Source organism: Talpa europaea, assembly GCF_964194135.1.
Source record: "Talpa europaea genome assembly, chromosome: 6".
Classification (NCBI taxonomy): Eukaryota; Metazoa; Chordata; class Mammalia; order Eulipotyphla; family Talpidae; genus Talpa; species Talpa europaea.
This window is the reverse complement of record NC_140072.1, coordinates 38,295,689-38,367,777: the sequence shown is the minus strand read 5'-3', so window position 1 is coordinate 38,367,777 and position 72,089 is coordinate 38,295,689. Positions and strand designations below refer to the sequence as shown.

General features: G+C 43.0%; 1 pseudogene across 1 annotated transcript; it reads left to right on the top strand.

Moving 5' to 3' along the window:
• The first annotated feature begins 48,236 nt into the window (after positions 1-48,236).
• On the top strand, positions 48,237-49,197 carry LOC311171572 (L-lactate dehydrogenase A chain-like; annotated as a pseudogene). Its single transcript has one exon. The product of its transcript is annotated as an L-lactate dehydrogenase A chain-like (transcript).
• Positions 49,198-72,089: the final 22,892 nt, after the last annotated feature.

Here is a 72,089-nt window from a genome sequence, read left to right as displayed (position 1 = left end):
TAGACAAAATTGATTTAACCCAAAATCACATGCTCATTCTTCAGCATCAATAAACTGCTCATCATAGACTTGATAGTGTTCATTATGCTGAGGATCTTGGACCACAGTGAGCCCACAGTGTAAAAGGTGTTGTAGACACACCTCCATGAATGGGAGGAGCCATTTTCCCCACCCCCATTTACATGCAGCCTCATTGGATTATAAATCTCAATCTGCCATGGATTGTATTTCCTGAGTGGAGGAACTACTAGGATCTAGTGGTGGAGTTAAGCAGACTATATAACACAAAAGGCAGGAAGACCCAGTTCTCTTGCTTCTCTGGCTTTGATTTGCACACTAGTACTGCTGGGAAGACTTGAGGAGGCATGTGGAAGAGAGAAGTATAGAGACCTTTGGAAGACACCAGACACATGGGTGAGAGAGTCATGGAGAGGCTGACAATGGTAGCCATTATTTTTCTTTGTATTTTTGCATCTCTCTTTCTATAACAAACTTGCTGGCCCCTTTTTGCCCATTTCCTGTGGTTCCCCACCAGAAGATACCTTAGACTTGTGGCAAGCTTTTGGACCTCAGCAAGCCTACTTCAAGCAGAGCCTGTATGGCTGAGTGTTTGCCTACAAGTAGATGGGTTTTTTGGAAGTTTCTACTGGTAAGATATTATTAGGAATCCTTTTTGCTTTCTCTATGCACACTAATTCTATTAAAGATCTTTCACACTAGAGTCTGCTTCCTTTATCTTTGATGGTGCAGATGGCCAGATCCCTTTTATAACATATAACCCTTAATATTTTGAGGTCCTTGGGTGACCTTTGGGCATGCACTAATAAGGAGAGTCCAACAGAAAGATAATGACTACCATGAAAGTGGTAAATGGGATCAGAAAAGAATGTGGAGGGGCATTGGATTGTTTTGATGACTATCTTGGTGGGTAAAAAGGCTCTATGTCTATCAGCAGGAAACAGAATTCATGCCAGATGGTTCAAATACAGAGTTTTATAAGGCCCAGATACAGAGCAGTGAGCAGCTTAGAGAACCAAGAAGGCTGTTCTGGCTACATTGGAAAACTATTATCTCTCCTGGGACTAAGAGGCAAGAAGAGGAGCTAGTCCTGTTAGAGCAAATGACAACTGCATTGAATGGAGCTTTTAAATTTAGCAGGGGCTGTGGGGGGGGGGGGGAGGTGGGGAAAGGAGGGATTGGGGTCAAAATCAGGGGGTTGCAATTGTATGGGGAATATAAAAATAAAAAATTTTAAAAAAATTTAGCAGGGGCCTCAGCATTATCAAGTGTCAGCACTATCAAGCTTTCACCAATCACTGCAGCCTGAGTTCAATCCCCAGCCATGGGGCTGACCCACATGGTGCAGCAGACCTTTCCTGTCTCACCCACTGCTCTCTTCAGCACTGTATTTCAGTTGATCTGCTTGTTCTGCTCCCCACTCTGTCTCTGGTGAATCCTCTCACCCCCTGCACCTCTGGCCTACAACCCAGTTCTTGTATACAAAAAAATAAATTTTTAAAAATAAATAAATAAATCTAAAGTTAGACACTTGGGACCAATGGATAGAGCAAGTAACAAATAAATACCCCAATGTCTCTTTTCCTGTCCTCTGATCTTTTGCCGAGCAATCCCAATGGCTGAATGCACCCAGAAACACATTAGATGCTGTTGCCGGCTTATGGGTTTTGTAGAGGTCAGTCTTCTAGGGTACAGAACAGGGCAGAGGAGGGGATAGTAGGGTCCTGCATGGGAGGCCAAACAGAGAACAACTAATATAGAGTCTTACCATATAGAGGTCACCCTGGAGCTGAGGATGAAATCAGGAAGAAAAACACTGCTGTCATAATTTTTTGTTTCACTTAGTGAAGGGATTTGTGTGTGTGTGTCTGTTTGTGTGGTTTAGTTGTTGGTTATTGCTTATATATATAAACATATACATGTATGGACACGGCTGCCTTGTTTGCAGTTATTGCATGTAAATATGTTTGCTGAGCCAGCTACCCCCTTGTAAACCGTGCTACATGGTCCTTCACTAAAATAGAGCTTTACTTAAACAATTGGCCTTGGGATAAAAATCTAAACAAAAGTACTCAGTAATTTTGGGATTTTGTTTTGTTTCTTCAATTACCAAGTACATTAGCTGGAGTTCAGGCATTAGCAATGGTGTATGTAGCTATTTTTAATACTATAGGGAAGTTGAAAACTACTTCTGTGATTAATCTACCTCTCCATGTATCTCTGAATTAAGCAGGTAACTGGCCTAAATATTCTCATCTCAAAATCTAATGCCCTTAAAAAGTGAAAATCAGATTGGTTTGGTCTCCCTATTTGTTTCTATAAAGGAAGGAACATTTTAATGAAGAATTTGGTTTCTCTACCCACTATAGGAAGAACATCAAGCAGTGAATCCCTGCCAGTGAGGGAATGAAAATGCTAGTAGACAGGGAGGGACTCGGGTGCTCATTATTATTTAAATTGTGCAGGTTTAGAATGTAAAATTTGGAGCAATTCCTTGCGTGCGTGATTCTGTTAGAAATTTCTCAAAAAGCCCATTTGTCTGTCTCTACATGGACCAAAACATCTGCTAAAAAATGAGACCAAGACACTAGTTATTCATTTAGTTGCCTCCCCAATAAAATCCTGGAGGTCAGGCATGGTGTAGGTGCCCAGCTACAGCTGGACTAGTAGACATGGCGCGTGACCACCTCAAAGGACTCAAGTGGTGCTGTTTACACTTGGAGTTCCCTAAGAAGACAAAAAGACCTTTTTCAAAGACTTTAATAAGCTTAGAGTATTTTGACCTGGCAAACTGATTGGTTCCCAATTCTCTATTGGTTTGTTCTGTCAAGTCTGGGCAATCTCATGGAGGATGTTCTCTGGGAATTATAATCTTTAAAAAATCAGTTACTTGTGTCCATGCCACAGATACAATATTAAAAGGTACATTATAAAAGATAGCTTTAAAATCACTTCAACTAAATGCCTATATCCCAATGGTTGGGTTGGGCCATGAAAAATCTATCAGAAGGTGGGATGCAGGGCTTTTGACACTGGACAAGTGCCTGAGACTCTTTGTCACTTGATTTTCTCAGTAGTCAACTAAGATGAACATCTCTGCCTCTCTTGCCTCATCAAAGGCCAGCAGGAGGCCTTTGTAAACTGTGTGGACATGTGGACCATGTGGACGGGTTCAGGTGCGTTAAGAAGCATGGGTCGGGCCTCCCCGACGGTGCAGTGGGTTGAGCACAGCGCTGTGAGGCTGTCCACAGCCTCCGCATGGCGACGGTTCGATTCCCGGCCGACCGGGGAGGGTCCCAGTGGAGCGGCAGACCTCTCCCGCCTCACCCACTGCGACCCTCAGCAGTGTATTTCCATCCTTCTGCCTGTTCTGCTCCCTGCTCTGTCTCTGGTGGATTCTCTCACCCTCCTGCGCCTCTGGCCTGTACCCCAGTACTTGTATAAATAAATAAAATTTGGAAAAAAAAAAAAAAGCATGGGAGCATGGGTCACCGTACAAGGACAGAGTACCATTCATCTGCCTTGCTGGCTGCTTGCCAGGCACAAGGGCTATAGCGCAGTTGTTTCCTGAGGAGGAGGGAAATGAACAGGATGGAGCTTTCCCCAGCAGTTTGGTAACTGCACTTTCCACAATGGGTTTGACTTGATGTTAAGGTGAGCTACGGGCACATGCCCTACCCATTGAGACCAGCACCAGTGGGGTCTGAGACACTGTGGATTCTACTTGCCCTTTAAAGATGACACCTAGTAATAAGTGGAGAGACCTGGGGACCACAGACAACCTGAGCTTCTTTCTTTTCCATTTCAGTTTTGTTGCCCTGATGTAAGAATGGAGGGGTGGGGCTCTCCAACCACAGCCACCTGAAGGGTGAGGTACAGGGGATGTGGGTCCACTAGATCCTCAGCCTGCCGCTGCATCTCCTCCACCCCAGCCCAAACCCAAAGTCCTCTGGATTCCTCGCCACAGGGCTCTGTGTTACTCACATATGTGTCCTCTGGTGACATTTACCTCTAAAGTGGGATCACTAAGCTTCCCTGTTCACTGTTCCCAAGCCTAGAGAATGTCTGTCTCCTGTAGGGCCAGTGACATGGTGTCGTCCTGATGCAAGTTTAGGTTTTCCCATGACCTTGAGCTCCTTCGTTAATGAAGCCCACTTAGTCACGCCTCAGCTTGTCAATGTTGGCCCTACTCTTTCCTGCTACACAATCCTGGTCATACCCCTTGGGTTAGGCAAGGTTTCCCTTTCTAACTGTGACTAATTAAAACAATTTAAATCCTTAAAGAGCAGGCTTAGAGTCTCTCAGTAACTAGGGTTGTAGCTCTTCTTTCTCTTTCTTTTTTATTTCAGTATAGTCATCTTCCTCTCCCACCACTCAGAAATTCATTTAAATTCCCTAGAGGCTGAGTTCAAAATCGTCCCAACTGTGCAGACTGGACATAAGCATGGGTCTTTCCACGCCCTCAGTGGGCACTTTGTCTCCATCCAGCCTACTCTTCAGAGTTGAGGGGAGCCCTTTCTTCCCAGCCCATATGTGTTGAAGGCCCCAGTTTGGGGGTTGCCATGACACCCGGGGTCCTATAAACTTCTCTTCACTTAGGGAGCCTCTATACATGGTATTGGACAAATATGCTGTCCTTTAAACTTATCCTGCAAATTTAACTTCAGACCAAGACAAATATGGAGTTTTGTGCTCAAACATATTAAAGGGATTTATGCGTGACTAAAAATAGAGAAAAATTCATTACATTCTTTTCTTGTAAGAAGCTGGATTTACTTTGCCAAATGTGTCTCAGTAAGTGCATCTTTTTTTTTTCTTGTCAATAGTTATATTTGCTGCTGTTCCCAGTAGGGCAGATTGTCCATTAAATAATCATAATATAAGGGAATCCTCAATAAAATATAATTTTAGCCCAGGAGGACATAGGTATACCTTGCTTTAAAGAAAAGAGATGTTTTTCAAAGTGACTTTTCTGTAAAGCAACTAAGAAATACCAGAAATACACCAGAAGGGAAATAAAAAACGTGGCTCAGACTGCAGTCAAGAGGGAGCAGGCTGGCAGGAGGCAGAAGCAGCATTCTGGAGGAGGAGCACAGCTCAACTCAGCCTTGATGGAAAAGGAAACCGCGATTCTGTCACTGGAACTATCTGCGGCTCCAGGAAGCTAGAGACTATTCCCACTCTCAGGGGCACTGCCAGCAAAGCCAGGAAGTCTTGGTTCCTCTGACCCACCCTTCCTCCTTGCTTTCTTGGCACCATTATCAGCCCAAGGCAACAGCAGCAAGAGATGGAACTATGCCTTGGAGATGAGGCTAGAGCCAATCAGAAAACAGTCTTTGCTTCATGGACAATTTACAGCCACTGTCTGAGCACAGTTGCTTCTATGATACAAGGTACAATGGGTACAGCTCTGAAGAAGGCATTTTATGTCCTAGAAATGTTCTGTGCTTAGCTTGAGAAGCTGCCTGTTAAACACACAAATTGCTTATATAACATAGATGTCAGCTGGGATCTCATCAACCTTGGAGTTGAGGTAACCTTGAGGTAACCCAAATCCCCAGTGACCTCATGCTGACTTCCCAGCACCCCAAGATTTACTCTCAGTGTGGATCCAACCCAATTTGTCTCCTGGGCCCTCTTCTCTGTTGTGGGGTCAGAACTCCCCTTGGGTGCCCCAGTGAAATCTGTTAACAGAACCTGACAGGAGGCAGAGGTTGCATATGGTCAGGAGGCTATGTTATATGCTTCACAGCTCACAGCTTCAAAACCTCCTCCACAAGGTCTAAACTGGGGGTAATGAAAATATTTTGGAAATACAAGCAATGGTTGCACAACATTTTGAGCGGACTAAACGTCACTTTAAAGTTATTAGTCTCGTGTGAAACTCACCTCAGTAAAAACAAAATCCAAATGCCTGCCCATCCAGCCCTTCCTCAGGCAGACCCCAGACCTCCATTCCTCAGTCCTTCTTTCTCAGGCCTGACCAACCCTCCCCTCTCTTTGAGGTACCCACACTTGGCCCTCACAAATGTGTGAGGGGATGGGTCAGCTTTACAGACTTGACCATAGACGGAGCCACCCTCCAGAAAGATCAGAGGAAAAAAGTGACATTTCTCTCTATTTGTTCACTTAGTGACACCTGGGGAGAATAGGTGAAGTACAGAAGAAGGTTTATTATTTAGTGAGTCAGAAGCTTCAATGGCATTCCATCCCGCACATAAGTGGGCCCTGGGGGGAAGTATACAGCTCTCTCAGCCCTACAGAATTCCTCAAGCTTTCAGATAGTAGAGGTAGGCCATCTACAGCCCGATAGAAGGTAGACCACATGTGATGTTGCCACTTTCAGGCTCCATGACCTTGGGGACACCCTCTCGCCCCCTGCACTTTAGTCCTTTCATCTGTATATCAGATAATAGCAGCACTTGCTCATCTGATCACAAGAAGGGGGCAGCATGAAATAAGTGAATTGTATTTAATATTGGAGATTCTGGTTCTTACTACCTCAGAGTATGGCAGTAGAATCCCTCAGCTTTGCAGAGTTTTGGCGTGGAATTCCTACAGTATTCCAAATATAGCTCCCTTTATTCTCAGCGTTCCTGGCGAAACTGCTCACTGTGGACTCAGTAATCAGGGTTCCTGGAATGGCAAAGGTGACTGGAGGGTAGATGGCTTGAGGTCTCTGTGCCTAGGCAGAAGGGTATTACAACTCAACTGGAGTTTGCTTATATTTGTATCAATTACAGTTTACAAAACACTTTCACAACAAATTTCTCACTTGTTTTCACAACTACCACAGGAAACAGATTTCAGCCCCATCTTTAGAGATGAGAAAGCCGAGATTCAAAGAGGTTAAGTGACATGCCCAGTGTCACACAGCACAGAGTAGATAAAGCCAAGAGTCAACACCAAACATTCTGAGTCCAGTGTGACCTTCCAGGCTGAGACCTGTCCACAAAACCAGGGTCTTCCTCAGCCCTTCTGCTGGACAGAGGGCTGGTGAGAATAATAAAAGGAAGAGTCACGTGTGTTCTACCCCCAGGGATGTTACTGTCTACATGGGAGCAAAATTCTTAATTCCTGGTCCAAATAGTCACCAACATGTGTTCCTCAAATCTCCATGGTATTTTGTAGTTATTTTATTTTCTTCAAGTGGATGGTGAAGATTAGCTGTGCCCTCTGGTGAGTGTACCTATGCTGCAGACAGAAAAGCAGAATGCAGGGTCTCAGTGGGGTGAGGTTGGGACCTAGTGGAGAAGATCTTGTCCCAAGCACAGTCAGGGGACTAGGCTCTGCAACTGGGCAACTGGGGAAATCTCAGACTTTCTAAGCCTCAGCTCAGTTTTCTCATCTGTCAAATGAGGATCATCAGAGTACCTACGTCATAGCCTTCTTATGAAAATTAAGTGAGAAGATCTATGTAGGGTATTTAGCACTGTGTACAAAATTTATCATTATCATTTTGTCAAATAAACTCTGCTCCACTTTGATTAGCTTCAGTAATAAGCAAAATCAACATTAGCAGCTCTTACAATGACTGTGTCCTCTGGGATTCACTGCAACGAGCTACTCAAAATTGGATTTTCTTTATTCTTATACACAGACTAAAAATCTATAGAGCATTAAAAACACCATCATGATGAATGGCAGATATCAAAAGTATCCCTTGAAAAAATTTTCAACCTCAAGCACAAAAGAAATTGGGAGGGAGGGCGGGTAGAATTCAATCTCAGACTTTCCTTTTTTACATCTACTATTTCATTTAAATATGTCAGATTAGGAAATAGACCCTAATCATACTTTTTAAGAAGTATGCTTGATCTCTGTTTCATCTATAGGAAGTTTTGACAAAACTACTAAAATACAACAAAATACACTAAGAAGGTAGAACGATATGTCCCTTTTTGGAAAGATTGTGTAGAATATTCAAGACAGTCTTCTACTCTCATCTTTTTTGTTCATTATCCACATGTTTTCCTCAAAACATTAAAATAAGAAGATATTCAAACGAGGGTGTTCCTCACACAAATCCTGCAGGTACTCCACTTTTACATGCAATGGTAAGTTAGATCGTTCACCATTTTTAATAAAACTGATTGATGACTAAGTGTGAACAAAATAGGGAAGAGTAATCAGGTGGAATTTATGTTATTCTAAAGCTGGAATAAAAATCTATGAGATGGAAAAAAAGCCTTTGGGGGCCTGGCCAAGTTCTTAAATAATCAGGAGGCTGAGCAGAATGGCTGCTCTCAGGAATCAGTGTCCAGCTATACAGAAGGAGCCTATTAAAAATTAACAAAATAGTTTGAGATGACTATTTTAAGCATTATGAATTGGCAAATGGCAAATACGTAGCTGAACAGATGACTGGTTTTGATTCTTAATAGCCCATTGTAAAGCAAATGAACCACAAAAGTCTCTCAGACACAGAAGTAGCATCAGTGCATGACCAAGATATGGGGGCCACCTAAATGTGAGACCCCGTAATTCCCCAGGGAGCAAACAAGAAAAGCCAAGACTCATTTCCCATCAGTTTTTGAACATTTCCTAGCAAGTTAAGGATAAACCTGGAAAATGGGGTAAAAATGGAAGGTGTCTGCTTAGGAGTGAGTCTTAGGACTAGAGGGAGCTTAGTGACAGGGAATGCTGACTATCCTAGGCATTATCAATTGTTTAGAAGGATTTGGGTGTGGGAACATTGTATTGATTACCATTTTATAATCTTTTTCCTGATGCTTTAGTACTTTGAGACATTGATAAGCTTGGAGAGACTGTTCCTCTCCTGTGCTAGACAATTTTTAGCTTGTTCGTCTGCCTTTCAGATGTAAACTAACCAGTTCAGAACCTATGTCACCCCATTGCCTCCTCTGTGGAGTTCTCACACTCAGCAGGGCCTAATCACCCAGGGCCAGGTACCATACAACCAGGGAGAGCCCCTGCACCCTCCTTGTCCACTAAAATTTTTTAAACTAGCCCATCCTAAGCCTGCTTACCCTGCCTTGCCCATTCCTTCCTGCAGAAACCACAATAAAGGCTCCTGCCTACCCATGCTTTTCCCTTGCCCGCTTGACCAACCCACCTCCCCTGGTGCTTTCCTGTGCGGCCCGGCCTCTTGGGAACTATGAGTAGCACACTGTCTTTTCAATGGCAATCATCCCTCAAACTGTTGGCCTCACCAAACCTGAATAATAATAAAACCTACATTTTGAAAAAGTCAAGTCAATGTCCCTGGCATCAAAGAAGACACATCAACTATCCTGTATCCAGAAAAGACAAGGTTGAGAAAGTAAATTTGTGCTTTATAAAGCAGGGCCTCACCTGCCTGCATGAGTACTGGACTTCATTCCACAGGTACTGGGAACATTTGCCCACTCCTTAGCAGAGGAGAAGTGGTCGAAGCTGTATTTGAGGGACAGTATCCAGCCTTGACTGGTAGGATGCAGTCTGGAGGCCAGGAGACCAGTGGGGGATGTTGGAGCAGCTATCTAAGCAAGAGGGCCAGGGCCAGGGCCAGGATCATTGCAGAGGGATACTGATATAGATCAGAAAGGGCAAGATTTACCAACTAATGAATGTGGTAAGCAGTGGGAGAAAAATAAAATGGTCTAGGGCTTCCAAACTCTGACTTCTCCAAAGGCAGATAATAGGGGCAGGAAGAAGGATGATAGAGAGGTGAAGAAGTTTGGAAATAAGGAATAATTGACTTCTTTACTCTATTTTTGAACTGGGGTGCTGGTGATTAAGAAGTGTGCCTTTGTTCAACAAGTATTTATCTGCTGAACCCCTCTAAGACCTTGTCCAGGAATGCTGGGGAGAAAGTGGGGGACCAACAAACAAAACTGGCCACCTACGCAGAGCCTGCATTCTGGTGGGGGGGGGGATGACTCAGACATACTGTTTTTACTTTAAAGAACATTATAACTCAGGAGTCGCAGGCCAAAGACTCACCCACATGCCCTTCTCCAGCTACTTGCTGTTTATTTCGCCCTTGAAAACACACTCCCATCTGCCTCATCAACCTCATGTGCGCTGACATGAAGATATCATCAGGGCTTTCAGCAGACAAGCAAAGTCTGTTTTAACTAACTTAGAAATCTATATTTTATTTTTCCCGTGAGGTTATCAAATAAGTATTAATAAAAAGAAATGAAGTCACATGGGTCCCAAACCAGTGTACCTGATCCATCTATCACAGGGAGCAATTGCTGTCTTGTCACTGTTCCTGGCTCTGGAGCTGAGAAATCCTCTCACTTAGCCATGAGAACCCTCCCCCCATTTACATGATGACAGTGTTGATTTTGTTTTCCTTCAGAATAATCATTGTGTTTCCTATTCCTTCTTTGATGCAAAGGCTGTGACTCACAGATCAACAGCAAAACCCACAGATTAGTAACAAAGAGAAAGGCACCAATGGGCAAAATCATGATAAGCATACTGACAGTAGGATGAGAACTTTTTCTATCTCACCTCCGATGTTTTTATCTGGCTGTCGGTGAAAGCTGTCAGTCAGCTCAGGCTGTTATTATAAGTAGTAGTTTAAACAATTGGGCATTTATTTCTCACAGTTTGGGAGACTGGGAAGTCTAAGTTGGAGGTGTCAGCTGGTTGGCTCCTGGTGAGGTTCCTAACTATGGATGGCTGCCTGCTGATTGTGTCCTCACGTGATGGAAGCAGAGATCACTCTCTTGTGTCTGCTTATAAGGGTACTAATCCCATTCTGAGGCTCCATTCTCATGACCAAATCACCTCCCAGTTACCCAAATATCATCATATTGGGGACAAGAGGCCTCACCCTATAAATATTTGGGGAACACAAATATTTAGCCCATCTTTGTTAGCCCAAGTACCATAAATGGGCCCCTCAGTTTCTGTCCTTAGAGATAAATTTGTGTAGATTGGATATATATATATATATATATAAAAAAACAAGCAGAAGGTAAAAGGTGTTCATCACTTAATAATGCCAATTTTATCATCACTTAGCATAACTTCTTTCTGACAATTTTATCATCACTTACAATAACTTCCATTAGGGTAATAAGGCATTAAGTAGATGTTGATTACAAATAATCTGGTTACATTCACTAATTATATGGAGACTGATTTTTTTCCCATTTCAAACATAATTTTAAAACATCATTACTTCCTAAAAACCAAGACATATCAGTCAGGAGACACATACACAGTAGGGATATAAAAAAAATTGTGTATTTGGAAAGCGCCTGATTGCAAGATGAACATAAATGGAGGATTCATTTTCAGAAATAAAGAATGTAAATGGCTCACTCTAGTTGATTTGCTCTTACCTTCTCTCCCTTGGGGTCAAATTAATATGTTTACTACTGATAAGTCATTTTATACAGCTGTTTAAATGCCATCTCATGGAAAGGGGATCTCCTCTGAACACACGGTCTTTATAGCGATTATGTATAAATTGCCAGGCTCTGGATTTTATGGGTCTTCCACAGCTGTGAAGTGCTAGTTTAAGTAAGGGTTAGAGAAGCTTTAGATACATTACATTGTTAATCAGGACTGCTGTAAAGTTTTGTAAGGCTTGTCTGTATAACCCCAGCTTTCGGGTGTTATCCCAACTCAGTGATGATAATGCTACTACTACAGCTACAACTAGCAAAATGCTACTTGAATATTGGCATCTATAAACCAGATTCTATTACTTGTTTCCAGTTTGATAAACTGTCCTTTGGCTATTTTCAGGTTTATAAGGTTATGAAGGCCCTAAGCATTCTAACTAGGACAAGGATTGTCAGAGATGTCTTTTTTAGGTTCTTCTGGAACTGGAAATGATTTCCTTGCATCTACAGACATTCTTAAACTTAATTTTCAATAATATGTTCAGATCTGTTGGGCTTAAGGAAACTAAAAATTTATTCAGATTCAGTTCAAAAAAACTATAGTCATTTGCACTGCTGCATTTTCAACTACTCAAGAACAATTTTATGTTCTCACTCTCTCTTTAGAAGATCCTGAGCATGAGTTGAACAGATGTCATTTGATACACTTTACAGATATGGCAGCTATTTTCTCCATTATACCAACAAGAAACTGAGGCTCAAAAAGGCCACGACTTGTTCAAGGTCACACAAGTACATGTCCACATTAAGGACAGGTGTCTTTATCAACAGCCCTTCAATCACAGGACGTAAAATGCCAGTGATGAGAAAAACAAACCTCTGCATTCACTGTTAACTTTTTGGTTTTCATGTATTCAATACTTTCATCATAATTTCCTTGAGAATGAGTTATACAAGCACAGGACTTTTAGTATCAGATCCAGCCAGTTCAGGCCAATGCAAAGGGCTGGTTCTTCAGATGGTGTTATTTTTTGCAGTTACCATCAGCTCAAAATGAGGAGATATCTGAAAGTCAATCTGTACTGCCCCAAGGCTTGGAGAGTGGGGCCTGGGCTGCAGGGTCACCAGCTGGACAAAGGCCACCCCCACCTGAGACCTTGAGGGCCACTGCTCACGACTGCCCTGAGAAGTACCTCTCATGCTCAATCACTCTGGTTTTCCTTTCTAAAAGCAATTAAAAGTGGGTCTAAGTCCTGTCTCCCAGGTTTCCAAAGATTAAGGGAAAAAAAACAGTGTAATTTCAAATACTACTGGATAGTAAGATTTGAATTTGTGTCTGCTGATAGCAACATGCTTCCAAGGTGTATTCATTCCCACTGACACACTGCTACCATACTGGATATTTTATTTGGGGGAACAAAAAAGGTCAAGAAATATAGGTAAGTGTAGGGGCCGGACTGGCCACAGTGCAGGTTCTCTGATCCCATGCAGACCGGGTAAAGGAGGAGTCAGAGTCCTCAGTAGTTTTGCAGGTTTTTTATTTGGAGTTCACCAGGCATATGGCAGGCAGGGGTGCTGGCTGGGGGGCTGGGAGGCCTGCCAGCCTCCCAGCCCCCCGCAAGTCTTCACTCTATCTGGGCTCTCTGGAGTTGGTTCTGCTGCTTCTCGGCTTCTCTTTCGGCTTCATACTGCTGCTGCTGCTGCTGCTACTGGTGCTGCTGGTGTCCCCCCGTGATGCCGCCCTTAAAAAAAGCACAGTCTTAGCTCAGCTGAATCCCATCTACCTATGCCCACACCCTATTCCAGGTGCCCGCCATCAGGCATGCATTCAGGATAAGAATCCATCATCTATCCTGATGGCGGAAGGGCAGAAAAGCCTGACATTTTCTTTACCCTACAGTAAGAAAGTAGCTAGTCCAAGATGTTCAAGAAACTCCTTAATAGCAGAGTTTTTCTTTATTCGCAATCTCTCCCATCTGTACACACACTCCCAAACAGAATCAGAGAATCTTAACTCCCCAAGCACATCCACAGCTGAAGGAAGCAAGGTTTGTTTATATATATCACTAGGAAGATTGCTCCGAGCCTGAATTTTAAGATGCTTCCTGCCTTAACTTCTCCCATTTATACTGCAAATCGCATTTCTTAAGCTAGAGAAAGGAAATGCTTAGTTGCCTTAAATTTAAAATCACCAAGGTGAGCCTTTTTTCCTGAGCCCTTTTTCCCTTTAACTTGCTGTTTTGGGGGAGTTTGAAGGTTGTGGCAATGCCCCCACCATCATCCCATCATATTAATTGAGTGTCCTTTGTGAGATGCCCTGTGGAGCAGTGTTTAAATGAATAAACACAGCCGCTGCAGGCCCAACACTGACGATCTTTCTATTAGCAGGAACATAGGTCTGATTATTCCAAATTCTGCTAAAATTAGGCCCAAATGTTCAATTTTCCACGTGTTCCCCTTAATTAAAAATGAAATGAAAAAGAAAAAGAAACCATCAAAATTATATAAATAAAAGCAGATGGAATGCAGTATTGGAAGCTGTCTTCTGTAATGACATTCCTTTAATAAAATTCATTGGTTAATTTGGTTGATAAAGGCAGTGTTAAAATTAAATAAGAATTAACATGCACTTGGGTAAATATTTGTAGTTTCCTTCATGTGCTACCACGATAAAGGTAATTTAGCTTAAAAGTAGTCATCATCTTTCTTCATAACTGATAAAGCATTACTAATTGTGTGTGTTAATATGGTACAATATGGAATTGAATAGAGATTTTATCTTAATAACATCTCCATTAAATTAAAGACAGTGCTGTATGACAGGAAAGATAAGTCTGTTTATTCCAAACTAGCACATCAAAAAGAACAACTGTGGGAGATGGCGTAGTAACTAACATTTTCTATACTATTCGTGCTGGCAACATTACATTTATAGTCACTGTCATAAACAACATTTTTTCTGGGGGATAATCTAGATAATGTTTCATTGAGAAAAGTGATGCTTTCATTATGGAGCAAAAGATACTGATCTTTTCCTTTCTGAGTCAAGTAGGATATTTCTCTAAACAAGATGCTGAGTAGAAAATGATCCAGCACTGCTGCAATGAAATAACCCTCCTTTGAGGCTGCTTCACCACTCCTGAGCCGGTTAGCATGACATGAGTGACCAGGGATTGACACAAAGAGAACTCCTCTCCAGCTTGGAGGAGGGATGCTAATGAAATAACTGCAAGAATGCTGGCCCTGTGATTCTAGTTTTCCTCCAGACCCCGAGCACTGTTACTCGTGTGGCTAGAGTATGTAGAATTGCATTCCCAACCCAGGTGGTGCTCTCAGCTGGGCTCTTTCCAGGCTGGAAAGGCAGCGTCTCCTCTGAGAGCTTGCCAGCAGTCAGCCTGGAGACTGAGAAGCCTAGCTCCTGTCTCCCCTTGGACCTGGACAAATTCACCCTGATAAACACATTGCCACAGCACTGGCTGCCCTGGAGAACCAGCTATTTTGAATGTCAGTTGTTTTCTCTGTTAATTTGTTTTTCAAAAGCACATGCCACAAAGTGCCCATTCGGAGGCTGGGAATATGAGCCCCCCGGGCATTGCTATGTGGACTTGCTCCCTCGTCATCTCCTTGCCTCTGGGGGTAGACAATCCAGTCCCCCACACATGTACAGCGCCTCTGATGACATCCTTACTGCTGACTTTGACCACACAGTCCTCCAGATGTGTCTGACAGCAGGTAGCATGGGTTTGAAGGTTTGAAAAGCCAGAGTAGACATTAAGCCCCAACTGCAAATGAAGGCTCTTTGAGAGTAATCACAAACCTCACTCAAAATATGCTGTGCAAAAAAATCAATGTGCAGAAGCGGATACCAACCCTATTTTTATACAATCTAACTGAATTCTTAATACCTGGCAAACAAGAAGATCATAGCTTAACATAAAGTAGGAAATGTACGAACAGTTTAGCATTGTAAGGAGACAGATGGAAAACTTCTTTCCCGAGATTACTGCTTCCAAAATTAGAGAAAGGGCTTCTTTCTGGACATGTTCAGGGTGGATAGTTCAAGCCTGATTTTAAATGAGGTGGGAACACGTTTTAGTATAAATGCAAAATCATCATGTCTCCCTTTCAGGAAATACAGAGATTGTGGCATTCATCTTTTCACCCAGGATTCAAAAGGCAAAATATGGAAGCTCAGACACTTGCAGTTTGTTTGATTCCATTAGACAAGGAGGCTACTGCTGGGGTTTTTATTCCTATGGCAGTGTTACAATGCCATCATCTGTCCAGGAAACGAAAGGAATGCCCATCCATGTGCTAAACATTATCAGAAAACTGGAGAATCAGAAGACAGAAATTCTTTCCATGAGGAAGCCACCATCAGCCATTGGCTCAGAATGGGCTAATGGACCAGTAGTTCCTTCTCAGAGATGCTGAAGACCTGGTGTCTGGGGCTAACCAGCTGCAGCTGAGTCAGCACAGAACAAATGATTGTGCAGGGGTGAGGTGGGGCGGGTCACCTGCTATCTCTACCTTGCATCACTAGGTTGCTGAGAGGCAGACCCCTTAGTTCATTTTCATTTCCTTTTGGGAAAGAGGCCAGTTCACAGATGACACACTAAGGAAAGGTAATCCTGGGAGCTCATTTACTGGAACATCCTGGCCTAACTCCCTCCTGGGAGTTCCTCCTTCTCTACTTGCCATCTTCACTGAAGTTCTAAGATGTGTGCTTCTTTGTGAAAGACTGACAAATGCCTATAGCTTTCAGCCCACTATTCAGGAAACTCCTCAGATGGGCTCAGCTCCTCTGCCTTAATTCCAAATGCAAAAGGAATTCTTTCTTTGGATTCTCAACTCTGTAGGCATCTACGTCACCTTGCCAACATGGCTTTCATAGTAGAATGTCTCTAAAAAGTCTTCAAGAGCAAACTCACATAGATTATTAAAAATACTCTACTTACACACTTCGGGAGGGGAGGAGGGAATAGGATCAAAACAAGGGAGGTAGGCACTGTATGAAGACTATAACCAAGATGAAAATGCATACATTGTGCAAAAATGAAAAATGTTGTAAAAAATACATAAAATTAAAAAAATAATAAAAAACATACAAAAAAAAAAAATACCCTGCTTGGCGCTCAGGGACCATCAGAACAAGTCTGGCCGAGGATGGCTTCCCTTACGATATCTAGGCTGAAACCTCACCACAATTACAGGCCATTGTATTAAGTAGCCCAATTCCTGCAAAACCCAAGTGACTCTTGACAGAAATCATACATTAAAAACAATTGAGTGTGTGCTCATTTTTCTTCGGAACACTGCAAATAATGGGATGCTCCAGTTTCACCACAATGCCTCAGACGAACTTCACATCCACGATACTTAAGCATGAATGAATAGCAGCATGGGCAGTCATGGCAAATTCAAATTCAAAATGTCAGAAAACCATGGCAACTTGCTTTTTCAAGACCAACAAGGAAGTGAGAGACCCAAGCAAATGAGAGTACAATCTAATATAAGCAATTATGTAAAGATGAACACAACAAAATGTATCTCTGGTCAGTTTTGCCATTTTCTGTTGGTTAGAAAAAGGTCATAAGTCCTGCCCAGTCTCAAAGAGTAGAGGACCTTACAATCATACAAGGCAAGAATACCTACAGGTGAGGGTCACGGGGTCAACTTACATGTCTATCATACAATTACCAAATTCAGAAAATTTAATATGGATATTATCCTTGGTCTATCAGCACCTGATATTAATTTGTCCCATGATTGGTGATGTGAACTCTGATCATTTTGCACTGATAGGTTTCTACCAGGTTTCTCATGTATGGTAAATTTACCAATTTTCCCTTTGTTATTGTCAAGATACTTTCACCTAATAATTCTGGCAAAATTGATTATTCTTTCTTTGCCTGAATAAATTATGATGATGATTGTTGCAAAATGAGCACTTTGTAAAATCCATCATTCTTTCTACATTTATTGGTTGGCATTCTGTTCTAAAAAAAGAGCTTTTCCCTCTTCCTATATGCATGCATGTGTGTGTGTGTGTGTGTGTGTATGTTCTTTCATACCTGGGTATATATTTATATATAGGTAGAGACTCATGAATTCCTATTATTTTAATGGTTTGAAATCAATTACTATTCTTATTTATTTTGATGCTCAAATTGTCCCATATTTGGTCAGTGGAAACATTTTTAAGTTGGCTCTTGATTCCTCTTAACATGTCCCCATCATTCTTTAAATGATTCCTTACTTTTTGTCATAGCCAGATGAAACAGATCCATCTTGAGCTTCACTGCCTCAACCCTAGAATTGGTTATTTTTCCAAGGGTCCCTGCTTCCTGGTATTGGAGAATGCCATCTAGGAACCAAGATCATTGTGTATGTGAGGGTTTCAAACAAAGATACGAATGACAGAAGTTGGAGAGGCCACTGCAGTGGGTGGGATGATGGATTCCAGCTGTGCTTTTCCCAGACTGATCGTCCAACTATAGGCAGCATTTAGAACCACACTAACCTTAATGAGTCCTCTATAAATACCTATTCAGTTAATTCACTCATTGCTTGACTTTATTTATTGTTCAATAATAAAGTCAAAGTTCATTTATAAGATACAAGTTCGTGGACTTTTGCTGTAGGTAAAATAAAACATATAAGAGGCTTGGAGATCATCCAGGCCAGTCCTCCATTTGGTTAATGAAACAGCTTGGACCTCAGTGAAGGGAGTGCTATCCCCAGGTCACACATTGGCCAACAGCACAGCCAGGCCTAGACTCCCCCTGCAAGGTCCTCATGCTCAATTATAATGAAGTGCCAAAAAGAATTTTTTCCTTTTAACAAAAAAGATTTCTAAAGCATCACCTGTAACTTCTCTAACCAAAACTTTTGGATACTTCTCACCAAACCCACACAGGAACCCATCCCCAGGACTAGGACTTACCAGGATCTCTGCAAGCCATCAGCAGTTGAGTTTCAGGCTGGGGCTCTAGACCGGGTTGTCACATAGTCCCTGAGAGGTTTGAGCATGCGCATTCCTGAGACCAAGTCAATTCGTAAACCTTCCCTGACCCTTTACTATCTGCAGGGCACTATGTTCTAGTGGCTACAGTTGGGGTGGGCAAGGTCCCTGCCTCTGCCTTGAGGTCCTCAGTGTCTGTTGTAATGAGTGATTCTTATTAGTTAAAAAAAAAAGAAGAATTAAATGAATGGAATTTTCTTTAAAGCTCGTTGCGAGGGTAGACACAGGTTACTGAGACCTTACTCCCTGCCCAGTCTCTGGTACATTTCCTCTGTAGTCATCACAAGAGCCTCCCAAAGAAACTATAATTATCTCACCCTTTTCGGTGAAGAAACCTGGAGCAAAGGCAATAATAAGGAGCCTCATCTCAAGTCACAGAGTGTGGAGGTGGGGGAGCCGGGAGTCACCTCCTCACCTACAGACTTCCTCCTCAGGTGTCTGAAGGGCATTCATTTATAGGAAAACAACTGAGTCGAGGGGGCTGGTACTCATTCCTGCATTTAGTCACCAGCGTTAGACTGCTCCCAGAAAAAAAAGCAGGCCCTCTCAACCCTTCTCCCAGTTCCTTCAATGGCGTCCATGCCTCCCTACCTGCGGGGGCTGTTCCTCTGGCAAGGCCTCAGGCTCCCCTTTTGCCAGCAGCGGCCTCTTCATTGGCTTCTTGCCTTCCTAAAAGGAAGGCAACTGGAAGTATTTCCAGTTCTCAGTTTTTAAATCCCAGAAAATCTTCTGGCAGGGCCAGCCCATAAATGTCCCTAACTTGGCTGGAGGCAATTGTAAGCCACACTAGATGTTTCCCTTTGCAAACGTTGGAGCTTTGCCTGGAGCGCCTCTCTAAAGAGAGGACTTCAGAGTGTGGACGTGAGCTTTATGCTATGGGGGACATTTTCTGGCATCTTTCCTGGGAAACACTTCTGGGACAGTGCTATGGGGGAAACAGAAATTATTCTTCAGGATTTGGGGAAGTTTATCTGAAAAACTGTGAACACGCAATAATTCCCACAGTGGGACAACATTCAAATAAAAACGTTTTAATGACACAGAATGGGTCAGACCCCAGGATTTCCAACAGTGATTAAGAAGTAATGAATGGAGTTAGACCTGGATGCCCATGCCACTTCAACCCATTGATGGCTGGGTCCTTGGGCACAGATACTTAACCTAATATGTCCTATAGCTAATGAAGCTTAAAGTTTTTGTGTTTGTGACTCTGCTATAGCATTTGTTTGAGAGGCCACCTTCAAATTGCTGACTTGGATGCATTTCTGACTATCTCTATGGGTTATTTGCCTGTTTGAAGGGACAATCCTTCCTCCTGAGGGATAAGACCAATGGTGAAATGACAACATTTGGGAACATGGAGTCCCAGCATTGTTTGCATTGGAAGCATCACTGTCACGATGGCCTTCATGCCTTTTTTTCAACTGTTCCCCTCCTCCCCACCTACCAGGAGCTCTTGAAACCACATAGGTGAAAGCGGTTGGAACTGCAAAGCCTATTCAAATGTCAGAGGAAAATAAGATCTGCCCTTTCCAGTCCTCATTCCTTAGCACAGAGGGTCCCTATCTGGTGCACCTTGGAATCTGGGGAGGAAATTTGGAGAAATAAAAACATGTAAGCTCTATCCCAAGTCAATTAAATCACAGTCCCCAAGAGCAGGGTTCCGGCATTGGAACACTTTTTAGATTCCTCAGATAATGTTATTACACAGTTGAGGTAGAGAACTCTAGCCCTAGAAAGCCATCCTGGACTTCTGCGTCTTATGCTTCTGAAATATTTCCCTTTGCCACTGTTTTGGTGCTTAGCATTAGTGTTCTTGTGCTGTAGGTTCTCCTTTTGTTCCTTCCTCCCAGGGTAGGAAATAACTACCTATAGAGCCTCTCTATCCCTACTTCCCAGCTCTGGGAATTTAAACACGCCTAAAATTGGAAGTAGGAGGATGCAGCGGTACTGTAGACCCAAGTCTGACTAATCCTCATGGAAAATAGGAGAATAGGGAGCACTTGTTCAGCCCCTTGGATGTGCTAGGGGTTTCCGTGCGATAGCCCCCAAATAAATCCTCCAGGAAGAGAATTCATTAGCCCCATTTTACAGGTGAGGAAGGTGAGGCCCAGAGAGATACAGAACTACCCAAAGCTGGAACTCCCACACTGCCGTGTGATCCAAAGCATTTGCTTTTCTGAGCATGCTGTCCTGATTATTGACCTCACTGAAGTAAGGATAGATCAGAAAGAAAGTGTTTGGGAGCAAGGCTGGAGGCCAGGGGTGATTAAGAGAACTATAAAGCTGAGATTTGAATTTTTCACTGCATAATTCCTGATGTGATTCATTCTCATTTTGTGTGGCCAGAGTTAGAACTGAGTGACTAGCTCAGCTATAAAATTTGGGTGCTTTCTTGAGTTCCTGCTGAAATAAATTAATAATAAGGTGATCTATAAATATTTAATGGTCAATTAGAGGTTTTTCCTTTTTTGGATGGGAATCAACATCCTTTGATAATTGCATTTGAAAGTTGCAAATAATCTCTGACCCTCAATGCTTTTCAATATGACCTATGTAAATTAGCTCTTTAAAAAACATCTACTTAGAGCAAAAGCCCTGGCAGGAAATATGAACAACAAAACCATCCAAACCTAGAGATCATTTCACTCTGAAGGTGTGAGGAGAGTATGCTGGGCCAAGAAGAGGCTGGCAGTGGATGGGGACATTCTCTAAGTTAGGGTGAAAGATTTAGCTCCAGGCTCATCACTATTCATTTCCTTTTATGCCCCGCAAAGCATCGGCCACAATGGCCTCACACTACTCAGAACTTTCTAACGTGTTGTACCTGTTGCTGGAGCCAAGAGTGCAGGGTCCAACTTCTAAGGCAGTTTTCTACCCTCAGTGATTGGAAGGACGATCCCAGAACTGGAAAATGGTGTAGTCCAGTAGGTCTGGTTCAGAGGGTCGTGGTTCCGGCCAGTAGGGCTAGGGAACCTCCCATATCAGGAGCAACCCAGTCTACCTGGGGCTGGAAACCATGTTTTGTGACAGAAAACTTGACATCACAGACTCAAAGGTCATTCCCTCCAACCTCTTCTTTCCAAGTGCTCCTTCATCCCACCCCCATGCACAGGGGTTCTCTGGGCTCCCAGGACCCACACCTGTGGAAGGCTGGGGAAGGTAGCAGCACTGGGTGAGGAGTTGGGCTACACTAGTTTCAGTGAAGCCCTTGGCCAACTCCACAGGGATTCAGGAGCAGGGATGGAAGCTCAGGGTGTCCAAAGTCAGGTGATTGGTACAAAACCAGGCCTTTGTATCCCTATGCTGTATCCCCAGAGAGGGCTGACAGCCAGGGCCCCTAAGGGGGGTGAGTCCTTCATTCCTGAAGGGGCTCCTGGAGGCCCCTCAGAGCATCCACCAGGGGACTCATGATTACCCAGCTCTAACCCTTCAAGGACTTTTCACAATTAAATACTATAAGCACTTCCATGTGTTGCATGAACATCTGAAGAAATTTATAGCCCTTTCCCATGGTCAGATTTGGCCTCTGCAGGTATGCAGATGTACGTTAGTGGTTCTCCCACATAATGGTCATGAAAACATTTGAAGCCAGTGACTTTCATGAAGGGCTGAAGCCTCTGTGTGCCAGAAGCAGTTCCGTGGCCCCCCCAAAGGTCACTGTTCTGAATATTGGTTATTGGAAAATGTTTCTATACACCAGGACTCTGCTTAGAATGTTCCCATGTATTTAACCCTCACAAAAAAACCTTGAAGTAGACTCTATAAAAACCATTATTCCCATTCTACAGATAGAGAGAGATAGAGCTGCTCAGAGAAATTAAGTTGCCCCATGTTCCCGTGCAGCTGACTGTTGAACATCAGTACAAAGTTGGGGCCCTCATACCTGCTGCTCACTAGCATTTTAAAGTATTCACTTTGAAAAATGGGTCCTGGGTTTGAAATTGGGGTCGGAGGAACCCACACCAGTAGTCAGGACATGGTCTACGCTGCAATGATATGTATAACCTTGGCATGTGTTCTCGGCCATTCTTCCTCTGACAGCCCCACATGGCAGGCCCTCCCAAGGAGAAGAGGGCCTTCAGGGAATCCTCCAAATATCTGACCAACTAGCCCAAACTGTCCTCATTTTACTGATAAGGAAATTGAGGCCTGGGTAAATGAAGTCACATGGTATAGATTACTATAGATGATTGCTGTTTTCTTCTCCATGGAAGTCTGACTCTTTTTTTAAAGTGTATGCTTAAAAAGCTTCCCCAGATGCTTTAATAAATGGACAATGCAACACATGCCCCTTTGTTTCCTGGAAGGGCCTTTCTCCAACTTGAATATTTTAATAGAAGCAGGCAGGAAACTGGATCACAGAAAAACTAGTTAGCAGGTGGGGAGGTGACATCCTTCAACCCCATCTATTTTCCTAAGTAGGGTGGAGGGACCAGATTTTGTCCCAGGGCTCCAGTGTATAGAGGTACAGAGATTCCAAGTTGCATTGCTAAATGACCACATTGCTCAGTTCATCCCTCAAACCCAAGGCACCCCCAAGTATACCTGTCTAGGCTCAGTGGGGGACTACCCCTGGCCCCAAGAAGTTCCTTTGCCAGCCAGAGGAGAAAGGTAGAGGTCAACAAGACCTCCTGATGTGAGGATGTGGTTTATTTGCTCTTCAAGACTTGAGAGTTTCTGTTTTGAAAATACCCGCCCTAAGAACCCCTGTGCTTGCCCTGTAGTGTCTTCCAAGGCTGCAACTTGGGGAACACTTTGAATAGGTGTGTTTTTCCCTTTTTTCTTTCCCCCATCCTATTCCACTACACCCCAACCCCAGCGTCAAACGAAGCCACTTGCTCAACTGCCATACTCCTATGTAACAAATGCACACAATTCTGCCTCTTGCATTTTCAATATCAACTGAGCCCTTAGGTAGGCAATGACCTACATAATGTTTAATATGGAAATATAAGAATGTTTATCTTAAAAAAAAATCCCTGACCCACTTTCAGGTCACCAACACAGGTACTCCTGGGTAAGGCGGGTTCCTGTTGACTCTGAACAGCATAAATGCTAGCATTTCTCCTAGGATTTGTAGGAATTAAAAGTCTCCACCCCCAGTCTAGTAAGGGCCAGTTCTGAAACAGGCCTTAATTCATTTGTCAGAACATGACTTCTGTATAAAGGGTCAGAGTTAAAACTGCAAATTCTTACACATAGGCTCATGGAATAGAATTGTATATATCTTCCATGGGACTTGGCATTTTGGGGCAAAAAAGAGCTGACACAGTCTGATAATTGAGATTTGAAACATCTGTTTAGAGAAAAGTAGACAGAGTAGACACCTTCCATATTAGTGTAGTTGAAAGAACACATGATTTGGGGTTCAGTGGTCTGGTCTTAAGTCCTGACTCTACCATTTAATGGTAAGTAGTCAATATTTCTTTGTTCTACTTTCTTCCCCTGAAAATGGGAATCATGTTCCTGCTTACTTCATTGTATTATTTATAGAGAAAGTAAGCTCATGAACATGCTTTATCAGTTATCAAACTTTACCCAAGGATAAGGGACTGAGGGACTAATTTGGGAGCATAGAGACAGTGGATTTCCCAAATTCTATCAATAGCAACTGCCTGCTTGTGGATATTCGAGCATGTCCATAGGGGTGAGAACCCAGGGTTAACTTCCACCCATTTTTGAACCCATCCCAATATATCTGTGCTGGGAATAATTACCTCAGTGGGATCATTTGCAGCCGTGGTGTTTACCGAGGCAACTTTCCTTACTTAATTTTAACACCCAAATTCTGAGAATAGTGGGGGGCTTTCATTTGGGTGCTATTGTAAATGGGGTTGTCCTCTCATGTTTATTTTTGGATTGTTCATTGCAAGTGTGTGGAAGTAACAACTGCTTTTTATATGTTGATCTTTTATCCTGAAGCCTTGCTGAACTCATTTATAAACTCTACTAGCTTTGTAGGGATTCCTTAGGGGGTTTTATATACACAATCCATCATGTCACCTGCAAATAGACATGTTTTATTTTTTTTCTTTCCAATATGATGCATTTTTTTTTCTTTCTTTTCCCTATTGCTCTGGCCCTAACCACCAGAATAATGTTGACTAGAAGTGGTGGGAGTGGACATCCTTGTTCTGTTCCTGATATTAGCAGAATTGGGAACCTGATGTTAGCTGGGAGTTTCTCATGGATTTCTTTTCTCAGGTCGAGGAAGTTCCTTTCTGATTCTAATTTGTTGATTGTTTTCATAATCGAGGGGTTTAGGATTTTGTCAAATGTATTCCTCTCTTCTATTGACATGATCATGTTATTTTTTTCCCTTTATTCCATAAGTATGGCATATTACATAGATCAAAGTGTGCATGACATATCACCTTGTATTCCTAAGATAAGCCCTCTTTGGTCATTGCATATAATCCTTTTTATACCTTGGTGATTGACTGCATGTATTTTGCTGACAATTCTCACATCTGTTTTCACAAGAGATATTGGTCTGTACCTTTCTCTTCTTGTGTTGTCTTTCTCTGGTTTTGGAATTAGGACTATGCTAGTTCCTTAGAATGACTTGGGAAGTGTTTCCTCCTTTCCAACTTTGCATGCATTTGTAAAGAATTGGCACTAATTCTTCAAATATTTGGTAGAATTCACCAGTGAAACTATTTGGGCCTGGGTTTTTCTCAGTGGGTAGTTTTTGGATCACTAATTCAATCTCTCCGCTTGTCATAGGTCTATTCAGATCTTCTGTTTTCCCCCCATTTTGGGAAGCTCTTAAAAGAATCAAGTCACCACAAAGAGTGAACTACTTAAGAAACTGCACGGAGTTCATCCTTGAAGTTGAATGTTTTTCTTTCTTCCAAGCAAATAGATTGTGGCTGCAGTGTCTAGAAACTTTTCCTCAAGCAATTTTAACTCCCTGAACCATCTGATCCAAAATTTGGGCTGACCATACAAAAGCATGATGAAATTAAGTTCCCATCAATTTGCAGTCCATCACAAAATGTGGTAGGCATTCAGTGAGAGTTGGAGGAGGCTGGCTGACAATTCATGGCATCTTCAAGGTCCCCAGGAAAAATATACAGAAATGTTTTTGTTTTCTATTCCTCTTAGTTAGCTCAGAGGTCTCTGGAGAGTTATCACAAACAACTTCTCCCATCCATAGGACCAGAGCTCTCAGAGTTATACTGTGGACTGTGTTTACTGTGATTTCCTTTTTACTCCTGTCTCTAGGAGGCATTTTCCTTGTTAATGCTAATCATTACATGGAAAATGGGATGAGGGTACAAAGCTAATAAATATGGAGAACTTGCAAAACTCAGAAGTCCAACCGAGAAATAACTATTCAGGGTCTCCCTGGTGGTGCAAGGAGTTAAGCACTGCACTAGGAAGCAATCCACAGCCACTGCAGCATGAGTTCGATCCCCGGCCAGTCAGGGAGCAACCGACATGGTGCAGCAGACCTCTCCTGTCTCGCCCACTGCTCCCCTCAGCAGTGTATTTCAGTCAGTCTGCCTGTTCCGTTCCCTACTCTGTCTCTGGTGAATCCTCTCATTCCCCGCATCTGTGGCCTGTACCCAGCTCTTGTATGCCTAAATAAATAAATCTTTTAAAAAATAACTATTCAGGTAATTAATTTTCCAAGTTATCTCCCTTCTTATAATCTCCTACCTTTAAGTTTAGGCCTTTGTGTAAGCTTTGCTGTAAGTCTGGCCTAAAGAGGGGAATGGAAGAAGCTATGCATGAAAACCATCACAACAGAGCCTTTTTATTTTTGCCTCCTTCTTTAGATTAGACAAGATTCCACTGTGATCCATCATTCCTGGACTCTATGGCTGAATCCAAAATCAAGGTGCCAGTGGTCATTTTTAGGGAGAGCCCTCTTCCTGGTTTACAGATGGATGCTTTTTCACTTTTTCTTCCTTGTGGTGGAAGGCATGAGCTCTAGTCTCTTTCTCTTCTTATAAAGACAGTAATCCTGTCATAGTGCTCTGCCCTTATGACCTCATCTAAACCTAACCACCACCAAAGGCCCCACCTCTTAGCATCCCACTGAGTGGTAAGGTTTCCACACATGAATTTTGAGGGGACTCAAAAATGCAGTCCAAATACTGTTCCTGCCTTAGTTCGCACTTCTCAGGGACATTGGATCCTGCCTTCTCTCACAATTTCAAGGACTTCATACCATCAGTTATTGCCCCTTTTTCCTAAATCATAAATTTCCCTCTCTACATGGGCATGCAAATACGCTGAATTATGCCCCAATATTAAAAATGAGAAAATTCTCCCGTATTCCTCCCCTGTAAGCCACAGCCTCATTTCGCTGCTTTCCTGTACAGCAAATTCCTCCAAAATTTGTTTCTGTTTCCCCTTTCTCTCCTAATTTCTTTTCAGTTCACACCAACCTGATAATTGTATTCTTTGCTTCACTGACAGTTCTAGTTAAGTCCATGCTGACATCCCCAAGGCAAACTTACTTGCCAGTTCTGAGCCCTCATTTTATTCACTGTGCTTTCTTGAAATACTTTCTTTACCTGGTTTCCAGGAGACCACCCTCTCCCCTCTTTTACCCAAATGTGCCTCGTTGGGCTCATTTGCTGGAGTACTCCACCTGGGGTATCCAGAGCTTAGTCCTCAGATTTCCGCTCTACTCTCAGTTACCCACTCCATAGCAGGTAGCATTACTTTTAATCTCTCATGACCACTAAATTTACATCTCCAGCCCAGGTCTCTTGCAGAAGTGGGAGACTCATAGCCAGCTGCCTACTTGACATCTTTTCCTAGATCAAGTATCACCTCAAACTAGGTCCAAATAGAACTCTAGAGTAAACAAGTACTTTTCTACTCTGCAATGAGTGGTGATTTAAGCCCCTCCCCCTCCAAAAAAAATCTTTGGGTCATCCATGATGTCTCTCTTTTTCTTATATATCACAATTAACCCATCATCCAATTCTGCAGATTACGTGTAAAATCCAACTATCTTTTTTCACCACCAAGAATAACCAGTCTCCCTGATTCCCTATTATCTATTCAGTACCCAGAGTGGTTATTTAAAAATACATAAACCATATCATCATCTTCATCAATCCATTTCTATGCCCCAAGTGTTGTAATGACTTTCCAACTCATAGTAAAACCTGGTCTCTGGCAATCTCTCTGACCTCATCGCCTCCTAACTTGCTGCATACCAGCGAGGCTCATTTCCTTGTCCTTTCTCTGATATCTGCTGCGTTTGCAATACTCTCTGACTGTAATATTTTCTACCATATAGCTACCTGTCTTGTTCCCCTACTTCTTCCTATTCAGGCCTTCTCTGAACACCATAAAGTAACACAGACTCCTCCTACTCCTCCTACTCCTCCTACTTCCTTACTTCCCTTACCCTGCTTACTTTTCTTCATAGCACTTTAGTCCTGTTGACCCTTACCTGTCTTCCCTGCAGGAGAATGTAAGCCACTTGAAAACAATCCCTTTGTCTGATTGGTTCACTGCTATATAAGCAATGAGTAACAACTAGAAGCCAGCTTTTTATCATCTTCTGTATGAATAAAAGAATTAATGTGTAATATCAGAATTCATAAACAACTTGTGTCCAATAGGAGAAAGATGTTCAAGTAAATTACCTTTTCGCTTCTAAATGGAATTTTACATAATCAGTAAAATTGATGGAATCACTCATAGGTATTATTTAAAGGACACGAATAATTTTCAAAAAAAGGACTTCAAATTGGTAACAGACACGCAGGGAAAAGCACTACCCACCTAACAACCAAGAAAAAACAATTTGAAAGAACTAGGGGATACCATTTGCTGTTGCTAAATTAGCACATGTTTCTCCTTAAACATATACCACCATATTTTTTCCCAGTGGTTAACTCCCTTCTAGGGGATATAAATTTATATAACACCTTAGGAAAAAAAATTGGACAAAAATGCATCACATTACATCAAGATGTTCGTTCTTTGTCATCTGGTAATTCTGCTGGGAATTCACACAAGAGTCTAATAAATGCCAGGGAGCTAGGTATGTGTTTTTTTAAAAGCAGATAACCTATATGTTTCATGATTAAGAAAATGATCATATATCTACTCCATTGAATATGATAAAGCTGCTAAAATTATGTTTATTGAGAGTTTTATGGACTTGGAGAAAGCTCATGGCATAATACGATACTACATTTTAAAAGTCAGCCCTGGGGAAGATACCAGAGGCTACCCACATATGGAGTAAAAGATGCCTCAGAGTTTCTTTTAGGAATCTGGAGGCTTTTCAATTCTGTACAAAATTACTGATAATATTTTCTATTTGTGTTTCCAAAGGTTGAATTAAGTTTCTCTTTGGATAATATTTTGACGGAGCTCTTTTTCATTACAAATAAACTCTGCATTTTCTATTGCTATCTTTCTCCATTAGCATGACACATAATTATTTAAGTTTGTCATGTTAGAGGTTTTATGTTTAATTTTTAAACTGTAAAGAATTATTTGCATTTTAATAAGTAATAACATGTATTGATTAATATTAAAATGTGAACTATTTGGGTTTCCCCCACGCACAATGCATCCATTTTTTTCTTCTTAAAGAAAAAAGAAAACAAACAACAGAAAATTATTTCCTGCAGGAAAACCCTGACCAAGAACAAGTTCTCCATTTTTAGGATCAGTACCAACATCTATGTGTGTCGAATGCTGAAATCATTAATACTTGGAAGCAAAGTGAGAATGAGGGTTTCCCTCAGATGTTGTCCTTTCTACCACTCATGCAGGAGGAGCTGAGGGGGCTAGCAGAGCTTCCAGTTAGCCATGTGGAATCCTCAAGTCATAAATACTGAACCTGAGGTTTGGTTCTCTGTTGCACACATGTGCCTGCACACACAGAGCTTGGCTTCATTTCACCCAAATAAGGTGAGGCCATTTATTCATTTTACTTTTACCTTTTAACCCCTTTTACCCACTTCCTGCCTCCTCCCTCCTGTCTGGCAACCACGGAGAGCTTGGTTCAAGAGCTTGGTTTGTTTTAAATTCCACAGACGAGAGCAATCATCTAATATTTGCCTTTATCTGACTTATTTCACTTAGTCACTTATTTCACTCACTTATTAAAAACAATTAAAACTGGTTAAGACTGTTACAGATTTACATTCAGGTAGGAGAGATACATTGCAGGGATTTCCCTTAATGACAATATTTTGCAAAACTATAGTACGATTCCATAACCAAGATTTTGATCTTGATAAAATTCTCTGATCTTATTCAGATTTTCCCGTTTTATATGTACTTGTGTATACTGACTTTTTTGCAATTGTATCACACGTGTAGGTTTGTGCTCCCCCAACCACAGTCAAGATATAGAACCTTTCCCTTACCATAAGATGTCTTTGGTGAACTTTTAGAGACACACCCACTTCCTTCCTTCCACTGACCCCTCTTTGCCCCTAACCTATAGCAACCACTAATCTGTTTTCTAATTCTTTTTTTTTTTCATTTTAACAAAATTATGTAGATGGAATTACATAGTTTGTACTCTTTGGGGATTGGCTTTTTTTCCCAGCATATTTCTGTCTAGATTCAACAAAAGAATTTATTCAAGTGGCTGTGTATATCATTATTTGGCTCCCATTGATTACTGGGTTAGATAGTCTAGGACATGGGTAGACCATAGTTTAACTATTCACCCCTTGTATGGCATTTAGGTTGTTTCCAGCGCTTGACTATTATAAACAAAAGCAAGCCGCTATAGATATTCATGTAAAAGGTTGTTCTATGAAGATAAGTTTTCATTTCTCTGGAGTAAACACCCAAGAATGAAATCATTGGATTGTGTGGTAATTACATCTTTAATTTTGTAAGAAACTACCAAGCTAATTTCCAGAATGATTGAACCATTTTGCATTCCCACCAGCAATGTATGCATGATCCAGCTTGTCCACATCCATTCTGGTAACTTTGCAGATGTTTTAATTTGTATTTTCCTGAAGGTCAATGACATAGAACATATTTTCATGTGTTTATTTGCCATTTATATACCTTCTGGTAAAATGTCTTTTCATGTATTTTACCCATTTTTAATCAAAGTTTTTACCTTTGAGGTTATTTTAATAGTCATTTTTCAGAGCAGTTTTTGGTTCACAGCAAAATTGAGCAGAAAAAATACATTTCCCATAGACACCCTGTCCTCACACATGCACAGCCTCCCCCCACTATCAACACTTTGCACCAGAGTGACACATAATTCATGCACCTACAGTGTCACACCGTTATCACCGAGTTTACATTGGATGTTGGACATTCTCTGGGTATGGATATGTACATAATGCCATGCATTTGCCATTGCAGTACCATACAGAATAGTTTCACTGCCCTAGAAAATACTCTGCTCTGCCTATTCAACCTTCCCTCCCCTTCAGTCCTTAGTAACCAATGATCTTCTTCCTGTCTCTCCAGTTTTCCCTTTTCCATATAGTTAGAATCATACAACATGTAGACTTTTCAGATTGACTTCTTTCACTTAGCAATATAGATTTAAGGTGCTCCCATGTCTTTTCATGACTTGATAGCTCATTTCTTTTTAACACTAAATAATAAATAGTCTATTGTTTGGATATACCGAAGTTTATCCATTTACTATTGAAGGATCACTTGGTTGCTTCCAAGTTTTGACAAATTTAAGTAAAATTGCTATAAACATCCACAATGTAAAGATAATGTGCATACAGTAGGGCTGAATGGAAACAAATGAAAATATTAACAATACTGTCTCTAGGTGGGGAAACTTAAGGATAATTTTCTTTTTCCTTCTAAAATTTTATTCTCTAGATTTAGCAGAAATAATTTTATAATGAAGATAACTTATATGAGTTTCATTTGTTAAGACATTCATTAAGGTGCTTCTGCACCAGGCTGAAATATTCCAGTAGTAAGAGACCATTCCATTTCCTTACCCCTTAAACATCCTTTGTGCCCTCTGCAATACAATCTCACCTCACTAATCATAACCTTTGACAACTTTTCACTCACATTATAGTTCATGATATTCTTCCACAGGTACGAAAATTTAAGGAAGGGAAAATTTCCTTCCACAGAAGGTGTCATATAGCAAACGTGTTCAAAAGAATTTTAAAAGTCCTGATTTTAGGAATGGCTGCCAAAGTGAACTAAGAAATGTTCTGGTAGGTATAAAATGTAACAACTAATTCCTGAAAAAATGCCTGAGAATGCTAATGAGCTTTACTTGCTTCTGTTTTTTTATAAATGGGGTCGAATGAATTATGCTATTCACACTTTTCAAGTGTGAACCTTAGCTAAAGTAGACTTAATTGTGTTTAGGCCAAGTACCATTAAAGCGACATAGTAATAAAAAAAAAATCTTTACAAATTAAAAGAATAAATTTAGTGCTGCACATGTGAGCATTTTTCTTTTTAAAAAAATCAGATCTAGTGGATGGTACATGAGCATATACTGTTGCGTCCTCCATCAGGCAGGGACCCCAGCGAGGGTGGTGACATGTTAATTTCTGGAATGTGTGTTTGAGAGAAGAAACATAGAACATGTTTTATGAGGAGTTTCTCTCAGGGGCAGAAGTCCAAACTGGCTTTGGGGGTGGTCTTGTGACCACCTGGACAAGTCAGGTTTCTTGCCAGTTCTGGGACTGGCTTGTTTCCAAGCCTCATTAGATGAGGTTAAATTGGAGCCAGTGAAAGGGAGGGCAGGTCAAGCTGTCTAGGGAATCTGGCCATTATGAATCCCCTGAGCACTGGAGCTCTTCAGATTCAGGGTAGATTCACAACTCATCTGCCTACAACTTCCTTCTCATCACCACCAGCACCACCATGACTAAGGTTTGTTGGGATTAGGTGGGCACTGAATGTGGATAAGATCTGGTCTCTACCCACAGGATTTTACAGTCTTGCTGGGGCGGTAAGATCCATAGCTGACAAAAATAAGCAATCAGCCAGCACCTGCCTGTGCTGGGAAGGAAGTAGTTCAACAGGTCAGACCTCCCTAGTGGCACAAGGGGTTAAGTCTCAGCACTATGAAGCTATCAGCAGCCACTGCAGCACAAGTTCAATCCCCAGTCAGGGAGCTACCCACATGGCGCAGCCAACCTTGCCTGTCTCACCCGCTGCTCCCCTCAGCAGTGTATTTCAGTCAGTCTGCCTGTTCTGCTCCCCACTCTGTCTCTGGTGAACCCTCTCACCTCCCCACACCTTTGGCCTATATCCCAGTTCTTCTATATAAAAATAAGTTAAATATTTTTAAAAGAGAGAGAGAGAGACTTGAGGGCACAAGTTGCCCATGTGAATAGACAAGGGGAGATCTGGGAATCTATGAGGTAAGGTTTATTTAGATCCCCCCATTAAGAGTTGCAATTTGGCTGGGGTCTTTCAACAAGTAATTTTTAAATTTCTTAAAATCTCAGTTTCCTTATCTATACCATGTGGTTGGGCAAGGTATCCCTTTTAAGGTCTAGTTGTAACGGAATCAGCAAGCGGGTAAGTGGAATGTGGGTAAATGATTTTTTCAAGCAATGGCAGGCTTGTGCTATTCACGTCTGCTAGGACCAATGCCAGAAAACTGACAGACCTCCTCTGAGTTGGCAAAACACAGACTTTTCCAGAATAACCTAGGTGGCCTTTCTCTTCCTGTGCTTCTCTCATTCATCCCAGGCCTTATACTTCCCCAACTGTACTTGACTGGAAGGGAACTGAGTCAGTTAGAAGAGGGCAGATGAGGATGCATTGCTGGAGGTGCAAATCATAGTAACAAAAGTTTGGAAAACAAACCAAGCCCTGTGAGGTGATGACTGACAGAGCCAGATCTGGGGTTCCTATGGGCCCAGAGGGCCTGCTCCAAAACATGGCCATTGATCCAGCCCAGGTGTGCACAGACTTGGCCACTCTGCTATCCCCTTCCTGCCCGTGAGCACCACTGTCAGGGAGCTGTGCAGTCCCAGCTATGCTGCAGAACTCCACAATGGGACAGAACCCTCTGAGCAGGGGATGCCAAACCCATTCTTAAGGTAGGAACAATTTTTGTGGCAAAGACAAGATCATAGCCATCAAGTAAATGTGAGACAGTCTTTCAGAGCTTATGCCTTTACTGCCAGTCAGGACAGAACCCAAGGAGGTTGCTAAAGTAGTAACTGTGTAAGAGCCACTCAAACGTATTTAGTGAACACTCTGTTCCTGGCTGATATTCCTAAGAGTTCCACGAAGTAGGTGTTATGATGTGCATTGAACGGAGAGGTCAGTGTTGTCAGAAAGGTCTGATTACTCTCCCAAGTCACCCAGTCAGGAAGACACTGGATCAGGATTTAGCCTCAGGTCTAGCTGACTCCTCTTACTCTGATTTTGCCACCACTGATTTTTGCCTTTGGTATTTTCTGGGTGTACCTTCCCTCCCTGCTGTGCCCACAGTGTTCTCACAAGCTGGTGAGTCAGCCAGTTGGAAAGCTGAACCTGCTTGACAGCAAGTTTTCTCCATTTGCCTCTGTTTGTGATGTCCTTTGGAATATGCTAGAAGGTTAATATCAATAAATATTCAAAAATCAATGAGAAACTTCAGCAATAACCATAAAGCCATCATTCCTACTTGTCACATTGCTCCCCCGGGCCTAGAAGAACATCTGTGGTCAGTCTGGCCTCAGCCGCACGACCCAGTGGAAGTGGCACTGTCCATGCTCCAGGCAGGAGCTGTCACACACTCAGAGGTCAAGCCTGCCATCCTCACCCTCCCTCCTGCCAGCTATGTATGGTAGTAGCTGGTCTCACCCACGCAGCATTCCTCTGAGAGGTGGTAGGATGATAGGGTGGAATGTGCAGTTTTAGAAAAGATTTTCACACTGATCTGAATGTGGTGCAGGTGTGTGGCACACAGGTGAAAGTAATGTGCTAAAGAGTTAACCCAAAACAGTTTATTGCTATTTCCCCTGGGTCTGACCACAATCTGGGTGAAATCCCTACAGACAAAGCCATGATCAAGAAACTAAGTCTCTAAGGGTATTTCAGACACCCATGGGGGAAAAGCTTTAGAAGGGGCAAAGAGGGGGCAGAAAGTCCCAAATATTAGATGGTAATTAGAGTAAATGCATACTGGCTACATTTAAGCAAGTTTTAGGTCTCTGTATAATTGCCAGTTGGAAATCTATGCATCTGACAAAATGGTCCAGTTTTTTCACTTACCATTCTTGCATTTTTATACCATACTGAAAAAAAAATCTGTAGAATGTAGGCTCCAAAACAAATGGAATCAAATCAAGATGTTCTTTGTTTAAGGAATGAATTAAGTCCATGAGAACAGTCACAATTTTGTGGCAATTTTACAAAATAAGATTTACCTTGATGACTTTATAAAACTTTGCAATGCAATTTTACCTACAGACATTCTGCTTTTCTGTAATCTGATATGCATTTTGCTGGATGAAAGGATAAATATGAATTCCTTTCTGTATTTTTTCTCCATCACTGGTACATGTCATCCAACACCCAGCATGCAGGCACCATACAGCTCACCAAAGGAAAGGCTGGTGTTTAATTTGCTTCATGCGGCACAAGCACAGCACAGACCTACATACATGGGCACTACACATTCATTCCACAAACACACACTGCCTCATTACTTTGCTCAGCACTCTTTTGGTGTGAAATCCTGCAGGATAGAAAAAAAAAATCCTAGCAGAAAGTGGTACAGGGTTTTTTTCTTTATCTATGTAGTCTACAGAGGTGTATGCTCACTGCCTCACTTAAGATTATTTGGGGCACGCCTGACAAGTAAGTTTTCAATTTTTTTCTTGAAGGGTCCTGGAAGGGCTGGGTGGTGACAGTGATGCCCAGTTTGGTCCTAGGGGCTCTGTGCTAAGAAGCATCCTAGCCTTAGGACAGAGAGGATAGCTGTAATACAGGATGTCTTTTCTAGTTTACTGCTTTTAACTAAAATAATAACATTCACTCTGACATAATGACTGCACCAATTAAACTTAAGCAAAGAAAAAAGTCTGATGGAATAAATTTAGTTGTGGGAATGAAAACCTCTTCAGAAGTCCCTGCAGTAATTATCTGTGTTCTCCCAGGGGCTGGATGACAAGCACAGCGCAGGCTGGAAGTCCACAGGGAGGCCCAGCTTCACTGAGACAGGGTCTCCTGCTCTACCCAGCTCCGCGCTGTGTTACACTCCCTGCATAACTGGGGTGGGGGGTGCGGCTGGACATCAGGGCCTGGGCAACAGCAAGGGGCCAACCCATCCACAGTTTGAAATTTTCAGAATCTTTCCTTGAATGGAAGCCCTGAGGGCAGGACCTCAATCCATCCAGCTGTTCACATACCAAACCTATACCGAATGAAAGAAAAGCTGGACCCAATTTCAAGGACATTAAAATAAAACCATTTTTATAATAGTCTAGGAGCTTTCTCTGGGCATCTGCACACGCAAGGGCAGAGGACTCCTCCCATGCAACCCTCTGTGTAGAGAAGACTTAAGAGTAGGGTCAGCACTGTTGTCACAATTTCTTGGGGTACTAAATTACACATCCATAGGCTAGGCATTTTCTGGGGATTTTAAAAACAAAATAAAATGGACTTTCCATTGAAAGTAATTTTGAGTAATTGCTTAAAGATATAAAGGTTGGTCCACTGTGGCCAGCAGAAAGGAGAGTTTATTCCGTTGTATTTTTCAAATGAAACTGTCGGCCAAGTTAAAAATTCCTTTTTATCCCCTGGTGCTGCCTACAAGGACGAAAGAGGCAAGCTGTGCATTGGAGGCAGACACTCTGCAAAGATGCAGCCCCTCCCTGGGGATGCTATTAGTGTCCCGGGTTCTTGTAAAGACAGGGAGACATGAGAAGCTGATTACTATTCAGATCAGCAGCAAGGCCCAGGCTGTCTGGGAACTGACATCGCCAGGTAAATAAAAGGGCATTCACCATAGACTGAGCTGGTCTATATCCTGCGGTGGAAAAAGAATATAACTACACCCCCCGCATTCAGGGTCATCTTGTGGAAAATGTCTCCAGCTCCCCAGTACATTTGGGGGTACACTTTATATGCAGTGTTATTATTTGGTGTCACTTAATACCCACCCCTTCCCCTCCCTACCATCCCTAACAGTCAAGTTCAAACACCTGACCCTTTTGGACCTAGCATTGGGCAGGGATGGATCATAACCCGGGATCTCTTCCTTGGTCCCCATGCTTACTTTGCAGGTTTTGGTTTCTCTGTATGGTGACACCATCCACTTGTCAATAATGATGGCAGTAATTGGCTCCATGGCTTAAGTGAGTTAATGAAATGACCTCATAATAATAACATCTACTGACTGTGATCTCTGTACCAGGGACTATGCTTAAAATGTACTAGTTCATAACAACTCTTTATTTGCAGATAAGGGAACTGAGCACAGAGAAGGTAAGTAGCCTATCCCAGGATACACAGTCAGTATATGAGGAAGCCAGGACTCAAATTTGATTTTCTGACTCCACACCCAAGCTACCACTCCATACAGCCTTGGGGTGGGGTGGACAAAGCATCTTAAACTGCAGAGTGCACTTGAGTTCCCTGCCCCCAACCCCCAGGGTATAAGGGTTAGCCAGGCCATCATGTAGTGTAAAGTGGTTTCTCAATCACACACAAATTCAATTTTCCTTAAGTATCAACCCAACTTTATCTGCAAACCTATCTGAAAGTTAAGTTACAGGACTGAAGAGGTTGTGTGATGCTGGAGTTCAGGGCCTCTCCTGGGAATGTCTGCGGTAAGACTAAACCCTGCCATATAAATCTTGTTCAGGAAAAGAAAAGAAGTGGTGTTGTGCAGGGGTAGAGTTACTACAGCTGCCGGACCCCCTGCTCACGGACTCGGGAGATCAGAGAGGAGCCAGGCCAATTTGATTCCTGGCCCAGAGGGCCCTGTTTGAAGGAACCATCTCAGATTTCCGAGAAGGGGAAGGTGCTGGGGAGCTGGGGCTGCTGCAGCCCATGGATGAATTCCACTGTGTGGTTTCTTGGACAGGTTGAGGGCAGCAGACTGGATAAGGAGCCAGACTCCTTTCTACCTCAGATAAGAGTGAGGCCTCCTGGTCTCTGACTGTGTTATTATACTCTGCTCCCTCTGCTGCTCGCCCAGGCGGAGAAAGGAGCAAAATGCTATTGTCCTGGAAAGAAGGAGTCTGAGAGGCAGAGACTTCCCTGGGCACGATGGCCAGGCCGAGGCCGTCAGGCTCTCATCCTGGTGTCCTCCCTAGCTCTGCACAAACTCTCTTTCTCTCAATGTGATCACATTGAACAAAACATGGACATTGCTGACGAATACTCAGTTTTCAAAAATCTGTTTGTGAGATCAAGGGATATGTTTGAAACAATGAAATAAACATCAAAATCTATGATAGCCTCTGCTGTGTACTTCAGACAAATCTACCTGTGAGAACATTTCAGGCATAGACTCTAGATTCCACAGAATACCCAAAGATTTTGCTCTACTGCCCTGAGATATTATCATAGCATTTTAAACATGTAAGGTAACCGTTGGGGTTCAGATGCCCTGCACTGTCACCCTGAGAAACATATTTCCATTCACATGCACCAGTACAGCTCTCACCCACCCAGCCCTAGTCTGCTCCTGCCACATCAGTCACACAGCAGCCAGGTGTGCCTGGATCCATAACCTCCCAGTACCAGAAATTGCTTTCTCAAGGTGTCCCTGCTTCCTTCTGAGAGGGGGGCAGTCTAAGGTACATTCCTCCCCGTATCCTTCATCCTTCCCGCCATGGTCCTCTACTATTAAGGATACAGCAGTTCCCCTTATCCACAGGGGATACCTTCCTAGACCCCCATGAATGTCTGAAACAAAGTATAGTACCAACCTATATGAACTGGTTTTTTCTCCTCTACATATATACCTATGATAAAATTCAATTTATAAATTAGGCACAGGAAGAGATTAACAATAATAACCAATAACAAAAGAGAACAATTATAACAATATGTAGTTGATCCTTGGTGCTGAGGTGTGGAACACCTGTGGGCAGTATTGCACACATATCAGCTGGAAGTGCAGTTAACACCTTATGAGGTGTCCTTGCCCTGTGAGGCTCTGGACAGGAGAGTCAGTCCAGGACAGTTGAGTCTTATTCCAGAAGTTTCTTCAGGGTTCTCAAGGAGTGAGATCCAGTGACCCTTCATCTTGCCCAGCTTGATAACACATCTGTCCTATTTTCTTCCCAATCCCTTACTCCTGCTCCTGGGACTGTATCGCTGAACAAAAGTCACATCAGCCCTCCACTCAGTGTGTACTTTTTTTTTTTTTTGCGGGGGAGGGGGTTGGAACAAGAAGGGAGGGCACCAGGAAGAGACAGGTTGTTTCAAAATGTTCCCTCCTATACCTTGGCTTATCTGGAGATTCAAACAGGAACAGTCTTCCTAGAGCAACAGTCTATCAATGTGACTGTTAGCTCCTCATGCTCCTCTGGGCATTTGAACCAGAAATAGATTTGTGACAAACCCCAGAAGAGCTTAATTAACATGGGTTTCTATTAAGACAATCAAAGAATAGTTGCCCCTTCCTTTAGAATGAGGACAAAAGACTGTTATATAGTTAACTTAAGCATAACTACATAAAACTATCTCTGGGTAATATAAAAGGATTCTGATAACAATTTTCAATTCTTTGCATTGCCAGCCATGAGAACATCTTTAACCATGCGTGGAGAAGACTGTATCTGCTCTGAGCTGCTCCAGGCTTCTTGGCCTCTGCATTTTCTTTTTCTGGATTTTCTTGTTCTACAATGTTTATACTGAGCATTATTTCTAGGCTCAGGTCAATGCTGAGTCCCAGAGGTCTTACTGATCAGCCTGTGAAAAAGGCTCGGCGCCCTCCTATATGGTCTAGAAAGTGTCTTCCTCCTTCTGGAGATTCTGTGTTGTTTCCACACACCCCTCCTCCCCCTGCCTGCTCTACTCTGGACTCTCTCTGGGTCAGGTCTGTTGTGAGACTATCTCAGTGGAGGTTCATCCTGTCTCTTGCAGAGAAGTCAGTTCCAGACCTTGAGCAGAAAGGGATTCTGCCAAAAGCTGAACTAGGCTGTGCTCTCTCTTCTCACCCTCCCTCCCCGCAGCGCTGAGGATTCACCGTCTAACCACTTCCTGCCTGAAGGAGAGTGGCTAAGGTGAGGTTGTGTGTGGTCCTGTGCTAGGACCTCAGCAACCAGGTGAATGTGATCTGCTGCAAAGAATCTGGGGTGGCAACAGAAGGGAATCAAAGCAGGAGTTTCCTCCTGGCTCCGGAGGGAGCTTTTTGTCCAGGTGTTAGAAAGTATGATGGGGTTGGAATGAGGAAAGCAAATCCTGCACAGGCCTGAACCTCTTATAGTCTAGTTCCATGGGCTAGAAAGAGCATAAGGAGTGAATTATTTTACTTCAATAAGAGTAAAATCCAAGGTAAAGTTTCAGATGGGCTCCACCTGGAGGAGGCAGGGTCCTTTCTTTCCCTGCTCCCTCACTTCTGAGAAATACCCTGAGGTGTTTTATAATTGCCACAGCACCTCCCCTCCCCCCAGAAAGCTGGTGGGGGTCACCAGGCATTTCCAATGCAGTAGCAGGATGGTGGCTACAGAGTGCCACCTGGAGGCAGAGAGCGGTAAATACTCACTTAGCTAGGTCCCATGGACTCACCCTACCTTCATTCCTTTGCTCTGGGGTGGTCGAGGAGACCTGATCTTACACCTAAGCCCCAGCAGGCTGGGCACAGCCAGGACCCTTTAGTAAGAAGGCTCCAAACAGAGTCTAGGCAAAGGAAGAGGCAAACAGACCTCAGAGTCCTATCACATCAAAATCATCCAGGAGCTTTAAAAGGTGCTAGTGCTCAGCTCTCACCCCAACATTCTGACTCCATTTGTTTAAATGTACTGCAATTTGAGATTTTTTTAAATTAATCTTTTGTTTTAAAATCTGTTTAGAATAACAGAAAAGTTCAGAGTTCCCATCCTCTCCTCATCAAGTTTCCCCTATTGTTAATGCAACATTATTGTGGTCCCCTGGTCACAACTAATGAACCAATATCGACACATTGCTATTACCAGAGGCTCATTCTTCATTCAGATGCCTTTCAATTTTACAGTGCCTTCACTATCCCAGGTTTCCATGGGCTCCATGTCACATTTTTTCAGACTTTCCTTGATTTTGATGATCTTGGCAGTTTTGAGGAATACTGGTCAGGTGTTTTGTACACTCTCCTTTTGTTTGGGTTTGTTTGATGTTTTTCTCATGGACAGGTTGGGGTGATGAGTTTGAGGAGGAAGACCCCAGAGGTGGTCACCAGTCAAGGGTACCTGACATAACTGTTGCTGTTGACCTTGATCACCAGACTGAGGTTGCATTTACAGAGGTTTCTCCTCTGTAAAGTCACTCTTTTCCCCCTTTGCCTATTGCACTCTTTGGAAGTTATCATCATAGGCCAGGCTTAAGGGGTAAGGGTTATAGTCTACCTCCTCAGAGGAGCAGTAATTACATAAATAACTAGAAACCCTTCTGACAAGAGTGTTAACTATGTTCCCTTGATAATTTATTCAGTCATTTATCTCAGTATGGACTCCTGAATATTTATCTTGTACATTGCTTATGGTCCAATATTTCATTGCTTAAGTGTTCCATCTTTGGCCTCTGGGTGCTCTGCTCCAGTTTCTTCTCAGGCAAATGGCTCCCGTATCCCTTTGAAACACCCCCATCATTGTGCTCCTTGAGCACATCCTTGCTCTCTGGCACAAGATGCTCCAAGCTCATGCTGTGTATTTCCTGCTCCAGCCCTAGAATCAAGCATTGCTTCAGTGAGCTCTGGCTCCTTTTTTGGGGGGGATGGTATTAGACCCCAAGGTCTGGGTGCCTGGTCAGAGTTGATAACGTGAATGTACAGTAGTTAGATGCACAGCAGTTCTCAGGTCTGACTACTTTTGAGAAGCACCTAGGAGATGGACTATAGCAGGGCAGCTGGTTCCTCACAGGTGTTCGGCCATATCCCACACCCTATTTGTCAGGAAAGTTAGGCACTCAATTGAACTTTTTTTCTTTGCAGTAATTGAAAGTACAGTTTATAACAACATCTACTGGAATTTAAGTCTAACAGAATTTATACCTGTGCTGCTATATTCTATCACCTGCTGGAGCTCAGTCCTCCATTTCAATAACCAGACAAAATGGAATGTGGAAAATTTCCTCTTTCAAGGTTGGCTCAGGATCTAACTAACCCAACACATCTGAGCCCAAGACAGCAAGGTGACCACCTGATATTTTGGGGACAAGGAAAAGAGATCTAATTTGTTCAACATGTGTGTGTGCATGTGTGACTGTGTGTATGAGCATGTGAGTGTGTTAATCACGGTATGTGTGTGAGACTAGGTGAATGTGTGTGGTTGAGATGCATGAGTGTGTATGGGTGAATTGTGAGGAAATGGTGTGTAAACTCGAGGTTGAGTAGAGTATGTGTGAATGAATGTGTGTGTGTTTGTGGCATGTAAGCATGAGAACTTGAGTATGCCAGCATGAGAGAGTGTGCTTGGGGTGGGAATAGACAGCACAGTCCCTCTTCGGGCTTTCAAACCTGGTGACACTATCCCCCAGCCCCCTAGTGATCCTTGTTCCCCACATATTTTGAACTTCTAGCCAACCGCCTCTGCTCCAAAGTCTCAGGAGGAAAAATGGAGTCTCAGGGACCAGGGGCTCCAGTTGTGGCATAGTGCCAAGCCTTGTCTCTCACCTCCTCTTGAGAACCTGAGTGCAGCACAAAACAGTCAAATATTTTCCTTTTCTGTCATCACTAACTATAGCTCCACAAGTTCCCAGATCGCTGTGTTAGCTCATCGCCATAATTAGCAATTTTCTGATATCATACTAACACTAGTTAATTATTCCCTCGTAGACAAAGCAAATTTATGGGATGTCTCTGGTAAGTGAATAAATTCTGCTCCAGAGAGAAGCCACACTGCCCTGTGGTCACGCTGCCCTGTGGTCACACTGCCCTGTGGTTCCAAGAAGGACCCAGTGACCTGGAACGGGGCCGTGGGTGAGGAGACCAGGAAGGCCTCAGTTACTACATGGTGTCCACAGTAGCCTGGCTCCTTCTTCAGAGAAAGGAAAAGCTTCAAGAACCTGTTTGCCTCTGTCCTTCACTGGTGCTGTGACCCAGGTGTAAGGAAGGGATCTTTGTCACCTTTAGTCCCCTCCAGCTGCCTGTGCACTCCAGTGGCACTCACCCTTTCTGTGTTCAAACAAAACTAGCCTGTGATCACCCCCTGTCCTTAGGACCCAGCTTTCTGCCTGCTTCTCCCCAGGACACAGTACTTAGCAAGGTTATCTGTTACCCCTTCTGCAGTCAGGGCCTCCTGGAGGGGGTTAGATGCCAAGGCAGGACCAGGAGAGGGAACTGGCACAGCTGTGGTTCCTCACACAGGGGCACAGACCACCACTTCTCCTTCGAGGGTACCGCTGCTCCCTGGTGAGAGTGACAAGGGGGAACTGAGACTTCGGGGGCACATCCTTACATGGGACACACCACAAGCCCTCCCAAAGGCAATTTGGTGAAAAGAAAAAAACAACCCACAAGGCTATTTTTGCCCAGGGTATTTTAAGTGTCTGAAGCAGACATTGGACTTTCTTGCCCGAGTTACTCAGATAGTGAATTCAGTGATGTCCTTTCATAAGTGAGAAAGTCCCTTCTTGGTGGAAAGTTTAGGCTTGAGATATTTTACCTGCAACTTCTTCTCAATTCCCAAAACACAGAGGGGCTGTGGTACATGGTAGTTTCAGTGTGTCTGTGCAGGTGATGGCCACTGCCTCTCTCTGGCTGCCACTGACACAAGGTTTTGCAAGATTCTCTCATCAGCCATGTTCTGTTAGGTTTGGACACCTTCACCAGTAAACCCCGCCACCTGATCTCCCTCTGAAGTGCACTGTTTGTGCTGCAAGTTGCCCTGAGAGGCTGATTTAACATGTGCTATGGCCAGGCAACTGACTGCCCAGTAATGGGGCAACTATATGACACAGTTTTCTGGGAAAGTCCCAGGTGGCACCTCTGGTGTTGGTTTAGTGGTTAATAATGCCCAGAGTGCCTCTATTTGGACAATAACTGTGGCCACCATATTTGGTGAAAAGACTTGAGGGCCAGCACCCTCTTCTTGACCTCTGAAATCTGGCTTTTCTGAAGCATCTACCCTCATGCTCTGGGAGGGTCAGTGTCAGGAGGTGAGTGCACTAGGAACTGTTGGGGAGAGCAAGCTACCCCATCCCCATGTAGAGGCCTGAAAGTCTCTCATTTCACATGCATGTTCTATTAAAATCCAGCACCCTGAAGCCTTCCTGCAGCTCTGCAACTGAGGTATTCTCTCTCTATGAATCTTCAAATCTACCCTGAGCTTCTTTCCCTCCCCTTAATAAATTCCTCCTGAAATAGTGGAGAAGCCACATAGAGCAAGACTTGGGAACTGATTTGGCTCAGCTCAACATCCCAGCTCAGACATGTGGAAGATGAGTGACCTTGGCACATCACTGCATTGCTCTGAGTCTCAGTTTCTCCATTTGTAAAATGGAGGGTCTGTCTCTTAGAGCCATAGAGAGGATTGATGAGTGAATACATGTGATTCACTGGGAATGGGTTCATTGTTTATAAGTGTTAGCTCTTTTTTAAGCATTGCATTTTCCTTTCGGGATTGCAAGCTTTTTTCCTTTAAAAGTCAAAATTCAAAGTTATTGGTTGAGTAATGACTACACGCCAGGTACATTTACAACTGCTATCTCACTAGGCCTCAAGAAAACTCACAGGTGAAGAGGTGGTTCAGAGAGGTTAGCCATTTGACCCAGGTCACACAGCTTAGTAGTTAAAAAATCAGGGGTGAATTTAAACACAGGCCCTTTTTCTAGTTTTTCATACAACCTGCCTTCCATCTCACTCCACAAAAATCTCAGTGACAAATAAACCATTGTTCTGAAATACAATGCAGTTTAGCCACAAGGGTTTATAACAGATGACAGACATTAAAATCAGCTGTGCTCTTCAAGAAAATCAAATGGCGTCCAGGCATCAATTTAAGAGGACAACCGTTTACACAAGTCACGAAGACTGAAGAGTTTCTGTCAAATCAATAGATTTCTGCTCTCTGTATTCCACCCTGAATATGTGCCAGGGAGTCTGTCTTAACCTCTGGATTGAAGAGAAGATGTTCAAACAAGGTTTGTTGTAGAAGTGACTATTGCTTTCCAGCTACAGGATTAGTTTCCAAGGAGAGGAACTATCACGGATCAATTATGGGCACCCCCACTGTCCGTCTGGGGTCTCAGTGTCTCCTCTGAGAATGAGGCTCCCCTTCTCCAGGATCCCTGCAGCTCTTACTTTGCAGAACAGGATATCTTAGGTGCCTCGGGTCATATCTGCTTTTTAGAAGATTTACCTGAACAAGCAGTATGGCGGGCTGAGTAGTATCCCCCAAAAGTTATGTTCACATCCTAATCCCCAGAACCAATGAATGTGATCTCATTTGGAAAAAGGGTCTCTGCACATGAAATTAGTTTATGGATCTTAAAATGGGATTGTCATGGATTACTTGACTGAGTCCTAAATCCAGTGACCAGTGTCTTATAAAAGACACAGGGTAGAGACATACAGACACCCAGAGTAGAGCGTGTGACGGTGGAGCAGAGACTGCAGTGAGCAGCCCCAAGTTAAGGAATGCAGGCACCAGCAGAAGCTGGAAAAGGCAAGAACAGATTCTGTCTCCTACAGATTCCAAGAAAAGCCCAGACTTGCTACACCTTGATTTTGGACTTTTGCTTTCCAGAATTGTAAAAGAATGCATTTCTAGTGTTTTAAGCCACCCATTTTGTGGTAATTCATGGTAACCATTCAATAGCTAATGACTAATACAAATAGTTTTATATGAATACTACCTGGTTATACACATATTTATTTTCAAAACACAAGTAGGCTTCCTCTGTAAAGGTTTCTTTCTAAGAAGAACTCTTCAGTGGAATTACTATGACTGAAATCAAGATCAGCCCTCCCCTGCCTATTAGAACACCTGGAGATTATAGCCAGTAATAGGCCAAGATACCTGAGGAACTGACTGAATTGGCTATCAGGATAGTTCACATTTTTATAATTTTGCTGGGCTTTGCTGGGGTCACTCTGTTGTAAGACAATCCCATTCAAAGATTCTAAAATAACCTTTAACACATCAGAGACAAATAATTACATGGAGCCTAAAACCAAACCACCCCAGGTGGTGGCTGTAGTGCCAACAAGCACAGGGCAGGTTTACTATTAATTCAGGACAATGGATAAAGGGAGTCCCAGAGCCCTCAGTGGAATTCTCAGGTTTTAATGCTCTCAGGGAACCAGGTACACAAGCACACCAGGTAGGGAGACTGGCATGCAAGGAGACAGGCACAGATCTGGTAGGGGAGCAGGGAGGCAGGCAGACACTTGAGCCTCCCTGACCCACACAAATCTCTATGATTTGTCTGGCATTCTCTCTCGTGCCTCATCTCATGGTCGCTCGCCGTATGGCCTTTCTCTGCCGCCATTGCTGCTGCTTTTATCCCAGCCTCTTAGACTCAGCTGTGCACACTTACACATACACACACCCCCATGCTCCAGGTGTCCACAATCAGGCATATAGGCCCCACGCCCATGTTCCCAAGCACCTTCTGCATTCACCCAATCAAGGCTGCAGGTGATAGCCATGAAGGCTTTTGGTGCAAAAACTCTGATTAATTCATTTATCCTACAGTGGCCATAGTTATTTGCTCTATGAAATAGCTGGCAGTCCTCTTATAACTACTATCTCCCACCCGAGCAGCTGACACCGGCTCTAGGAACGCACACCAGCTTTCATGTGGTTCTAGTCATCTCTCAGCAGGCCCTTCAAATCTTTCTGATCAGTCTCTTACACAGTCTGCTCAGCATTTTCCCACTGTATTCTCCAGAGCATCTGTCTCTGGCCCCATAGTCTTCTTCACATCCCTGCCACCAGCACCCCAGTGGAGAAAACAGACCAATAAGTGAATGGTTAAGATCCTTTGTTACCTTTGTTACCTCAGACAAGTCCCACATTCTGTGGTACTTCTGTCAGGTAAGAAGTTAGGAGTCTTTCAGGCAAGAAGAGGCTAAGCCAGTGTGCTCACTGCCGTGGTGTGTGTGTGCAAACACACATAGGCACACACACACACTCAAATGCAGACTTTGAAGGGAAGGCATACTAGCAATTAAAGGCTCACTCTATTACTTACCATTTTTTACTTCTTAAAAATAAATATGAATCTAATATAGGCCTCCTAATATAGGTGGCACAGGGGTTAAGTCACAGCACTATGAAGCTATCCGCAGCAACTGCAGCACAGCACGAGTTCTATCCCAGGCCGGCCAGGGAGCTACCCACATAGCGCAGCAGAGCTCTCCTGTCTCACCAACTGCTCCCCTTAGCAGTGTATTTCAGTCAGTCTGCCTGTTCTGCTCCCCACTGTCTCTAGTGAATCCTCTCATCCCCCCACACCTCTGGCTTGTATTCCAGTTCTCGTATGCGTAAACAAATGAATCTTAAAATAAATAATATGAATCTAATATGGAGACTTGTGAGGATTTGACTGAGTTGACAATAGGGCCAATGGTGCAGAATACATATCTTGGTACTTTTCTGTATTCTGCAACATTTCCTTTCAAAAATCCATCTCTAGGTCTTGTTAACTTTCCATTTGCCATTCCAAATAGAAGGTAGAAACTATAAGAACTTGAAAAACTAGTAATTTTTCAAATTGAGCACATTTGCACCTTCCATGATCCATCTCTAACAGCAGGGAACACTGATGCCATTTTGGAAAGAAGAGTCATGTATATATGCTTTGGCAATCAGAGAAGGGATAAAATGGCTGGGGGCCTACACCCTCCTCCCAAAGTCTGACTGCTTTGAGAAGAAAACTCCCACAGGTGAGATGGTAAACTGAGTCTCCAAGACCTGCAGTGACAGAGAAAGATGAACACAAGGATCCACACCTACCCCTGCCCTCACACAGTCAGGTAGCTGGGCTAGAGCGGGTGCAGGTCATGGGGGTATGCTGCAGAACTTCCTCCCACCACTGTGTGGTGACCGACAGGGGCATTGCCCTGAGCCTATCTTTTCTGTCTTTCTGAGCCAGAGCAGATTATGGGATGGGGAGTCCTATCCAGGGGGTTGGGGAGCTAAGCAAGTGTATTCAACAGAGACCTCACTCTCCGGAACGTGAGTCCTTGAGGACCTGGGGTAGTGCTCCATGAGGTGTGTTCAGGTCTCCCATCACTGCTGCCCAACAGATCAGTTGTCTCTGGGGCATCTTGCAGAAATTCTTCTCCTTTCAGTGGTACCTCTAGACTCTTCAGAATCTAGAGCGTGCTCTCCCAGTGGTGGCCTGAAATCAGCTCCTCCTCCACTGAAGCAGTGGAAGATTTAAGAACAAGCAGGGCCACTAAAGGAGCAAAAAAGCAGAGTTGCATACCTAGAGCTGAGGCATTGGTGAGGAAGGCTCTCGTTCTGCAACAAAGAACTTCACTGGGAGCAGTTTTGTGACATAATTAATTGGTAATAAAGCTATTTTGATATAAAAAAGATCAAAAGAGAGGAGACATTCAAAAGAATGTCAAAAAAAGATAAACCAATAATAAAATTAGAAAGACAAATTACAAAATATTTGTAATACTACCATATAGAGAAAACACCAAATATAAAATAACCAAACACATTTAAAAATGCTTGCAGAATGCAGACTATAGGGGCTGAGGCCTCATTATGAATTGCAGCACTTGGAAGGTTTAGCAGCAGGGGGAATGCAGCGTGAAAATCTGGAAAGGATTTGATTTAGGTTTTCTGGGTCCTAAGTCCAGTAAGGATCAACTGATCCAGAATCTTCTTAAAGAAGAACATACCCCCGAGAACAAGATTACAGTTATTAGAGTTGGTGCTGTTGACATGGCCTGTGCCTCCAGTATCTTAATGGACTTGGCAGATGAATTTGCTTTTGTTGACATCATGGAAGACAAATAGAAGGGCGAGATGCTAGATCTCCAACAGGGCAGTCTTGTCTTTGGAACACCAAAAAATGTCTCTGGCAATGCTTACAATGTGACTGCAAACTTATTATAGCTGGGTCATGTCATCAAGAAGAAATTTTCATTTGGTCCAACATCTTGAACAACTCTAATTCATCATTCTTAATGTAAAATGCAGCCCAAACTACAAGTTTCTTGCTGTTTCCAGGCCAGTGGATATCTTGATCTATGTGGCTTGGAAGATAAGTGGTTTTCCTTAAAGTTATGTTATTGGAAGTGGTTATAGTCTGGATTTAGCCCAGTTCTGTTGCCTAATGGGACAAAGGCTGGAATTTCACCATTTAAGCTGCCATGGGTGGATCCTTGGGGAGCATGGAGACTCTAGTGCACCTGTGTAGGGTGGAGTGAATATTGCTGGCATCTCCCTGAGGAATCTGCACCCTGATTTAGGCACTGATGCAAATAAGGAACAGTGGAGAGAGTTTCACAAACAAGTGGCTGTCAGTGCTAATGAGGTGATCAGACTAAAAGGCCATTGGACTGAAAGCCCATCCTGAGCCACTGGTCTTTCTGTGGCAGATTTGACTGAAAATATAATGAAGAATCTTAGGGGGCATATCCAATTTCTACCATGAGTAGGGGTCTCTGGAATAAAAGATGACATCTTCCTTAGTTTTCCTGGAACCTTGGAAGAGAATGAAATCTCAGAGGCTATGAAGGCGACTCTGACACCTGAGGAAGAAGCTTATTTGAAGAAGAGTGTAGATACACTTTGGGGAATCCAAAAAGAGCTACAGTTCTAAAGTCATCTAATGTTGAACCACTTCATAAAGTCACAACAGGATTGGGGTTGGAGGTTGTCCATATGTTACTTTTTATCTGAGCTGTGACTAAGCAGTAAGATTAAGACAGCCTGAGGAAAACATCAATTTCCTAAAATATAAAGAGGAATGATTCATAAAACTCTACAGCTATATCCTGATGCTGGATGGTAATCCTTAACTAGTTATCATAAATTAGTTCCACCACTTTGGAGGCACCACTGCTAATGTCGTACCTGCTGTAGTTGCCCTTCAAACCAGATGTGCATTTATGGAGATGCATAATTTCTTGTTCCTTTACCAAACAAGCCCAATCCACCTTTCTGACTCTCCTGTCAATCCCCTCCAGGATGCAATGTATAAATCCAGCATTGCATGTCTTGTGCATAACTCCTATAATCATATTCTGTTACTAGGTGTATCAGAATAGTGTACATTGCCATATAATGCAAAAAGAAAAATCCACATGTAAGCAATGAACCAATTATCCATAGGTCATGTCAACTATAAAACACCAAGTAAACCATGAACAGTGAAAATAAAATTAAAATGTTTGTAGATTCACAGCAATATTGCACAAAGAACTGAATTTTGTGCGTGTGAATTTTACCTCAGCACTTATCTCCCAAGTCTTTCATTCATTCATAGTGTTATACTTAAATTTTTTTTTTTTTGTATTTTTCTTACAGTCCAAGAAAATAACACACCAATTGTCAGAGTTGGTTTCTGAGCTCACCCATGGAGAAATGAAACCAATTGATCATTCAAGTGATTCTTTTCTCTTTTAAGACAAAATTGCCTCCAGCTAATTAGTTAGGCAGTGAAAATGTTTGTAAGGACAGTATGGGACTCAGGTGAACAAGGCCTAGTCCTGGTAGCACTTTCCCTCCAGCTTCCCACTCATGTCACCTTTACTGAGAGCAAAATTGTGCCTTTTGATTAAGGCACTGAGATAAAAGTAGAGAAAGCACCTCTTCTCTCAGCAGTTATTACTCCACCTTCTTCTGAAGAGTGGCAATCTGTTTTTGCTTTTGAAATGAGGAGAATTGGCTCCCCAGGGACAAATGGCCATGTGCTTTATTTGGAGCTCACTGGCACAGCAAGCTGAGTGAGTCAAGGTCCTATTAAAAAAACACAAACAAGCAAACAAAACACCTCCAAGTGTCCAGCATGCTCTGAGTGGCCACCAGCACAATTTAGATTCACTTTTTCCACAGGTCAGGCCTCTTGGCTGCGCTGGCCAATCCAGCAGTGTGGACTTTCCACTACAGGCAGGGTGTCAGGTGCCTTCCTGCATTTCAAAGACAACCACCAAAAAACCCTATAATAATTCATGAATAACTTTATAATGACTACATATTGAATTAACATGTAAGGTTAAATAAAATATATGGTTAAAATTCATTTTACTGTTTTTCTCTTTTCATAGCTAAAAGTATAACCACTAGATCACACATGTGTGACTTGCATGGGTGGCTGATGCTACACTTCAGTTGCTTTAAGGGGATGTTTCCCTATGCCAAGGGAATTGAAGTTTTTGAAAAATAACCAAACCAGCCATAACCAAACCAAACTATTTGCTTTGATGATCTTGATATTGCAAGGATTTCCTACCAAGGGCGGAGGCTGTAACTGCCCTGGTGGTGGCAATAGAGTACATGTCCATAGAGAATTTCAAAATAATCTACTCTACCAAAGTTCAGTCTGCTTTTTATTATCACCCTATTTCTTCAGTGGTGAATGGTCCTGCCTGCCTGGAACAGCCCTCCAGCCCTCCACCTCACCAGCCAGGTGCCCACTGACTACCCAGGTGAGCACACACTCCAGGCCCCAAGGGTAGGGCTGCAGAACTACAAGCTCGTCTCCATTTTCCGCTCTCCTCTGCCTTTCTGGGAAAAACAAGTCCTGCCTGTGCCGGACATGACTCCTGGCATTTTGTTCAGGTGACTGTCTAGATCCAACTGGCCATAGCCATCCCTTCCCTCCCCTGGCCAGACATGCTACACTTTTCGCAGTTTCCCCTGAGGCCTTCTGTAGTGCCAGCAGGCACAGGGCAAGTCCACTATCAATTTGAGCAGATGGATAGAGTGTCCCAGAGCCCTAATGGATTTTTCAGGTTTTAATGCTCTCTCAGGGTACACAGGCACACCAGGCAGGGAGGCTGGCATGTGAAGAAGCAGCACTTGCCAGGCAGCTTTTAGCCCAGCCTCTAGGCTCAGGTATGCACACTTATGCACGCCCACACCCATGCTCCAGAGGTTCACAATCATGCACGCATGGCCCACACCCAGGCTCGCAAGTGCCTTCTACACTAACAAAATCAAGGCTGGAGGTGATAGCCACAGAGACTAGTGGCGCAAAAAGCCTGACTAATTCATTTACCTTACACCTTCCTACTGGGACTTTCTCTTTAATGAGAAGTTTCTTCTGCTTTGAGTCAGAGTTCTGCTCCTCAGCACCATCCTCTGGAAATCTACCCTTGCCTGGGGACCTCTCAGGCTTATCCCATTTGCGGAAGCCCTTAGCACCCATTCAAGCAGACTGCCCCACTTTGGGCCACAGTGATCCCTAGTACATATTTTTTGATAGTGTTATATAATAATTTTTTATCAACAAGTAGGATTTGGGTATAAACTTGGGCCAGTCACTTAAATTCTCTGCTCCCCAGTTTCATTATACATAAAGTGGGAGTAGTTGACTCTCATAGGGCTGTTGGGAAGACTAAATAAAGTTAGATGATACAGGTAATTAACATAAAACAGCAATGCCTGGCACACTGAACAGCATGTGCAGGGGATTAAGAAAAATAAAAATATTACAATATTACCTGTTATATGTCTGTTTTCCTTGGGATCAGCCTGTGGTTTATCTTGTTGTTTTCAGAGTCCAACACTATCCTAGAAAAATGAAGTGTTCAATCATTTTCTGAGTTCATAAGTCAGTTTCTGGATAAATGGTAAGGAAGGGATGTTGACAAGTCCAATGTGCCCTGGGACTCACCTTTGTGACTCTCACTTGGTTGCATCCCCCAGCCCCCATCTGACATGGCACACAGCCTGACTCTGCTCTGACCCATCATGGCAGGGGTCAGGTCCAGCGTGGGGCCCCTCAGGACTGCACGCTGCCATCCTGCTTTGACTGGGCCCTGCCCTGGTCACTCTGTCACTCTTGTCTGCAGTCTTGTCTCCACTCACCCCACCACCCCTACGCGCTGCTGGGAGCTAGAGCTCTTTCCACAGCTTTCCATAGGGGTGGGGGTGGGTCAGGGAGGAGTTAACGCTCTTGTCAAGGGTAGGGTGTTGTTAGCCAAGGGCCTCTGGGTTTAAAACGCCTTGTTGCCCCAGGCATGGGTTTGGTGCTGCACTGAGTGCTCTGGGGCTGCAAAAAACATACAATTTGAAAAAGCTCCTGCATTAGGGTTCTCCACAGAAACAGAACCGAGAGAGAGAGAGAGAGAGAGAGAGAGAGAGAGAGAGAGAGAGAGAGAGAGAGAGAGAGAACAAACAGAAAGATGGGTGAGTGGGTAGATAGATGGATAGATAAAGGAATTGGCTCACCCACAAAGGGAAGTACAATTGCTTTCCTCAGAGTCTGCCAATTCAAATGCTAATGTCATCCCCAAACACCCTGTAGACCCACCCAGAATAAAGTTTGACCAAATAGGCCAGCAGCACAGCCCAACTAAGTTAACAGATAAAATTAACTCTTACAGCCCCTTACAGCTTGGCCAGGAAGAAGATGAGAAAAGAAGAAACTGAGGTTTCAGATCTTTAGCTGCATCTCCACTTGCTTGTATGTAGGGGCAGGAAGACCACAGAGCAGGTTTTCTGATCCAGCAGAAGGGGGTAAAGGAGGAGTCAAAGTCCTCAGTGGCTTTTGCAGGTCTTTTATTTAGATTTGCCAGGCATATGGCAGGCAGGGTTGCTGGGGGGCCGGGAGGCTGGCAGGCCTCCCAGCCCCCAGAAAATCCTCACTCTATCTGGGCTCTCTCTGGCGATCTCTAGGCTTCTCTTCTCTCGGCTTCTGCTGGCGTCCCCATGATGCCGCCCTTATAAACTCAGTCTCTCAGCCCAGGAGTGCCCACTTCAGGTGCCCGCCATCAGGCATGCATTCGGGAACACAGGCTTCCCTCATCTATCCTAATGGCGGGAGGGCAGAAAAGCCTGATACTTTTTACCTTTCCCTACACTGTATAACCCCAGCCAGGTCACCTGGCTTCTGTGAGTGTGTCCCTATCTACACAGTGGGGACAGATCATGCCAAACTGCCAAGCCAAGTATCCTGGCCCCCGAGGAGCTGCTGTTGTTAGTTTTAGAGCATGGTTGGAACTTTGACCAGACAAATTAACGATTTGGGAGCAAGGAACGAATTAGGGGAAAATAGATGAAGACACTTCCAGCAAGGAGGACACTCAGATTCAACTCAAAACCACTCCCTGTGGCTTTGTGGCTTATTTTATTTTATTGCATTTTAGATTTAGGATTTGGAGTGCTTTGAAGGTAGAATTTCATTAGATAACAAAATTTTGCACAAAACCTGCTTTTCCTAGATTAAATACATACGCATGCGTTATACCCAGGAGGCCAGGAACCACCTCTTCTATAATGCACTGCTAATCTTTGTACTCCTGCACCTCTGGGGTCTCAGGTTCATCCAAACACTGTCTTTATACCTGGGATGCTCTCCCTGCTCTAGAACCTGAGCTCATCCCAGCTGAATGTTTTTAGGTATTCAAGAGGACTGCTGGCATGAATTGAAGCTAAAAATAAGCACCTTTTCAACACAGAAGGAGGCAAAGTCCTTAGAATTCATGACCACAGGAGAAAAATGATCCTGGGAGCTTTGGATAGATGAGCAGTCAGGGGTCTTATATGTATTTATTAAGTATCTACTGCACACAGGATATAGGGGAGCCTTCTTTCTTTTCTCTTGGTTCAGAGAAGAAAGAATTGCCCAATTTTCTCACACCAGAGAAGGACAGCCCCCGTCTCTGCCTGTTAGTACTTGGCATCTCCTGGGTCATGTCTACCCCTGGGTACCACACTCCCACCCCCTCATCTCCATTCATGCGGATGATGCCTTCAGGGAGCAGGCGGTCAGCCCTGTAGAGGACGGGGGCTGGCACTGCTACTTAGTTGTCCTTCTGGACATGAGGAGCGTGGCCTGGATTCAGGGTGAGGAGACAGGATGGTTCTGTGTAGAGCCAACACCTCTTTCATGCTACCTGCTGTAGGGTAGGTAAAAGGTATCAGGCTTTTCTGCCCTCCCGCCATTAGGATAGATGAGGGAACCCTGTGGTCCTGAATGCATGCCTGATGGCGGGCACCTGGAGTAGGGTGTGGGCATAGGTAGATGGGATTCACCTGGGCTGAGACTGGGCTTTTAAGGACGGCGTCACAGAGACTCCAGCAGAAGCAGAGAAGCAGAAGCAGAACCACAAGAGAAGCAGAGAGAATGTGAGAGAATGATGGAGAGCCTAGAAAGAGTGAAGACTTGCTGGGGGCTGGGAGGCCTGCGGTCCTGAATGCATGCCTGATGGCGGCACCTGAAGTGGGCACTCCTGGGCTGAGAGACAGTTTATAAGGGCGGCGTCATGGGGACGCCAGCAGAAGCCAAGAACGAATGGAAGCCGGGAGAGGAGAAGCAGAGAGAAGGCTGGAGAGCCCAGATAGAGTGAAGACTTGCTGGGGGCTAGGAGGCCTGCCAGCCTCCTGGGCCCCCAGCACCCCTGCCTGCCATATGCCTGGTAAATCTAAATAAAAGACCTGCAAAAGCCACTGAGGACTCTGACTCCTCCTTTACCAGGTCTGCTGGATCTGAAAACCTGCACTGTGGCCCTTTCCTGCCCCTATACCATAGTAACCCTAGAAAGGAAGTACTGTTTACACCCCAGTTTTACAGAGAGTAACAGGTAGGTAAAGGGGTTGGTTCAAGTATAAGAGCCAAGCCCTGTTTTGACTTGCCTTATTCCAGCTTCCTGAAAATGACAGGGAAATTCAGGACCCACAGGTTCCTCCTTGTGATGGGCCTTTGGAGAGCATGCTGTTCAGCAGACGGGCCAACATAAGCCATCCTACCGGTGCCCTCTGACACTGCAGGTAGCCCCATTGGCAGAGAACTGGGGCGGGGGTGTCAGTGTGGGGCAGGGATCACCTGGCTGGGTTTTAAGGTCTGCACCCACACACCAGCTGGGCGAATGCAGGCCAGATCATCAAACTTCGCACCTACATTCCTCCTTTGACCCTCATGGCTTGTCGTGAGCAGGAAGAGTTAATAAGAGCAGGGTCTGGCACCATTTGTGGCTTCTGTGGCTGATGGTACCATTGTTATTAATGCTAATTGCACTGGTTGAGCCAAGGGTAGCCACTATCATTAGCCATCTGAGGGGTGTCCGAAGGCCATATTTCGCAACCATCCCAGGCTGGGTCGGTTCATCTTCAGTTCTCGCAGACGAAAAGATAATTTTGGAGTCTTCAGTAGATTTTTACCAACCTTTAATGCTGTCCGGGAACAGCTTTTTCTCAGTATTTCTCTATCTTTTCCCAGCTTAGTCGTGTCATTGTGGTACTGCCTGAGGGGGACCCCGCCCTTTTATCCCCTAACCCCTGGCAGGTGTCCATTTACTCTGGGCCCAGGTGTCCACAATTACAGGTGGGCGTGCAAGACTGCAGGTGCTACTCATAGACACTAATGGCGAGAGGGTGGGAAAAGTTGATTTTTGAACTCATTTACTCTATTGGCCACTTCCCACATCCACAACTGGCCCATGGCTTTTACTTTTTCCCTTTTTTTAGGGTTCTTATGGAAGCATGAACATTTTGCAGGTGAGAATCTTGGGAGGAACTTCATTATTCATCTTATAGGATAGTAGAAATTAGTGTTCCTAATTAACCCTTCATCTCCACTGCTAGGTGCCAGAGCAGGGAGCAGAGAGGTGAACGAGTGTAATGGGAGGTGGGAGAGGCGGATGCGGCTGGGGGACACCAGAGAAGAAAAGCTGCCGTAGGAAAATGACACAAGAAGCAAATTTACCACCGGGAGCATAGCTAGAACACTGGGCCACACTTCCTTTAGATCAGTGCTTCTCAGACTGGGAAATACCGCCGTGTCACGAGCAGAGCTTCTATCCAGCTTGCTGGCTAAAACCCCCAGTCTCTAATATGGCAGCTCTAGGGTCAGGTCAAAACTTAGTCTGGCAAGTTCCCAGGTGAGGCTGATGTGCTGGTCTGGGGGATGTACCTTGAGAACCACTGCTTTAGATTAAAGATCTTCAAATATTTAAAAGCTAGGGGACCCTTTGTTCCAATGAAATCTTTTTTTTTTTTTTTAAAGATTATTTAGGCATACAAGAGCTGGGGCACAGGCCACAGATGCGAGGGGTGAGAGGACCCACCAGAGACAGAGCGGGGAATAGAACAGGCAGACTGACTGAAACACACTGCCAAGGGGAGCAGCGGGTGTGACAGGAGAGGTCCACTGCGCCATGTTGGCTGCTCCCTGGCGGGGGATCGAACTCGTGCTGCAGAGGCCGTGGACAGCGTCTCAACTCCCTATGCCACCAGGGAGGCCCCTCCAATGAAAGGGAGACCCCTCCCTTTATGAAATCTTTTGTAGACAAAAGGAAAGTAATGAATAATATGATGGTGAGAGTTAGGGATGCTTTGCTGGACACTTCCTAAATTTCAAACTGACCAGACATTCTGAAGTTGACCAACTATCAAACAGTTGAAAATCCAGGCCTCAAATTGCAAACCATGAAAAAAACTGGTCACAAGCTCATGGCATACAGGTTCAGTGTCCCAGAAATCTGTTTCAATCACCGTCTAGATGCTTCCAACCTTGTTCAGGTTTGAGAACCACTGGCTACACCAATTGTGCTGATATCAGTTTTGCACCCATGGCCCACCTCTGTACCATCCTGGAAGGCAGTCCAAGCTCTCCTGATGCCCCTGTTACTGCCTCTCACAATCTACTGCTAACATAAGCAAGCAAACTTGCACTTGAGCCCACCAGCCCAGACCTCTTCATTCTGTACTCCCTCACTTGGTTGTGGCACAGCCATTAAACACTTTAATTACAAACCAAGGTATAGATTAGAAGCCCCATATTATAAACAAGAAGACCAAACCTCTAGGAAGCAAAGCTGCTTGTCCAGGCTCACCAGTCGGCATGGAATTCAAGCCCAGGTCTGGGACCAGCGCAGCAGGGCCTTAACCCCACCACACTGCGGCCCCATGCATCCGTGAAATGCTCACTCACCATGCAGGGCTCTTTGACAGGCTTTGGCTTCTTTCATTGTATCAGGTAAAGGAACTTTTCAGAGAGGATCTATAGCTTTCATTGCCATGAACCAAAAAAAAAAAAAAAAAAAAAAAGATTACCCAGAAACACCAAAACCCTAGAGCATTGAAAATAATAACAACAGTAACAGTCAGAAGTCTGCTTTCTGGGCCAAAGTCTACACAGAGTCTTCCCTGCTGACTGAGGGGGCACTTGAGTGTGTCCAGGCAACTGAGCTTTGCAGAAAAGGCGCTTCGGCCATCCTATCTACAGGCAAATCCATTTCCAAAACCAAACACTCCTGAGTCTGACCCGCAGCCAGTGTCCTTTTATTCTTGAGTGTGCAGTGACCCCATGTGGCCATTTCTCAGTATCGTCACTTACTGATTCCAGTTTTTCATCATTTGGAAAACCATCAAGTGGATGTCTTAAGTTACAAGTTTGGCTTTTATTCCACTGAGGAGTGGCGACAGAGCAGTTCTGACCTAGAGGAAACAGGCTGAACTTGCCCAGACAAATTCCCCTTTATCATGCTGACCAGGGTAACCCTTGTACTCAGGGCTGCGTGCACCCCCTGGAGGCAGCGTTTTGAGACCACAGCGTGGTTATCAGGTCAGTTAACCCAAAGGTCTATTTCTGCCCTTTATGCCTCCCTTCGCCTGCCTGATTCTGTTACAGGGCAGCCCCGATATAAAACGGGTTGCCTGGCTGTGGGTCCTCACCCGTGTGCTTAAAAGGAACTTATTAGTACTCCACTACAGACACACACAAAAGGTTAATAGAAGGTTTATTTACAAGGGAAGGGGAAATGAGGAAATGTACAATCAGGGAGAAAATAGGAAAATAAAGTCTTAAATGCGTCCTACCCGATCCACCCACCTGGAAACCCAATGGCACTCTCAGAGCTGGCCGAGAGCCGCGAGCTGGCTGAGAGCCAAAAGGAGACCCCCCCCAAGGCCCACGTGTCTGGTTTTATACCATACCTGGCTGCTTAACTCCACCCTCAGGTCCCAGGCACCTTCCCTTTGGTGGTGACGGGATTTGTCTTTCCCAATGTCCTGATGGCTTTGGTCTGGAGTGGGGGTGGAGTCCACAAAGCCTGTATGGGATTAGCTCAGGACATCCTTTCCCTCTAACAATTCTTCTCCCCCTGCGTAGCTGCTACATCTGAGAAAAGATAAAGGGACACAGGTAAGATGGAGGAAACTGCTTTGGTGTAACCTCCAGACAGGAGGTGGAAAGGTGGGCCTACTGTGTGAGGGGTAGGATGGTCCATAGGGGTTATCCATGCCATATCCTCATTTTATAAATGAAAGTGAGGGCCAGACTGGTCAGGAGGTCTCTGGTTAAGACTTTGCAGCAAGGATTTGTATATGGCTGTTAATACTATGTCGAATTACAGTGACTTAAATATGGTAGAGGTTTTTTTTCTTTCATATAACTTGAAGTCCCTCAGAAGTTGGTGACCCAGGGATGCTACATGGCTCCACTATGTGAGGGAGTACTCTTGGCTTTTCTCATTACCAGAAATCCTAGAGAGAATTGAACTTCCTTTTGTGGGAGATGTGAGAGGTAAAATTCCACTGCTAAATGCATCTCCAGGGCCTCCCTGGTGGCACAGCGGGTTGAGCGCCGCATTGTGAGGTTGTCTGCACCCTCTGCAGCACGGGTTTGATCCTGGCCGGCCAGGAAGAAACCCACGTGGCGTGGCAGCCCTCTCCTGTATCGCCTGCTGCTCCCCTCAGCAGTGTATTTCGTCAGTCTGCCTGTTCTGTTCCCCACTCTGTGTCTGGCGAATCCTCTCACCCTCCCGCGCATCTGGCCTGTACCCCGGTTAATAAATAAATCTTTAAAAATAAATAAATAAATAAATAAATAAATAAATAAATAAATAAATAAATAAATGCATCCCCACTCTCCCACTGGCCTTTATGGTGAGGTATAGTAACTTCCAGGTGATCCTTAACTGGGAGTGTGTCACACAATCGAATTTTAAGTTTCTCTATTCTTGGGCAGTAGCCATTCACTCTGTCACTTTGGGTTCAAATGAGGCATCGGGCCCCCCTTGAACTTGAGTTTGACAACCTCCCTCCTCTCCATTTGGAAATACTTTTTATATTATAACTCTTCACCATAGTCCCTCAGGACTGTAACCCAACATGTTCTTACTAGAGTCAACACATTCTGCAGTTTTTTATTCTGTTCTTTCTCATTGTTTAGAAACAACGATCATAACCCACTAACTTAACAGGGTGACACCCTAATGGCTCCAGGCTAGTTGTCACAGGGCTCCAACAGTGAACCAGCAGCTGCCTCACGCAAAGCAGCTTCACATTTCCATGGGATAAAGTGCCCCCCAAACCAATGGAGCGCAAGTTTCAAAGGGCGTGGCACCTCAAGATCTTACAGTGGCTTAGCAGAGCACCAGGCTGCGGGACTCCCCTCTCTGCCTGCCCCCTACCAGCAGGACATGGAGGTCTGGGGCTGCTAATCCTGGGTGAGTCCACCAGGACATGTGGTCACAGAGCAGATGACTTGTCCTGGAGCTCCCTCTTGGCCTAGCTCAGTAGTAACCTCTGCCCACTGTGGCTGTGGTTGTAACAATGGCTGAGGCATCAGTGGCTCAGCTGCTATCCATTTTCTGCAGCACTTCCCTAAGAAACAGAAATGATTCAAAATGTCACAAACAGGCCAGTACCTTGACAATGTATTTGCTGGTATATTTTGCTTTTATGTGGCTTTATTCACATGTTGATTTCCACTGCAGCTTTCAGAGCTTCTGTGAACAGCACCAGGGGAGTGTCCTGGCCTGTCCAAAAATGGGTGGTAGGAAAGCACCTCAGAATCCAGCTAGGGTGCAAACTGGTATCCCCTGACCCATCTCCCTGACTCCAGTCACAGATTGGACTCTTTTGGAAAACAAAACATGCCAAAAATGTCATTTTCCCGCAGCAATCAAGCTGCCCTTTGTTGTGAGCTAAGCTTCTGAGGGTCCTGCTATTCATTCATTACCAGGGCTGTGTTTAAGCTAATTGCTTGGCTCTGGTTCTCCGGGTTTTACTGGAAAAACTTTACTTTTTGCAGTAAAACCTTTCCTCAAAAATGCATTTCTGAGTCTTGGAGTGGTGAAGAAATAAAGGAAGAGGGGCCTGAAAGTGTGGCCCTGGTTGCACACTGCTGCATGCACTGCGGCCACCCATCCTCGGAAGCGGCCTGTGCTCTCGGCAGGCTGACCTTTGTCTGGTCTGGTAGGACACCGGACATAATATTGCTGCATATGGGGAAAAATGTTACTAGTTTCTGTTTCCTGTCCATACCTCTCTTTTTTTTCCTTTCTCTTTCTGAAACATTATACTTGCTGTTGTTCCAGTTAAATTCTGAGACTTCATGTGAAACACAAATCCATGAAAGTAAAAACTTACTGGGCATCTCTATGGCAACCTTTGGTTTGAAGCGCATAGGGCTCTCTCACTCTCCACACAATTGTCCCACCCTTCTTACTGAGGAGGACCAGCAAAGGGTGGTCCTGGAAAAATGGCTTTTCTAAATGTCCCCTATTCCCACTGTCACAAATCACCACAAATTAATTCTTCCAGTCTGAAGGTCAGAATTCTGACACAGGTCTGGTTGGGCTGCAATTCTTTTGGAGGATTTCCTTACCCTTTCCAGCACTCTATCTCCTGGGGTCCTTGCTAGTGTGTTAAATAACTCTGAGTCTTAGGAGAATGTTCCCAAATTGGTCAGCTCTCCCTTATTATTTACATTTCAATTCCTTTGATTAAACACCCTCAAATTTTCATTCCGTACATAGTCTCCTGCCTTCTGCTCAATATTTTAGAAGAATAACCCTTGGGAATAGTCCCTCGGGGATTCATACTTAAGGACAGAAGAGAAAGTGGGCAAAAGGAGTTCAGCCATACTACAGAGACATCCCCAGCCTTGGCTGATCTGAGAGCATGCTTTGGAGCTGAAATGGCCCTTACCAGTTGTCCAGCATGGGGCTGATGTCGCTGAACCTTCACTCTATCACTTTGATCAGTCACTGAAAGTGAGTTTTCACATGTGAGGTGGATCTCCAAAGAGACTGATAGCCAAAAGCTGTGCCAGAAAGTGAAACAACCTGTCCCTGCAGTGAGAAGGGAGGGGAAGGCATGAAGAAGGGTCTGGACCATCTATCACTGGTGCCTACTATGTAGATAATATGTTTGGGTGATTCTTGTTACTGTAGCATCATGTAATCCACCCTAACTGATACATCTGACTTCATACTGAAAAAGGGTAAAAGATCTCACCAGCCTCAGGTACATAAAAATAAACCTGTCCTACAATTTTACACCTTTTCTTTTTAAGTATGATGATTCAATAATTAGTCTGAGTACACAACAGCTGGGTTAATCAAGTAGACAATTTTTTTCCAAAATATCAAAAAGAGATCAAATCTCTGTGCAAGATTCTGTACGAGTTTTCAAGAACCTCTTTACCCAATTACCACAATTTTGGCAGCTTACACTGAGACGGGGCATAAGGCCAGGAGTGAGCAGTTTTCTACATGAAAAACCAGGGGTTAAGACTAAATTAAATATTGGGTTTCCCAGCTAAATTAAATGTTGTAAGCTCAATAGCCACTTGTTACTAGAGGCTGTCACATGGGACAGCACAGACATACATTTTCATCCTCACAGTAAGTTCTATCAAATGGTGCTGAAAGAATTTAAGATTAGTCACTGTATGAGAAATGCTGGAAATTACCTGAATTTACAACACATATAAGTAAGAAACTCAATATAGGTGTTCCCAAATTTCACAATTCTAATAATTTAAATGACATTACCAATAATGACTTGTGAAAACAAAAAGAAACTTTGGAATAACAACTTTTTCAACAAACATGATAGAATAAGAATTTAGTTTTCTCTTCAGAAGCCAAATAAAATGGTCATAGGTATTGGTGATCAGAATATGCAGTCAAAATAAGGACAAAGTATCATAAAGTTATCAGACAATAAGTTTTTAGTATTTTGTGCTGAGTGTTATTCTAGTTTCCAAAAATACTAATTTAACATTTAAAAAATTCTAAATAATTATGCACTTTTATATCTAACTCTGTATTTGTGATTTTGTATTCCTCTTTTAAAGAAGCACTTCTCCAACTACCCCTCAAAAATTATACAAGCTTCAGTCCCTATAAAATCTTACCTGCTTAGGACAGAACTGATCTCAAAAGTACTTGTGGACTTTAAAGAAGCCACCAACTCCTATCTAACTAGAACTTATGAAGTGAACTTTGATAACAGGGTCTTTCAGATATCATCAATTTAAGACGAGGTCATCTTGGAATAGAATGGCTCTTATAGCCAATGACTGGTATCCTTACATAAGAGGAAGATTTGTACACATTCATACTGGCAAGAAAGCCATGATGACAGACAGAGATTGGAGTTAAGCTACCAGAAGCCAACAACTGTTGCAACCACCAGAAGTTAGAACAAGGAAGGGCTTTTCCCTAAAGCCTTTGGAGAAACTATAGCCCTGACAATACCTTGATTTTGGACATTTAGCCTCCAGAACTGTGAGAAAGTAATTTGTTATTTTAAGCCAACAAGTTTGTGGATAATTGGTTGGAGCAGTCCTCGCAAACTAGTGCGATATTCTATGCATTGATTTTATCTAATTTTCAGTCATTCTACCCTTTTTCTTGGGAGCAAGTGTTTATTAAAAGAATATTCACAACATTGTAAGTTTTATTTACTCCGAATATCACATGTTAGATATACAATTTCGATGAATGAAAATGAACAGTACAAGAATACATGAAGCAAATAGAAATATTGCAACATTTAAATCTGGTCTCACTGAATAAGAAATGCCAAATATTGTTACTATATCTTTAACTCTGACTTGAAGTTAGGAAGTAAAAGGGATAATCTTTATTGTATGAATGTGATAACACATTGCCTATTTCTAAACAAGTAAAAGCATGAGTCAAGGTTATCTACATCTACTCATTTGTTCAGACCTGCTCTTGTGATTAAATAGAAAAAAATAAAACACCAAGTTCTTAACTGGTGAAATGATTTCACAGATATAAAATTAAGATGCGAATGACACCATCCTCCAAAGAGCAATATATAAAAGGAGATTTCCAATTTCTCTACTAACATTTTTTCCAGAATTCAGTGGAAACTTGTATGTGGATGGTGACTAGGGTGGGGGGACGTGGGTTAAGCAGTATGAGAAGATAAGTCAGTTCTGATCAAACTGTTAGCAGCACAAAACTTGAGCAAACGATATTAAAAGATAAAAGAGTAAATAACAATCCCTGAAAAATAGAAAGCTAGAGATAATTTATGTTGCAAACTGCATTTTTGTTTTTTTCCCTTGCATCAAACCATATATTTTATTTATTTTATTTTGGAGTTTATTATCTCTTATTATTATTATTTTAATTTTATATATTTTTACATCATTGTTCATTTTTGCACAATGTATGCGTTTTCATGCGTTTCATCCATACAATTCCCCACCCCCCTTGTTTTGCTCCTACTCCCTTCTCCCTCCCACCCCCAGTGTGTCTCTGGTTTATGATTCTTGAGGGTCACGTATGCTAATCTAGCCTCATAATTTCCTCAGCATATTCTGTTACAATTTAGGTATGATTTTTCTACTGGGAACTGCCATCGGCCAAGGGAGGGAATCCTTTGCTGTGTGACTGAAGGCAGTGGCTCAGCTGCTGAGTTTCTGCACAAGCAAAAGTTTGTGCCCACAGGTTCAGGAGCAAAACCTACTCATTTGGAAAGTATAAACCTCCAGAGGCTGTAACAGAAATTTCAACATGAGCCTGTCTAGTCATGCTTTTTATTTTTTATGATATTTTGACATCTTGGGGGCTTTACTGACTGAGCAGAGTCTGCCTTTCCTAGGACTAACCAATTCTTAGAGATAGCAAAGGGGGCTCAACAGGGAATATAACTTTTATATACAAAGACTAACCAATCCAGAGGAAGATGTGGGGGGTGTGTCTGTGTGTGTGTGTGTGTGCGCGTGCGTGCGTATTACTCATCTATTTAAAAAAGATCCCATTTGCAACAATATGGACGGAACTGAAGGGGGGTTATGCTAAATGAAATAAATCTGGAGAAAGACAAATGCTGGCTGATTTCACTCATATGTGGAATATAGAGAAACAAAACAAAGGAACAGAAAAACTAAGCCGAAACAAATCCTAGAAATCTGATTGTAGAACTGAGGTTACCAGAAAGGGAGGATGCAGGATAAAGAGCAAAGGAAGGAGGGAACTCAATGGAATATAGTGGAGGACTAATGGTGCTTTGGTGGTAGGTAACAAACATCTGAGAAGGGAAGAACCTATACCCTTAAATCACATATAGTGTTGTAAACCAACACTAATAAAAAATACTAAAAAAGAAAATCTTACCAAACCAGAGGGACCCACCTTGGCACTTGCTACTATGGGCCTGATGGATGGTGCCACCAAGAAGCCCGCTGTGCTCAGTTGCCTCCCCAGCAGTGCCATGTTGTGGCGGTGAGTGCTCCTGCATTAAACCTCTCATAATGCAAATTTCTCTCTCTCCCAAAAGGGGAAAATGCTCTTGAATTTGGACAAGAAACTGGATGAAAATCTGGATCCTGATTGTTTTAATCCAAATCCCACCATACCAGGATCCCTTCCATTCCACTCAGGTGTTGATGCTGTCCCTGGAAAAGAACAAACTCTTTCAAATTCTACCTGATCATTTATGGTCCACATCCCCTATAGCTATTGGGTGTATCCACTCTGCCACCCCTATCAAAATAGAGAAATCCCCAGCAAAATCTTTACCTAATATCAAACAGCTGCCCTTTAAGCCTGATGCCTTTGAAGATACTGGGCCAATTATAGAGGACTGCATAATAAAGGAGGTCAATAATCCCCTGCACTGGCCTCTATAATACCCCCATTTTGCCAATAAGAAAGCAAATGGAAGAGGATGGCAATTTGTTCAGGACTTGAAGGAACACAAATATCATAATTATTATGCACCACCATCCCACAGTTCCAAACTCCCACACTTTGCTAACTGCTAGTCCTACAGAAAGCACAAACTTCACAGTAATAGACATATGTAGCTTTTTCTTTAGTATTCCTGTAACTCCAAAAAGTCAACTTCTTTTTGCCTTCACTTGGTACTAATACCAATATCCTTGGACAGTGATATCACTGGTTACACCTGCTTTTCTTCAATCTCAAAGTCTGATCTGTCAGATGTTAGTTCTCCATGAGGCTCCACCCTCCTCTAATATGTGGATGACCTTCTTTGCACCTCTGACAAGGAAACTCCCCATAAGGAGAGCCCCCACTTGCTTAATCAACTAGTCTTTGAAGCCATAAGCTAGCTAAAGACACACTGCAATTTTGGTTACTGAAAGTGAAATATTTGGGCCACATTATTGCAGTGAAGGATTTTTCATTAGTCCAGATAGAGTAAAATGGATCTTGGCATTTCCACTTCCCTAAGGATACTGTCGAAACTGAATGCCAAACTTCTCACTGATGGCTCAAGCACTCTACTTCCTGTTGAAAATAGTACAGCCAGATCCCTCAAATGAATCAAGAAAGACCAAGTGGCACTTAAACAGATGAAGGAGACCTTGAGCAACGCACAAGTTCCAGGATATCCAAATTATAAACTCCCTCATTCCTGCATGAAGTAACTGGAAATGCCCTGGGGCTGCTAACCAAAAAACACAGAAAACAAAATAAGCCCATGGGATATCATAGTCAACATCTAGATGCTGTGTCTGGGGGACTGCCTCCCTGTATGCGAACTACTTCTGCTACTGCAGATTTACCTAAAAGCACTGAAAAAATAGTTACGGGGTCCTCCCAACCATTCATGTACCTCACACTATAAACCCGCCTTAATTCACAACATACCCAACATTTTTCTACCGATGGCTTAACTTCTGACAAGATTCTCCTATCTTCCCCTAAGCTAACTCTCTCTCAATGTCATAATTTAAACCTTGCTACCTTTCACCTTTGCCTTCTGATAATCTTTCTTATCACTGCATCACATCAACTGATCAACTAGTCCTGATCAACAGGACTTGCAAAAACCCTTTAGACAATGCTGAAGCAATTTGGAATATTGAGGGGTCCCATTTGAAAAAGACTAAATGCATATTGTGCAGGCTACACAATAGTCTCTAGGAATGAAATTACTGAAAGCAGCCTCTTCTTACATATTTGCCCTATAAGTTGAATTAAGAGCACTAACCTGAGCATGCCAGTTAGTTGAGGGAAAAACAGCCTGTACACATAGAGCAGATATGATTTGGAGTAGTCCATTATTTTGGAATGTTATGGAAACAAGGTTTCTTAACCTGAACAGGCAAGATAGTCAAAAATAAGCAAATCTGTTATCTTTTGGATACTCTGCAGAAACCCAAATCCTTAGCTGTAATAAAAATTCTTGGGCATTCAAAAATTAAATACTCAAATAGCAAAAGCAACCATTTTACTGATACTGCCATCAAGGCTGTTGTCTTGCAGTCCTTCCAAATACTTTTAATATTCCTGGGATGTTTATGCCAAAATCCAGTCTTAAAAAGAGAGCTAAGACTTATAGCTCATGTACTAGCATCGAGGAGAAAATAAAGTAACTGGATAAACCAAGGATGCCCCAGTGGTGGCTCCAGCCTTGCTGAAGAACTCCAGGGGATTATTTTACAGGAAATATATAACCTATCCATTGCAGTCCTGATAAAATGGTATCTTTGTGAAAGCAGTATTTCCAGAAGCCTTTGCTAAAGGCTGCTCTAAAGGTAGATCTAAAATGTCAGGTTTGCCCTAAACACAACACTGGGCACATTTAAGTAGCTCCCAGAGCCACTTTCTCTTGCCTCTTGGGCCTTTCCAGGTATAACAAATGAAACTTTGCCCAACTGCCACCATCTCAAGGATTCAAGTACACTTTGCATGTTTTCTCGTTGGGTTGAAGCATTCCCATGCTACAGAACCATGGTCCAGATATTAGGGAAAATAGTGCTGGAAAAAATATTTTCCACTTGGGGAATTCCTGCTAAACTTCACAGTGATGAAGGAAAACAATTACTGGTTCAATAATATAATACATTTGTAATCTTTGGCCTGTGCTATTAAAAGAAGTTAGCTGCTTTGCAGGCTGTCAGTGAGGGTGGGTATCAACTGGAATGTTGTACTGTCTGGGCTTTTTGATAAGTAGTAAGTCCTGGGAACAGGGAGAAAGAGTGAGCTAACGACCCCCAAACAAAACCCCAGGTGGCACCATCCAATTAGCAAGAAGACAATGCAGAATGCTTAGCCCCAGAAATTTTCCAGTAAGTGAAACCCTTAAAAACCTAAGTCCCCTAGCGATACAGTGGCAACTCGTTCAGGAACCCTCTCCAAGAGAAAAGCTTTTGCTTCAATTCCTTTGCCAATAAAACTATCGCTAAATTTTGGGTCCCAATGTTAAATTCTTCCCATGATTGGGACAAGAACTGAACAGGACAGGCTCCTGGATGGCTTGTCCTGGATCACTGTGATATTTTCTGTGAGTTTGAGAAGACGGTCCAAAAACGCAGGTTTGGGGTGGCTAACATGTCCTTAGTCTGGCTGGGCACAAACTGCACCGCTTTCTTCCACCCTTTCAGGACAGCCAGAGGAGTCTCCTAGGCTGGATGCAAGACTGCATGCTTTTACCAACCTGGGTGAGGGTCCAATTATGCCTGACATCCCAGGAACCACCCAAGCTTAAGGAGACAATGCCTGCACAGCGTCATGCTCTGAACTCCATCCCTGGTATCCTGAGGGGCTGCTGTGAAGGGGGCATGGCCCCTCTTCTCCACGCTCTCTTTTCTGACTTAGGTGGAAAACAAGCCATCCTCTACCTGCAGTCCTTTGGAGTGTATCCTGAGACACTGGGACTTCTTGCTCCCTAACACTGCAAAAAACAGCTTGCCTTCTGTACCAGTGCCTAGCCACAATACAAACTTGGTGATGGGAAAACTTTGGCCCCTATCAATTACATACCATTCTCCAGCTAGACCTCTTGCCAGAGTTGAGGTGAAGGGTGAAATGGTAGGGACTGAAGTGAAGGACCCGCTGCAGCTGGCTGGGGGTTGGGGGGGGGTTGGGCGGGGGTGGGTGCTGCCCTTGATCTGGGCAAGTGGCTGCCTGGACGTTTGCTCCAGTGCTGAGATTATTGTATGTCTCTGCTGCTTTCCAGCTCTGTGGGGGGGACTGGTCTCTTAAAGATATCAACTACGGAGGTACTGTACTGGTCCATTTTTGGGGTAAAAATTCTATTTCCTGTATATATTCTTAGTGTTAAAAAAATCTGTTTGGAAGAAAAACTTCTGAGCTGCTTAAAATTATACAGTAAAAATATGGCTTACTGTGAGCTAAATTCCAACTCTCAGATTTCTGATAACAATGTATAAGCAGGGCCTCCCCGGTGGCGCAGAGGTTGAGCGCTGGGTTGCAAAGCTGCCTGTGGCCTCTGCAACACCAGTTCGATCCCCGGCTGCTCCCCGGCCACCGGAGGAGGGTCCCACATGGCGCGCAGACCTCTCCTGCCGCCCGCTGCTCCCCTCAGCAGTGTACTTCGGTCTTTCTGCCTGCTCTGCCACCCCCCCACCCCCCCCACCCCCCCCTCTGGTGAATTCTCTCACCCTCCCGCGCTTCTGACTGTACTCAGTGCTTGTATAAACAAACAAACAAACAAACAAACAAATAAATATTTTAAAAAAATGTAGAAGCAGACAAAATAAGATCTCTATCTATCTCTTTTCCTGTCATCCTCATGGTCCATGAATAAAGTAGTTTTTTGTGGGTTTTTTTTCCTCTTTTTGCTGTGTGTTTTTTTTTGTCTTAGGAACATGCTCAGTATCAGTGAAGTAGGGAAAAAACAATGACTTTGAAAAACAAATAGGATCAAAAATGAAAGAGGAGACATTACAACAAATAGAGTAGAAATCCAGAGTGTAATAAGAGATTACTACGAACATTTATATGCAAACAAGTTCAACAATCTAGATGAGATGGACAAATTCTTAGATTATACAATCATCCAAAACTAAATAAGGAAAAAATAGAAAATCTGAACAAACCAATTGCAAGCAAGGAAACGGAAACATTTCTTTTTATATGCCACAGGCATATTTGGTAAAAACAGAACCTTGTGCTTTAATACAAAAGGACATCACCCACATTTACTTTCTTTATAATTCATTGTTATCTTTCTCCTCCATTTTTCACTTTTCTTTTTTATCATTTGTTGGAAATCATCTAAAATTTATAGAAGACTACTAACTCAAATAATTGAAGTAGTGGGTGAAAACACGAAGAAAGGAGGGAGGGGAAAGAGAGGAGCGCCTTGGAAAAGCAACTTAAAAATTATAATGGCTGCTGTGTAATATAGCTAGATTAGGTGGTGAAGTACACTGACTCTAACAATTTGCAATTTTCAAGTAATTTTATGACAAAGTGATGGTATAATATTTCACGGTAATTCTACCATTTATAATTTTGCTCCTTAATGATTCAAAGGTCTTGTGGTGGGACTGGATTTATGATAAGAGCTGAAGTGTAACTTTCTAAACAGCCTTGGTGTTTATTTTGTTTTGGGTAGGATCTAACAGAAAGGATACCTTTGTGGTCATAAAAGTGGGATAACATTCCAAAATTTGGTACATGAATTTAAAATTAGATTTATACTAGAATTAAAATAAGATTTAAAATTACTGAGGTTATATGAATAAAACAAAGTTTTAAACTTCTTTTATTTGGAACTTTAAGAACTATTCTAACGTTCAGTTCTGAAGACAAGGAGTATATACCTAAAACTTTCAATACCCTAAAAATTTCATGGCTTTTAGAATACTACCTACCAGAATACCAGTTGCAGAATATCAAGACACAGATGGAATTATGAGTCAAAAAACTCAGTCAAATGAATGAATGGAAAATTCCTAAGAGTGTATTGTACTTTAAATATTGTATTTAAAGAAGACAAAATATTCCCCCACACTGTTATTATTCTAAGTAGCTTCTGTATTCTGAAGTCACTAGAGCATTAGTTGGAATATTTTCAGTAAAATTAAACAAGGATGACCTACCCTTGAGGGAGTTACAGTTATTACATTACAATCAGAAGTTACATTATTTTCTGAGAAGTCCTTGGAAATTTCATCTCCATGACAGAAAAAATTGAGGGGCCAGCAGGGAGGAGAAAAAGGACTGACACGGCTTATATCAATTTGTAGCAAACTGGAGTTTGTGTTTCTTTCTTTTTAAGTTTTTAAAGGGAAGATTCCTTCATAATATGAATTGAGACATTGATTTGTTTTCTTGATAAGGAATATAATACAAGAGCTCAGGAAATACAAATCTACTCCTGCTTTGCCCTATTCGGAAGTATGATGCTGGACTTGTCAAGAAGTGATCATGGTCAATTTCCTTTGGAGTCAAAAAACTTTGGGGCTCTAGTATACACCATTATTGTTGTAAAGGCTTTTACACAAGAAGAATCAAAGTAAAAAGATGATTCACAACGAGGCAGATAAAATCAGAAAAAGATAACTTAATCATTCTGGTTAAAGAACTGTGTAAGTAATGACATTTGAAAAGCAAGGCTGAAAAGGCAATAAGCTTCCAATTGTTAGGGCAAAAAGCCTAAAACTCTGAGCACAGAAACTCAACTTCAGGAAGGTTCCCGAAAATATTATGATCATATTTTGATTATTCAAACACCACCAAAAAGCAAAGCAATGAAAGCTATTCAGATATGCTTTGTATGTAGGAAAATATTTTCTAACAGAGAAAGAGAGTGATCAATGAATAGACAATTTCATGAACCATTTTTAATAAAGCTCTCTGGCACACTAGATGCAGTTTTTTTTTTTAAATATCAAGTTAGGTTATAACACCTAAGAAAGCTGAATAATACTGTTAGTGCATAAATAATTTTAACAATACTTAATCAAACTGCCCTTAAACATGTTCAAAATGATATCTGAGATTCACAAGTGAGGCGCTGGAAACATGACTGCAAAACACTTTCAAATTTTCTCAATATAAATTATATAAGTATAGTATTTTCTACCTCCCATGATGAAAATGAGTTGTAGGTATTAATAAATCCTACAATTAAAATATATATAGTCTTTCTAATAAAATGCTTAATAAATCAATAAACCACCAACATTTGATATGAAATATATCTTTCTTTTAAAACTCAAAAAACATATACACCTTGAATGAATACAGCAAAACTTTCAGCTGTGATTCTCTCTTCAGTCTGGTTTTCATCATCCCCCCTAACCCTCACAGACCAAGAGACCAACTAAATGCACCAGCTGGATAGGCCAGTGATTAAATGATTATTTCAGTATCTCAGGTTCAAATGATTATTTCAATTAATATTACAAAAATGCATTGAAGGTAAAAGTTACACATATGTTCTTTAATAGATAATACCTGGTCTGATCATTGTAAAACTTCTTGAAATAAACAAAGATAATTTTTAGGTTGGTGTTTGACAAAATTTTCATGAATATTTACATCACAGAAC